A 72,089-nucleotide genomic window follows, 5' to 3' on the forward strand; every position below is an offset into this window, starting at 1 on the left:
AACATTGGACTTATCTGCATTATGCTTTATGAAAGACATATGTGAGAGGGAGGCTTCCTTCCACATTCAGAAGTTTTAGATATTTACGGTTTTCCAGATATTTTGGAATATATTGATTCGATGTCGGTATTTTTTTCTTGTTTTGCTTTTTTTTTTTTCAAAATTGTGCCCTTCACAAAAAAAATCCTTGCGTACCAATATGCTTGATTTACTTTGATTTATATCCCATTCGGCTTCTGTGGCTGTATTGAGACTTCTTCTCTTCTCACCAGTTGTTATGGCGACGGTATTCGGTTCTATCTGGTGCAAGAAGCAGGAGTTGGGGGAAGTTCTGGCCATTGAAGTTGTCATAACATCTCTTGCGAGGTCGGCCAAGAGGTCGTGTGCCATGTAACCGTCCTTCAAGTGTGATTTTTAGGTGCTGATTTGATGCCATTTCTGGGATAAGACCAAGCCAGTGGAGCTGCTGACTTCTAATTCGGTCCATGATAGGGAGTTTACGGATGTTTTTATTGGATACTCGGTCAATGTAAGAAATCCCTGCTATGCGACGGAGGCATTTTGTTTCAAATGCGAAGATTCAACATTCATCATCAGCTTGAATTGACCAAGTTTCACTTGCATATACAGCAATGGGGATTATGAGAGAGTTAAAGAGTCAGACCGGAAGAATTAAGAGTTATTTTGATAATGATTCACTTTTCCATATTGATGATAGGCTCTTAAAGCTACTGGTTGTAGGCCAAGTCTACACCTAATCAATTTTGAACAATCGTTATTAGAGGTTAAAAGATTCTGCATTTTCAATTTGCTCTCCTTTTATGGTTAGCTGTATGGCTCTGGATGCAGAGTCTCTAGATACCCGCATGACTTTCGCTTTGGATGTGTTGACAACCATTCTGAAGGCTTTGGTAACTGACACTAGCTCGTTTGTGATTGTTTGGAGGAGATGTTCATGACTATTTATTTTCACGATGTAGTCTGCGTACGATAATTTGTCGACAAGTTTCCCTCCAATGGATCCACCGTCTGTGGTTTTAGCGAGTGATAAAGCTGCATTTAGAAACAGATTGAATCGATGAGGGGATAGGAGGCAGCCCTGGAGAACAACTCTTGACGTCTGGAACTCTTTTGTCAATCCCTCAGAGTCTGAACCTTTTTACCGAAATTCAAACACATGTCTTTGATCAAGGCTACCATGTTTTTGGGGACTCGATAATGCAGAAGCATGTGACAAAGCCCGTTGCGCCATATTGAATCGAAGGCCTGTTTAAAATCAATAAGAAGTAAGAGCAGCTTTTTCGCAATCTCTATATATTTCTCCGTCAGTTGTCGGATGGAAAATATTTTATCTATAGTAGATCGATCTCTTCAGGAGCTGGCCTGATATTCCTCTAATGTGAAGTCAGTAAGTGATTTTAGTCGGTCGAGTAAGATTTTCATGAGGATTTTCACCGGTTGGCGTGTTATGCTAATTAGTCTGTAGTTGTTAGTCACCTTTTTCAATCATGGCTTTCGCCCAAAATCAGTCGAAGTTTCGCGTTTTCCAGATGCCTATTGTGACTTTATAATAAATATCTACTAGTTCTTCAGGGCCCAACTTAAATAACTCTGACTGGATACAATCCGGGCCGGGGGCTTTGTTTATCTTCAGGGATTGTATAGCTGCAACTACCTCTTCTCGTAATGGTGGTGGACTTGGATCTAATGGGTACTCCAGTAGTTGAAAAGAAAGTAGGATAGATGCATAAGAGGTTATTGCGGGGTTCAGTTTATGGCAGAAGTGTTCCTTCCAGCGTTCACGGCTCTCCTCAGAATCTCTGATGAATTGTCCATGTATATCTAACAGGGTTATTGCTACCACGGGTTTCTTTTTCGACCGCTACCGTTATTTTTTGTGCATGTAGTAGCTGTCACCTTTTTAAAAGGCGTCTTCGCATTCATGGTGCTTGTTCTTGAAGTATTGGCGCAGAGCCTGCCGTATTTTTTCTTCACTAGACGTTTTAGCCTCTTGTACTCGTCCTGGCTTTGTCGGTCTTGGTTGTTGGCGTAATTACGTTTTTCAGCACAGGTATCAATTATTCCAGGTGTGATCCACGGTTTACCGAAGGGGGACTGTACTCCTATGATTTCATTGGCCGTTTCTCTGGTGATTGAGGCGCTTTCATCCACCAGACGGTCGATTTCCTCTGTGGTTGGGACTCCCGTGAGTTGGATGCTTAACAGCTTATTCGAGAGAGCGGTTTTATAGTTGTTCCCTGTTTCGATGTGTTTCAGAAGATCGGCAGGATATCTTGGGTAGCTTTTCTTGGGCAGTTGGGGCTTTCGGAGGCGCATAAAGAGTTCAGACATGACTAGAACATGCTCTGAGTCAAAATCATCACCGGCTAAAGATATTGTATTCAGCACTGACAACTAAAGATACTATATTCAGTACTGAGGAACCTATAAGTTCTGGCATACCTATATGCATCGTGCATTAAAGAATGAAGCTTTTCAGAAGAAGGAAATCTTAGCACTCTCCCCGCAATATTATGAAAAAAAACATTTCACCGAAGTTTCCATTTTATACAATGTGACGTATTCCATGTACATGTAGCAAATAACTTTCTCTTTCTTTTTGCGTGCTTGTATGCTCAATACATATTTTTTCGATAAATTAAAAATGTATTTGTTATCTCAGAGTTCCCACTTGATAGCTTTTTCTTGTCCTTGTGGCATTTTTGTGAATAAGGACTTGAAGCCTCTGGGATAGATTTCTCTTGTGCCAAATTCGATAGCGTAATTTTCGTCGAAATCATTCGCCTTCTTGAACTGATGTCCCGCTTAGGGGCGTAATTTGCAATGGATTGGGGGTAACTGCTCCCCACAAGACCCCAGTTTACCCCCCCCCACCCCATCTGAAACTTAGTGTCTTCGAAAATCACCGCAAAACTAAGATAGCCCAAAACTTTTCAAGCATCCACTGAAACTGACCGGTTTTTTTAGTATTAATTAAAAAAAACTTTTCGAAAAATAAGTTTTTCAAAGAAAAGTAAAGGCCATCTTAAACTTAAGCTTAGCAGATACAAATACCTGTTAAAATGCAAATTCAAAACGGCCAGGAATTACTGTTAAAGAATAAATGAAACTTGAAACGAACAGAAATTAGATAAACAATCATAGGAAAAAACATACAAGTAATAATATAAATGAATAAATAGATCTTAAAGCGAGTGATGCTTAGATTGAATATGAAAATCAAGCTTAAAACGAAAAAAAATATTTTGCTACTGAAGTATAAATGAAACTTAAAACGAACAGAAATTAAATAAACAATCAATGTAAGCAAACATACAATAGATATTAATTTAAAGGAATAAATAAATATTAAAACGAGTGAAACTTAAATTGAGTATGCAAATCAAGCTTGAAACGAACAAAAATCACTACAAACAAGAGTTTGTGTATCGCCTACTTCTCTCACTGTAAAAGTCTACTATCTACTGCGTCACTGGTGCTTTATTGAAAACCAATTTATTAAAAATATTTTCTTTTGTACTTAATATTGAAAATAAACATTAAAATTATAATAAAATTTTGAACTGATGAGCTTTCAGCAATTAATATCATTATACATCAAATATTCAATTTAATTTATTAGTTCTGTCTAAAGTTGTTCAAAACGAATATAGTTTCACTACAAACAAGACTTTGGATACTGCCCCCTTCCCTAACTGTAAATAAAAACCAAAATCCTACTGCGTCATTGGCGCTTCACTGAAAACGAAATATATTACAAATACTTTCTTTTCTAGTTCTTACAGCATTGATAATAAAAATAAAATTACAGTGAAATAAATTCTTGAACTGATGGATCTTTCAACAACTAATATAATCATATATCAAATATTCAATTTGATGTTGTTTATACTTTCCAAGACTGTTCAAGACGCATATAGTTTTCAGTAAAGTTCCAACGACGCAGTAGGTTTTCGACTTTTACAGTGAAAGAAGGAGGCGATACCCAAACCCTTGTTTGTAGTGATTTTTTTTCGTTTTAAGCTTGATTTGCATATTCAATTTAAATTTCACTCGTTTTAATATTTATTTATTCATTTACATTAATTTCTATTGCATGTTTGTTTACATAGATTGTTTATTTAATTTCTCTTCGTTTAAGTTTCATTTATAGCTCAATAGCAAAATATTTTTTTCCTTTTAAGCTTGATTTTCATATTCAATCTAAACATTACTCGCTTTAAGATCTATTTATCCATTTATACTATTACTTGTTGCATGTTTTTTTGCTATGATTGTTTATTTAATTTCTGTTCGTTTTGGGTTTCATTTATTCTTTAATAGTAATTTCTGGTCGTTTTGAGTTTGAATTTTAATAGGTATTTGTATATGCTGAGCTTAAGTTTGAAATGGCTTTTGCTTTTCTTTGAAAAACTTATTTTTTGGAAAGTTTTTTTTTTTTTAATTAATTTTTGTTCTTTTTTTATTGCAAAAAGTTTTAAGTTTTAAAAAATTCCTTATTTCAAAATCAAAAAACAAACAATCAAATGTTCATCAAAGTATCAAAACTGGTATAAAAGTAACAATATCAAAGTGAAAAAACTTTGCCCCCTTTGAAGTTTATACGACGACCCCTTCTATATGAAGTGCCTTTGAGACAAAAATGAATGGAGTTTGGGGTGAGGCTAGCTGCCCACCGATCACCTTTAACTCTTAAAAAATTACTTACAACTTTCAGTTTCCAATCAAATGAGCCCTCTATGAAGTTTCTACGAGCATCCCTTCCATAACAACCATATATGCCCCCAGGGCATAACTTACGACGCCTACCCCCGGGCCCTGGGGGGCTGTGTCGACAACGGAGTTTTTGTTACCTGAACTTTGAACTATTTTTAAAAAAATGTCTATCTAAAATTTTTTATCTGATGCATTTAGGGCGTGGAAGGGGGGGGGGGGAGGCTAGTTGCACTCCGATCGCTTTTGACTCTTAAAAAGTGAACTAGAACTTAAAATTTCCAATCAAATGAACCCTCTCCCAAGTTTATACAAGCATGCAATCCATAAAAACAATATATGCCCCCAGAACATTACTTACAACGCCTGCCTCCGGGCCCTAGGGGGTTGTGTCGACACAGGAGTTTTTCGTATCTGACCTTTGAATTATTTTTAATGAAATGGCTATTTCAAAAATTTTATAGGATAGGCTTGGGAAAAAAGAGTGTGGGTGGATGGGGAGCTAGTTGCCCTCTGATATTTTTTGCCTGTTAAAAACTCAACAAGAACTTTTAGTTTCAAATCAAATGAGCCCTCTGAACTTTATACGAACATCCCTTTGACAAGAACCATTCACACTGCCAGAACAACCTTTATAACGCCTACTCTCGGGCCCTGGGGGGTTGTGTTGACACCGGAGTTTTTGTTATCTAATTTTTGAACAATTAAAAAAAAAACTGGCTATCTCAAAATTTGCAGCGGATAGGTTTGGGGAAAGAACAGCGTGGGGGGGGGGGGCTAGTTGCCCTTAAATCTCTTGACTGTTAAAAAATGAACTAAAACTTTTAATTTCCAATCAAATGAGCCCTCTATGAAGTTTATACGAGCATCTCTTTCATAAGAGCCATACATGCCCTTAGTGCATAACTTAGAACGCCTTCTCCCGGCCCTGGGGGGTTGCATTGACATCGGAGTTTTTCTTATCTGACTTTTGAACTATTTTTTTTTAACCAAATGTCTACCTCAAAATTTTCATCAGATGGGTTTGGAAAAAGAAGGCGTGGGGGGGGGGGGGGTAGGTGCCCTCGGATCTCTTTTGACTATTGAAAAGTTAACTCAAACTTTCCATTTCCAATCAAATGAGTTCTCTCTGAAGTTTATACGAGCATCCCTTTCATAAGAACCATATATGCCCCAGGTTATAACTTACTACGCCTGCCCCCGGGCCCTCGGGAGTTATTTCGACACCTGAGTTTTTGTTATCTGACTTTTGAACAATTTTTAACTTAAAGCCTATCTAAAAATTTTTATCGGATGCATTCGGGTAAAAGGGACGTGGGGGGGGCTAGTTGCCCTCCAATCTCTTTTGACTCTCAAAAAATGAACTATAACTTTCAATTTCCAATCATATTAGCCCTCGCTGAAGTTTTTACGAACATCCCTTCCATAAGAACCATATATTCCCCCAGGGCATAACTTACAACCCCTTCATTCGGGCTCTGGGGGGCTGTGTCGACCCCGGAGTTTTCATTATATGGTCTTTGAACTATTTATATCTCAAAGTTCTTATCAGATGGGTTTCAGAACAAAAGGGCGGGGAGGGGGGGGGCTAGGTGCCCTCCAATCTTTTTTGACTCTTAAAAAGTGAACTAGAACTTTCAATTTCCAATTAAATGAGCCCTTTCTGAAGTTTTTACGAACATTCCTTCCATAAGAACCATATATGCCCCCAGGGCATAACTTACAGAGCCTGCCCCCGAACCCTAGGGGGTTGTGGTGACTCCGGAGTTTTTGTTATATGACCTTTGAACTATTTTTAACAAAATAGCTATCTCAAAATTTTTATCGGATGTATTTGGGAAAAAAGGACGTGGGGGGGGGGGGGCTGGTTATCCTCCGATAACTTTTGACACTTAAAAAGTAAACTAGAACTTTCAATTTCCAATCAAATGAGCCCACTCTGAAGTTTATACGAGCATTCTTTCCATAAGAACCATATATGCCCCCAGGGCATAACATATAACCCTTGCCCTGAAGACCTTGGGGGGGGGAGTGTCATGCTCGAAGATATAATTTCCAGGACTTTCAACTACGTTGAACAAATGACCACCTCAAAACTATGATTGGATGTGTTTGGGGAAATGGTGGGCGTGGAAGGGGTGTTAGTTGCCTTCCAATCACTTTCAACTATTAAAAAGGGCACTAGCCATTTAAATTTCAGATCAAATGAGCCCCTTTTGAAGTTTCTACGACAAAACTTTCTATAAAAACTCTATATGCCCCCAGGGCATAACTTACAACCATTGCCCTGACGGCTGTGGGGGGGGGGGGTGTCATCCTCAAAGACCTAATTTCCAGAATTCATGTGATTTCCAATCACTTTCGACTATTAAAAAGGGCACCAGCACTTTGAATTTCCAATCAAATTAGCCCCTTTTGAAGTTTCTACGGCAGAACTTTCTATAAAAAGCTTATATGCCCCCAGGGCAGAACTTACAACCCTTGCCCTGAGGGCTGTGGGGGGAGTGTCCTCCTCAAAAACATAATTTCTATTTGAAAATCAACTACGTTGAACAAGATAGCTATATCAAAATTTTGATTGGATGTGTTTGGGGAAATGGTGAGTGTGGAAGGGGTATTTGTTGCCTTCCAATCACTTTTGACCCTTAAAAAGGACACAAGAACTCTCGATTTCCAATCGAATGTGCCCGCCTTGAAGTTCTTACGACGACCCCTTCCATATGAAGTGCCTTTGGGGGAAAAAAATAATAATAAAACATTAGAGCCGTATGGCCTTTACTATAGGCAACGCTATAGCGTTGCCTCTGATACCTTTGCCTTTGTGGTACCATATGGCTCAGTTTTCATTTCCCTTGACTTAGGAAAATCAGCTCCAACTTTGCCCCCCCCCCCTCTCACCAAGGATTTTGACATAACTACACCCCTGATCCCCCTTTTTCGAAAATTGGGCACAAAAGTAGATGGGGAAGGGGTAAAATATATTTTTTCCAAATCTATGGGTATAGTTTTCTTTTCTTTTTGTTCAATGAAAATTTTAATATCAAAACCTTTGTTGTCTAAGTATTTGTAATAGAGTTTTTGTCATCTTTCGGTTTTTACTATAACTTCGCCTTTTAAAAGGAGGTGAGTAACACCTGACCCTTCACACTCGTATATTACACTAAACAGTAACATTTGATGCCTTGCATTGATTCGGTACCAACATGGTTTTAGATTCGGTACCAAAATTTCCGTATATTTTTTAGCCTTCCAAAATTGGGTTTTGATTCCCCATACTGTAGCAAATAATGAAGTTTGTAATGATGGTATTATTATTTAAACATAAGACTTAACATTTTAAGAACATTTGTTTTTCACACATCACCATTTTGTTAAATTAAAAGAGGGCTAGTTGTAAATGGGCCATTAACAAATTTACGATTTACGTATCATTCCTTTGAGTTCTGTGTTATCAATATGCAATATACTTATCGTAGTCTTTTATTTTCAAATTACTGTGTCAAATAGGAGATTAAGTTTCAAACTTTCTCACTGAAGAAAAGATTCAGACGAAAACACTTTGATCTTCATGCCGAACACTCTCTCTTGGGGTTTCAAGGCTAGAAATCTAGAGATTTCTTTCCTACGGGAAAGAACATTTTACGTAAGTAAAATGTACTTACGACTTCAGTATGTGCAGCCAAACAGCTCTATTTTTTGGGTTGAATTGATGAGTGTAAGGGGAACTTGAGAAAGGTTTGGAACGTCGTTAATGAAGCTACTTCTTGTGAGAAACTCAAACAGTCCCCCCCCATGTCATTACAGGAATGCTGATGGATCTATTGTGGATAAAAATTCTTTAGCAAACGCCTTCAATTCGTATTTCACCACTCTTCCTTCAGTTCCCATTCAACCCAAGAGTAGAGTAAGTAGTTTTCCCATAGCAGAAAAGTCATTTTTCCTTTCCCCATGCAGTGATATTGAAATTTATAGTATTATTTCCCAGCTTCCAAGTAACCGTTCAGTTGATGGTTTTGGTTTGAGCAATAATGTTCTTAAAAACATTGGTCAGTTTGTTTCTAACCCCATCTCACACATAACTAACCTCTCTCTTTCTTCTGGTGTTTTCCCTCATTTATTTAAAGTTGCTAATGTTTTACCTTTACATAAAAAAGGTGATTCATCTCTAATTTCAAATTATAGACCCATTTCTCTTCTTCCTGTCATTTCTAAGGTTGTTGAAAGAGTAGTGTATTGTAGACTCTCTTCATTTGTTCTTAGTACTAACACGACTGCAGGAAATTCTCTCATAACTAACCATCAGTATGGTTTTCGTCCCACTTTCTCTACCTCGTATGCACACTCAGATGCAACAGAGTTTGTGCGTGTTAATCTGGACAAGGGCTTGTGTGTTTTGGGTCTATTTCTTGACTTTTCAAAGGCCTTTGATATGGTTGACCACTCTGTTCTTTTGTCTAAACTATCTTCATTTGGAGTGCATGGAGTCCCACTAGAATGGTTAAGGTCTTATCTGTCGGGAAGATCTCAGTATGTTTCAGTTAATGGTAATTCTTCCACTACTTTGCCTATATTGAAGGGTGTTCAACAGGGCTCTGTGCTTGGACCACTTTTGTTTTTAATTTATATTAATGATCTCGTTGATGGTCTTCATCCCCTTGTCCACCCTAGTCTTTTTGCTGATGACAGTAACTTTTTCATTGCTGCAGTAGACTTGCCATCTGCCACTTCCCTAGCTCGACGTCTTCTTGATAAAGTAAAAGATTGGTGCTGGTCAAATGGTATGACTCTCAACAGCCAAAAAAGTGCCATTATACACTTCAGTACCCCTTATCGTATGAGAGACGTAAGGGAGCCAATCATCCTTACTTATGGGAATGATGTTGTACCGCAAACTGCTATGGTGAAATTTCTTCGTGTGTATCTTGACTGTTTTCTTTCTTTTAAACCTCATATAACTCACACCTGCTCCCTCATCCTCCGTCAGTCTTCATTGTTGCATCGGGTTAACTCATTTCTTGCCCCAGATGTTATGCTTTTTCTTTATTATGCTTTTATGTTTCCTTAACTTTCTTATTGCTGCTCTGTCTGGGGTAGCACTAATAAATCTCTACTCTGCTCACTTCAAAGAGTCCTAAATAGGGCAGTGAAGGCTACTTTTCTTATCCCTCGGCTTTACCCTTCCTCTGATCTTTATAATGATACTGGAATAGCTCCGCTGGATCGTATTGTGAGTAAAAGTAATCTTTATTTAGCGCATTCTGCTTTTCTAGGTACACTTCCACCGCCTCTACAGCAATTTTTTTCACGGACAGGCTCAGGTAGGTACTCTACTTTTCTACGTAGTTCTTCTCGTAGATTTATTTTGCCCAAACGTTCATCTACAGCAGCCCAGAGGTCTCCTGTTTATAAATCAATTCAATTATGGAATTCAATCTCACCGGATGTCCCGTTATTTCTGTCTGCAAAGGCAGTTATTCGTTGTGTATTTCCAGTTTAGTAATTTCTCACTCCTTTGTTTATTTTCCCTTTTTCCTCTTTTCCTTGTTTTTCTCCTTTTTTATTTTTCCCTCGTATATCGTTTTTATTTTTTTTTTTTTTTTTTTTTTTTTTTTTTTTTTTTTTTATTGTATGGTATTGTTTATTCTCTTTAATCTTTATTTCATATATATTGTTTGATTTAGAGTAATATTTATGGTTGTCTTAGTACTTTATTATTGTATTGTAAGGCCCACAACAAGCCAAGCTTCATGGGCTAAATAATTTTTCTTTACGTTTGTAATATAGTTTAGTATTAATAAAATGATTGATTGATTGATTGATTGACGGGTACCATTTCTACAGTATCTACTACTAAATTCTAAACGCTTCTGCTGCATGTACATGTCAGCAAGGCACGTACGTGCGAGGTAATTTTTCGTGAGGACTTTCAATAATACAATACAAATCTAATTTGATAATTCAGATAAATTGAGGATTTCCTTCCCGCTTACGTGCATGTGTCTGCCATACCTCATTTTCAAACTTCTTTATGAAAATGTTTACATGGGTCTTGTCTTTCCTTCGTTAATTCATATCTTTCTTAGGGTATCCGGCGTATTCAACCCGGAAAGCCCCCCCCCCCCTCGTGCAAAATCTCTTCCCACGGAAAATTACTCCCCGTCGATATCTTTCTCGGAGAATTTCCCCCCACGAGAAAAATCCCCCTATCCGACAAATTCCCCTGGAAAATTCTCCCAAATGTAAAATTGGATAGCCAAAAGGAAATTAAGGCAAACGAAAATTATGAAGAAAGTAGGGACTATTCTATATATTCCAAGATACGTATAGAATATAGTGTGCAGAATCAAGCAGTTCGTGGCAACAAACCGAAGGAGCAACTCAAGCCAATAGCAGCCCACTCTAAAAAAAAACAACATAAAAGGATAACAATCAATGCATCAAATATATTAGGCTCGTTAAGTTTAATATTGTATATCAAACATGTTGATCAGAGGCAACACTATAGAGTTGCCTATAGTAAACGCCATGCAGCTCCAATGTTTTATTATTTATTTATTTATTATTTTTTTTTCCCAGAGGCACTTCATATGGAAAAGGTCGTCGGATTAACTTCAAAGGGGGCTCATTCAATTGGAAATCGGGAGTTCTAGTGCCCTTTTTAAGAGTCAATAATGATCTGAGGGCAACTAACCCCCCCCCCCCAAGCCCTTTTTTCCCAAATACATCCAATAAAATTTTTGAGATAGCCATTTTGTAAAAAATAATTCAAAGATCATACAAGAAAAACTCCGGCGTCGACACAACCCCTCAGGACCCAGGGGCAGGCTGTTTACGTTATGCCCTGGGGGCAAATATGGCTCTTATAGAAGGGATGCTGATATAAATTTCAGAGAGGGTTCATTTGATTGGAAATTAAAAGTTCTAGTTCACTTTGCAAGAGTCGAAAGAGATCGGAGGGCAACTCCCCCCCCCCCACACGCCCTCTTTTCCCCAAAGGCATCAGATAAAAATCTTGAGAGCATTTTATTAAAAATAGTTCAAACGTCAGATAACGAAACTCCGATGACGACGCAACTGTCCAGGGCCCCGGAGCAGGCTTTGTACGTTATGCCCTAGGGGCACATAAGGTTCTCATAGAAGTGACGCTCGTATAAACTTCATAGGGCTCATTTGATTGAAAACTGAAAGTTCTAGCTCACTTTTAAAGAGTCAAAAGAGATCGAAGGACAATTAGCCCCCCCATGCCCTTTTTTCCCCAAACCCATCCGATAAAAATTTTGAGTTAGCCATTTTGTTGAAAATAGTTGAAACATTAGATAATAGAAATTACGAGGTTGACACAAACTCCCAGAGCCGAGGGGTAAGTGTTTTGAGTTATGTCCCGGGGCATATATGGTTCTTACCTAAGGAGAGGTCGTTTAACTTCAAATATGATTCATTTGATTTGAAATTGAAAGTCCTAGTTACCTTTTTATGAGTCAAAAGGTATCGGAGGGCATCTACTCCCCCAACCCCCACACACACACATACGGGCACCCTTTTTTCCCAAATGCATCCGATCACAATTTTGAGATTGCTAGTTTGTTTGAAGTACTCCAACGATCATATAGCAAGAGCTTGGTGGTCAACATACCCCCCACACCCAGAGCCCAGGTGAAGGGCTATAACTTACGCTGCGGAGGCATACAAGGTTGTTATGGAAGAGGTGGTCGTATAAACTTTGGAGGGGACTCAAATGACACACTTCTAGAATTAAATCCGACCCCCTAATATCCTCATATTTGCAGCGCAAATGGGAGGATAGCTCTATATATTTTACTGCTTGTGGGTGGTTATCTCTTATGAAAAGTTATTTTAGTTGTTTACAATAAATTTTTTTATGTTACTAAGTTTTAGACAAAAGAAAACTAAAAGTCATAAAGGCAATAAAGTTTTGATGTTTTATTGGTTTTTTTTTAGTTGTGCATTAAGATTAGTGAAAATAGGACCACCAAGGGAAGGTTGTGAACAGCCAGCCCAGCCCACCCATTAGCATTGAACCCGACCCCCTAATATCCTCCAGTTTGCAGCGCAAATGGAAGAATAGCTCTATATACTGCTTGTGAATGGTTATCTCTTGTGTAAAGTTATTTTAGTTTTTTTAATTATTTTTTTTTCTGTTACTAAGTTTTTGACAATAAAAAACTAAAGGTCTTAAAGGTAATAAGGTTTCGATGTTTTATTTTTTTTTTTTGTTTTTTTTTAGTTGTGCAATAAGATTAGTGAAAACAGGGCCACTACGGGAAGGTTGTGCACAGCCAAACCCACCCACGCCTTAGCATTAACCCCCCTCCCCCGTGTGCCCTATCCCCCAAATTTATCCCATCAAAATTTTGAAATAGCCATTTTGTTCAAAATAGTCTAAAATTCAAATTACTATATCTTTGGTGTTGAGAAATCCTCCATAGCTCCCGGGGTAAGGATTGTAACTTATGTAAGTTCCCTATTATGAGAACATAAGATTTTTGTGAAAGGGGTGGTCATATAAACTTTGGAGGGGGCTCATTTGATCGGAAATTGAAACTTCTAGTTCTTTTTTAAGAGTCAAAAGTGATAAATAGGCAACTAGCCAACGCCCCACTTTTTCAAAGGGCATCCGGTCAAAATTTTGAGAATGCTATTTTGTTCAAAAAAAGTTCAAAAACAGCATTTTTTTCAAAACAGCCAAACAACTATGCTTCCGGGGTTGAACCCCCCGCCCCCAACCCCGGGTAAATGGCTCTGAGTTACGGAACTTGTTTGTTGTTACTTTGACACTGTTTACTTTAATACTTGGATTTAGTGTAACGTGGCAACTTCGATTTACAGTGCAAGGGCCTTTTTACTTTGATGCTATCTTTAGTTTGATATTGTTTCTTTGATAGTAGTTTTGATACTTTGATGAACATTTGACGTTGAAAAAAAAGTTGACTTTTAAATCAGAGGTTAATTAGAAGTTGAATCCTTTTTCTTTAAAAAACGAAAAAAAATTAATTAAAAAAAAAACTTTTCAAAAAAGAACTTTTTCAAAGAAAAGTAAAAGCCATTTTCAAATTAAGCTAAGCAGATACAAATACTTGTCCCTGTCAAAATTCAAACTCAAAATGACCAGAATTACAATTAAAAAATAAATGAAACCCAAAACAAACAAAAATTAAATAAACAATCATAGCGAAAAAACACACAAGTAATAATATAAACTAATAAATAGATCTTAAAACGAGTAATGCTTAAATTGAATATGCAAATCAAGCCTAAAATGAAGAAAAATATTTTGTTATTGAAGTATAAATGAAACCCAAAACGAAAAAAAATTAAATAAACAATCAATGCACACAAACGTACAATAGATACTAATATAAATGCATAAATAAATCTTATAACGAGTAAAACTTAAATTAAATATGCAAATCAAGCTTGAAACGAACGAAAATCACTGCAAACAAGAGTTTGGATATTGCCTCCTTCTCTCACAGTAAATGTCTAAAACCTACTGCGTCATTGGCGCTTTACTGAAAATGAATTATATTACAAATATTTTCTTTTGTATTTACATAAAAATTACAGTAAATTTTTGCATTGATGAGCTATCAGCAATTAATATTATTATACATCAAATATACAGTTTAATTTATTAGTTCTTTCTAAGATTGTTCAAGAAGAATACAGTTTTACTACAAACAAGAGTTTGGATACTGCCCCTTTCCTTAATTGTAAAAACCTAAAGCCTACTGCGTCATTGGCGCTTCAATCAAAATGAATTATATTACAAATATTTTCTTCTCCTGCTCTTACAGAATTTGAAAATGAAAATAAAATTACAGTGAAATAAAATCTTGAAGTGATGGATCTTTCAACAATTAATATCATTATATATCAAATATTCAATTTGATTTTGTTTATACTTTCCAAGACTGTTCAAGACACATATAGTTTTGGTAAAAGACCAATACTCTGGAAGGTAATTACTCATATAGACCCCGGCGCCGCGCCGGCGGATTGACTGAACGCCGCCGACGAGAGGCCCGGTCGAACGCCGCCGGCGCGCCAAAGGCGCACCGCCACCGACAGAAGCGGCGGCGTTCGGTCGACATTAAATTAATTTTGCGGCAATTCTTTATTGCATCAACCGCAAAGTCGGAGCTTTTCCTTCTCGTGTGGTTTAGTATTTCGATTTTCCTGATTAGAAATCAAGCAGGGCTTGCACTATCCCCGAATTTTTGGGTATTTCCCCAAAAATTTATGTGTAACTCCGAAAAAAAATTTGGTTCCCCGAATTCCCGAAAGTCATGCAATCACGGCACCCCCCTACCGATTTATCACAAGTGACTTTCCCTGTCAAATAAGGATTTTCATGCCACAACTCTTCACTACTCTCTTCTTCTTTAATTTTCGTCTCTTTTGTTACTTTGCATAAAAACTAGACAGATGCAATATGCAATTGCAAATATTGCAATATACACAGTTCTTCATATGTTGACAAAAAACAGTATCGTCTTTATGAAATGAGTTTAAATAATTTTGAATGTAGTTTCCCAATCGCTATTTCTAACACCGTTCGTAGTCAAGAATCTTATTTTCAAGTTGAACAGAACTATAGAACGAATTCACTTCTCTCCAGCTATAGTCTTTAGTTCGACTTTGAAATTGACAACCGACAGTGTGTTTCTCCAGCTAAAATTAAATTTTGCGGATTTTTTTTTTTTTTTGCTGTTTTTAGATAATATTTCCTTAATTTTTAATAATCAATTGTATAACGCCTGAATGTATAATGCTCAATTGTTCGGGAGCAACCCCAAAAATATGACTCATAAATAAATTGTAAATTATTGCCTATAGGGGGGGATTGGGGGTTATCCTGTTTAAGTGACAATACCTTATTTTTTTTACTAAAAGCAGGGTTGCCAAAAGGATAATCATTTTTTCATTTAAAGTGGAGACAGAAGAAAATGATATCAAATTCCCTGGGAAACCATTGAAATATTTTGATCAACCCCGGGCCCCCCCCCCATTAGGACTTGTTCATTGTCTTGGGTATTTTGCAATTTCTCATAGGCTACTGGCCTAATTTGGCTTTTCTTTATACTCTATTTTAATTATATTCTTTGGATCTTATTGAATGCCACGGCGAATCTGTGACTCAGTTTTCCAATAATTTGAAGTATATCTGAATAATTTTGACATTTTTGTTGTTGTCTTTGCTCCCCTTTACTCAAACCCTCATTTTTTTTCAATGAACACTAAGGTGTTAAGCGTTATTTTGCGTATTTGTTTGAGCCATATAGTGACCTAGTTAATTATTAAGTAACTTATTTTTCTAATGAAAGCTAAGACGGTATCCTATCAAGGTGGTATCCAGAGGGGGTGGGTAGGGGGTATTACATTTAAATGATAATATCTCGAAAATTGTTTTATTGAAAGCAGGGATCCCAAAAAGTTAATTTTTTTTAATTTAAAGCAGAGACGGCATTTTATCAAGGTGGTATCCAGAGGGGGGGGGGGTGGGGGAGCTATCATATTTAAATGATAATAACTCGATTTTTTTTGAAAGCAGAGATGCCAATAAGTTAATTATTTTTTTTTTTATTTAAAGCAAAGACGGTATCCTATCAAGATGGTATCCATAGGGGGGGGGGGGGTATAGGGAGTTATTATACTTAACTGATAGTACTTTAATTTTTTTATTGAAAGAAGGGATGCCAAAAAGTTTAAAAATTGACAAAAATTAACAAGATTTTCGTGAGTTATACTTGATACAGCACTTGCATGGTTTTATCGTCCAAAGGGAAAGGGACATATGCGTCCAACCCGTTTTTTTTCTTATTGATGAAGCGGGTTTAATTTGAAAACATTCATTCATAAGTACCAGGCAGATTCACACTAAAACAAATTGGTGTGACGAAAGCGATATCGACATCCCCACCTAACGGTTGCGCTCGAGTGACAATGGCGCCCTAGGTCCAGTGCCCAAGTCACATTAAAAGGCCAGGTCATAATAAAAGCTTTCAATTTGGGAGGTCCAAGGAGGAGTCTTTGACAGTCTTATGACCTCAGGGTACTAGATGTTACAACGTTCTTACGTATCTACAGTGGTTTAAAAAATTCGATCACACCACAAGTGATTGCCAAAAATAAACACAAATATAACAAATATAGCATTTGGAATATTATAACACTTTTTTCAAAGCTTTGAAGAAAAGCAAAAAAGGCTAAATACCCCTAACTACGCTTGCAAGCCATTTTAAAAAGAATTTGTTAGGCGATTTCCATGGAAATAACCATAACAGAAGCTTTGAGCCTGTGTGGGAATCAAAGATGAGTCTGAGTATTTTGACCACATGTGACTAATTGTTGCGACTTCCTTAAATTTGGTAATTTTTGTGAGTATTTGGAAAGCAAAGCTTACACTCAATAACTGATACTAAGTGTCCTAACATTTTGCTTGGATTAAAAGCGACGAACTAGGATGAAAATCTAAACATCTTCCTGGAGCTACTTCAGTCTGCATATTATTTCATTTAATTACATTTAGAACAGATGAGCTTTTAATTTTTTACCAGAAAATAGCTAAAATTTAATTTTTCTTCATACCGAATAAACAATTAAGCGTTTTTTGTTTCATTGTAATTGAAGTTTTCTCATGTGAAGTGTTAATCATGTGTTTTTCAATCTGATGAATTTACTCCTTTTAGTTGTAGTTTATAATTTGACTGATATTAGGTATTTATTAATTTATAATTTGGAATGAATCTCCAAAGGAAAAAAAAACGAATGATATCCAAAAGAGCAGCCGAAAGTAATAGAAAAGCAGCAGTTCCGCCTTAGCCTACATGACATATATTCTATTAAGGAACCAAAAAACATTAAAATTTATTTTTTTTAAATTGTAATTAAAAACCAGATTTTAATGCAAGAAATCTTTTCCTGAATCCAAAAGAGCAAAAAAACAATCAATGTCAAACCCGCCCATTTCAATTGTTTTAAAGGGAACAAAACAAATTTAGGCAAAGCGCAATGTGAAAAAATACAGCTTCTAAGTTCAAAATTATATTCAAACTTTTTACCCAGACAAATGAAGATCTTTTTGATACAGTATTTGAAGTTTTGTAAGCAGTAATGCTTAATTAAAAAAAACAACTAATTTTGATAATTATTTATGTTAAGAATACATAACTAATAGATAATTCAACTCCTCGTATTATGCAAGGGTTCTGAAACGTCACAATAATTTCGTTTCTACCATATTTCTACTTCTCTTGATGAATAACGAAGAAGACCAGTTTCCAGCCAGCGACTTGTGAATTTTTGAACTCATGAATAGGCTCGAATCTGTTGTAAATTTAAGCTGTGATTTGAGAACCGCCACCGGTCTTCCCTCATCGGCGCGGCACCGGGATCTATACTCATATATCACGGGTGTGTTTTTTTCTTTTTTTTAATGGGGTTATTGCAATAGCAATATCATCCGAATAAGTCAGTAAATATGACATGACACACAGCCAGTATGGAAAATGACATGACAAGCCAGAAAATGAAAAATCCATTGCCCCTCCCCCTAAACAATTTGGCTAGTAATAACTCAGGCCAGTTCCAGACCAAGTCTACAGAAAGTATATACTCGTACTTCTTAGTCCCAGCCTGTTATCTTTGCGCACTTTCATCATAGGGCAACTGTTCTACAATTACCAATCGTTTATATTTTCAAATTATTTTCTTTAACCTTGATCTTACTCTGCTATGATAACTCAACCTCGAGATACACGAAAAAAAAAATTAAAATGTAAAAGTAAATGCTATCGGGCATTTTATACCATAGGCTACATTCTGCCAAAATTCTGGAATATAGGTAGAACATTCACACATTCCTTCTTTTCATTATTTTTACTTGGCATACTCTTTTTGGCTACCTAATTTGGCACATAGGGGAAGCCTTCCCGGGAAGAGTTCTCTGATGGGAATACGCCTAGCATCTGCTCTTAGATTGGCATTTCTGGAAAAAAGGATAACAATTGCCTTTAGGGGTGTTAGAACCATGCATTAACTGTGGACTTTGTTCAATATGAAAAATCTTATTCAAGATTCTAATATGCATCAAGGAATACAGAAAAAATCAAATTTTTAGCTGATGATACCAGCTAATATGTGTAAATTATTCTTTAGGTTCCGCTCAAATATGCCGTAGATAATTTTGGAGACCACACTGCCTTTCCATGACGATAAATAAAAGTTCAAACAGGGATAAAATCCTTTTAATAGGCAGTAATAAATTTCACAAACAGTGATAAATTTCAGAAAAAATACTAGATATTTCGGTCACATATGCAGTGACCGTCATCAGTAGTAAAACTGCTACAGTTTACTATTAAACTGTCTATTAAAAGGATTTTATCCCTATTTGAACTTTTATTTATAGTTCCACTCTAGCGTAAGTAACCCCTTACAAGAACATGCATGAAGCTTATCAAATATAAATGTCAGAAAATTGAAGTCTTTTGACTTTGACCCTGTTTTCCAAGACATACAAGTTCGAATATGGTCAAATTTTGACTCGGACAACCGTATTTTCCAGGTTTAAAGAATAATAGATGGTGCGCATTATGATTATATTCCTGTGGTAGCGCAGTGGATTGATCTCTGCTTGACAAAACGGGGCCCGGGTTTCGATACCCACAAAATCATTTTATTGATTTTCGTTTTACGTAGAAATATAGTAATATGGCACAATACTACAGAAAAAAAAAACAAAAAAAAAAACTTTTGCTCATTTTAGTTTCTTGTTATTGTTTGAAAGCAAACTTTAAAGCATTTATTGTTATCTAGACTTCCTGAATGGTATTTGAACTCTTCCCCAGAAACGAAATTACCTTGAAATCGTATTGACAGTAAATCCATTATTCAATTTATTAACAAAATTTATAATTGGAAAATTTATTTAGGATCAGAAACAAAAGTGAAACTAAAAAGTTCGACCTTCTACACCTTCAATTTCTGGTCGCTCGTCAAGCTTGCCAGTAATTTCTATCGAGTTGATTCGCAACATTGTAGTGGGAAACTTCCGAACTAAAAAGAAAAAAAGAGAAATCTCTGTTAGTCTCCAATACTTCGTATAATATAAACAAAACACGCAGTAACGAACACTCATTTGATGAACTTTCGAATAATTATGACATTGTCAATCTTCATGAACTTCCTCTATCATTATCTAGTACAATTAGCTGAACCCAAGTTTGTGATTGCGATTTATATTGCGTTTGTGACTGCTGCGTGCACCAAACTGGATAGACCCTCTGGAGGCCCCTTCTCTACATTTTAAAATGAAGTTCTTTTTTACAAACAAAATCAGTCTTGTCCAACAGGCATGAAAACATCTAGTCATTCGAATTGCAGATATAGCTTTTAGGCTAAATTAAAATTATCCATTTTCTTACATCCATCACTATGGGAGCCATACTAATATGGATCACGTTCTTTGTTTCCCCAATTTATCTGTTTCGAATATTTTTGTTCATGAAACTAAAAGTGATATACACCACCTCGCTATTTCATTTGCGATTGATATTCTTCTGTTGCAGATAGATTTCAGGTGTGAATTGTAGATGGTTTGCCTTTACCAGGAGACATTGATATAAGGATAATTGGGTGCTCTATAATTATATTCTTACAGCTCTTCTGTCTATGATAAAGGTCCCTTGGGTTACAAGACATAGTTAGGTGTTTTTAGCTTAAACAGAGAACTAAATTGGAATATAAAAATATTTATTGTCTGCAAACTGTAACATTTGTAAGTTCCCGCAATTAATTTAGATTGGAAAAAGCGGTGAATTCCGATAAATTGACGATATTTTTCATCGAGCAGCCCGATTAGCTCTGCTGCTCTGAGGAAATACTATGAACAGATTTTTCATACCGTCAGCCAGTGGTTCCCAGCCTGTAGTACGCGTGCCTCCACGGGTACGTAACGTAGAAAAATATCAGTATGGCGGAATCAATATCTTGGCAAGGCTGCCACGAAGGTAACGTTCGTAACATTCTTGTTACGTTTTAAATAAAGTTACTTTTTATGTTACGGTCCTAAAAATGTTACATTTATGTTTCTGGTTTAGTTAAACTGTCGTGATTATGGCAATTCTTTCGCACTGCGATCGGATAATGTTAATACACAATCATTCAATAATTAGGATGAGAAAACACCCGTTTTACTCACTCGTATAGTAAGTAAGGGTAACATTCTCATTCGTGGAATTAGCTTTTGCAATGCTGAGAAAGAGAACAGATTTCGCAATCAATATCTTACTATCTCGTTCGTTTCGAAGCGGGTATTCTGTTTAATTACACTGGCCTGCAGTGGTTCACTAACAACAATCAAATTATCGTTTTTATAATTAAATCATATTATTATTCAAATAGCAGCAAACAAAAAAGTCTCGCCACGTCTCAGTTTTGTTTTTGTCCTGGTTGTAGTGGCAGCTGCGACCTAGTAAAGAACGAACCAGGCTCACAGTGACCAAAAATGGCTAGTAACCTAAACGCGTTTAAATGAAAAAAAAAAGAAAAAAATGGCTAGTGCAAAAGAACTGCCATTTGTAGCGGATTCAAGATTGGTAGCTATTATCTCGATCATTCTTAATAGTAAAATGCTATTTCGAACTAACAAGGAAAAGATATAAGAGCATTGGTGATAAAGCCTGAAGTGTCTGTTGCCCTTCCAAAGCTGAGTATTTGTTGAGAGATGTTTTTCATCCTACGCAACTATCAAGAAACAACACAGAAATAAACTCGACCAAGCTCCATATTTAAGGCTCTACCTGTCATCATTTGGTCCAGGTTTGAAGATGCTCAGCTCGAATGTCCAAGCTCAAGGGTGTCATTGAGAAGGATTAAGTTTTCTACTCATAAATGTTCATGCTAAATTGTTTAAACCGCAACAATGAAAAATATTCTGTTACACTTAAATTATGTTAAAAATGTATCATTGGCTGCTTCCTCAAAAAAGATCTTGTGATTACCTCTGCTCGCCTAATTTCCAACCCTAATTTTTTTTTTTTTTTTTTTTTTTTTTTTTTTTTTTTTTAAGGGAGCTCTAATATAACAGTTAGGATAATTGTCCACATTTTTCAAGGTTTTTTAGGGTAATTTTTCAGGATTTTTCATTTTTTAGGGTAATTATCCACAATTATCCACAATAAAACAAGAAGTTTTTTTTTTTTTTAAGGGAGCTCTGATGTAAAAGATAATTATCCACATCATAGTTGGAGGCAAATCAAAGTCGGAACAGCAAGAGAACAATTCATAGGCATGGTTAAAAATAAACAGACACAGATAAACTCTTTTAAGACTTGTATCCTACGAGGCAAGAGAGAATAGTTTACTTTTCTTCTGATTTTCGTATGAAAGACAGAAACTAAGAAATTTTGCAACTTTAGCTTGCTCAAAATTTTACTTATTTATTGAAGTTATTGTTTTTTTTTGTTTTTTTTTTACTTTTTTCATTAATTAAATATTTCTTACTTGTTTTGACAATTATTTTTCATAATTAATGTTTTCTTGTTTTTACTAGTTTTACTTGTTTTATATCTTACTTCAATTTTACTTTCATTAGAGTTGATGAATACTGAGTGGGATACAAAACTTGTGTCCCTGACTGCAGCTTAAATAGGGACAAGAAACTTAAGGGAAATCCCCGTATTATCTCAATGTAAGTTACCAAAGGAAGAGCATCTTGGAAGGTTCTAAGGGGAATATAATTAAAAGCGTATAAATAAGATTAAACTTACACTGTGACCTCATGAAATTAGATCTTTTCTTCTTTAGAAAACGTATTTTAGTATAGCTTAGATTCCTTTCGACAACAGTAGCTTCGACACGTACAAGATCCGGTCTTAGTATTGGACGTCCTAAAATGGTGAAGTCTGAGCTCCCAACTAACATTACCTGTAAAATGAATAAAATATAAGCTATATTTAAATAATCAAATTTTCGTTATGTAATTACTTTTCGTTAATTCGTTACTGTTATTATTTCATAAAAGTATCCGTAATATTTCATAACCTTCCTTTTCTTATCTTATTTGAGTTAACAACAATTTAAAAAACACATAGCCAAACATGTACAAACATTTTATAATTACACAAATAAAAACAAGCTTTGCATTGAATTTAATTAAAACAATAAATGCATATACGAGTAGAACAATAAACCCAGTTGCAAAAATTTGAAGCCCCTCAAAAACTTCAGCAAATCCCACTCCAGATCAAAATACCTGTATCCGTAATGCAGCTTCCTACTACAGTTAAATTTGCCGAACTATGAGTAAAATTATGTTTCTGATCATGGCAAATCCTTCTTTTACGTATAAATAGATTGAAACCGACGGGATTCGAACTTTTTTTTTTAGTTAAAAGGGTCTAAAAACCAGGGGTGGATCTAGAGCAAAATCTTTGGGGGGCCCAATGCGACAAAGGCACCAATGAGCAAAATCTTGGGGGTGGGGCCAATGTGACAAAGGTGCATATAATTGACCAAACTGACAAACTTATTGTAAAAAAAAGGTAAAAAAACAAGGAATGAGGGTTCCAGAATAAATCTAAGGGTGAGGTCCCCCCAGCCCCCCTGGATTCGTCACTGCTAAAAAAAAACTTTTCTTCTATGGAATTCTTTTAAATCTCCCTTTCACCACTATTAGATTTTCGTTTTTTTATCTTTTGTTTTAAAAAACATATAGAAGGAAAAAACAGCATATACACGAAAACTTTTAAGAAAATTCTCTGCCAATCCAACTAAAAGATTTTTCAGTTTCTAAAAAAAAAGAAAACAATTGAGAAAAAATATTGCTATGAATTTTAGTATAGTCCTTAGCATTAAATGTTTCAGCACAAGTCTTAGACAGATTCTTAATAATGCTTTAATATATTCCAAGAGAAACAACAACATAAATGGTAAAAATTTAAGTCTTACAGTTAGTTTTGTTATATTAGTCCAGTTGATTCCTCAGGGGAAAATAAACGCGCTTTTTATTTGACTCGAGATAGATCGGTCGTTTATAACCAAAACGCACCCCGTAAATACAAAACATGCTGCAGAAAACGTCTTTCAATTTTAGATGGCCGACAGTTTTGACTTTGCAGAAATGAAAACTAGGGCATCCTAGAAAACTAGGACACAAAATTTTTTTAAAATATGAAAACTGCAGACATGAAAACTGAGAAACGGGGAAATAAATGGTATAATGAATGGTCAAACACGTAGTTTCGTTATTATTCAGACAGATTTCTCAAGCTAAAAAAAAACACACATTCAAATTGACTCAAGAAAGTTCGGTCGTTTAAAATTGAAGCGTACTCCGTTAATACAAAGATATTGAACGAAAAAATTATGAAAACTTTTTTCCTTACAAAAACTTCAGGCATGAAAACTGAGAAACAGGAACATTACTGCTATAAAGAACAGTCTAACATGTAGTTTTGTTATATTGCCCAAACTGACTACCCTCAAATAAAAAAACGCATCTTTTAATTGACTCAAGGATGATCAGTCATTTAAAGTCAAAACGCAATCCATAAATGAAAAACACACTACATCGGATGTCTTCTAATTTTAGATGACAGAGAGTTCTGACTTTGCAAACATGAAAACTTTTTAAGTATAAAATTGCAGACATATATAGGGACATATAGGAACATAAATGCTACAAAGAAGGGTCTAACAGGTAATTTTGTTATATTACCCAAGTTCATTCTTCAAGTAATAAAAAACGCACCTATTAATTGATTCAAAGAATATTGGTCACTTAAAATTAAAACGCATTCCACAAATACAAAACAGACTGCAGCACATGCTTTTATTTCTAGATGGCAGAGAGGTCAGACTTTTCAGACATAAGAACTGGTCCTCAAAATTATAGATTATTTTTTAAATAGTCATCAACGAGGTTTTCTAACAAAAGATTTTTATAGTTTTCTGCTATCAGAGATTCATGTCAATATTCTTCAAGTCTTCAGTGCACATGGATTTAAACCTACAGAGCAATGAAAATAGAAGCATGCCAACAATCAGCTGATTATTCAACAAATAGAAAACAAATTGGAAGTGATTTAGAAAGCAGTATAAGTAAACCGAAATAAATGGAAAATAATGTTTTAAAAACCTTCAGTTGATATTTGGCTTTGCAATTTGAAAAGAATTTACAAGATCATTATCTCGAAAATACAATTTCATACTTTTTTAAGACAGATTTTTCAAATCAATGAAAAATTGCACAGTATCTCGTTTTTATACGCTATAAGTGTGTTGTGATTTCTCCGTATCACGAAAGAAAAGATGTCTAGTAAATTATACAACTGACTTTACTCGGTACTCAGTTATTTTGCACATTAGGCACATATTTTAGGGAGGGGGGCTTAAGGACAACTGATATCCCAAAATATTCTTTGAGGAGCTAGTGACCCAGCGAAGAGGTTTGAGAGGGTTCTATTAAATATCAAAGCATTGACTTTAGCATGATTGAATCGTATCAAAAATATTCACTATTACCATTCTGAAACGGGGTTTAAGTTATTATGAGGATTCCCAGCCTAGTGTGATATAATGCAACCTTCAAATAAATGGCATTACATTAAATGACACAGAAATTGACGTTAATTTTGATGGGCATAAATTATAGAATTTTAAAGCCTGTAGAAATGATATTTCAGATATTTATCTGGCAATTATGTGTTACTCAACAAAAAATAATGTCCTTTCTACCAATTTTCGGCTTTTCTGAGTTAAGTGAGAAAAAATAAATAAGATGAATTCCTAAAAATAATAAATCATAAATTCCTTGGAAAAAATATTCAAAGCAATATGAACAAGCTCGTTGTTCAAAAGTTTTCTTCAAAGCTTTTGTCAAAATGAACAAAAAGGAACAAAGATTTCTGAATTCAAAATGTCTGAATATGTCTTTGTCTGATATGTCTCAATATATAATTATATATGACTGAATATATTACAAGAAACTCGTTTTCAATCGCCAAAAACTTTGGGGATTGTTCAAACCACTAGTTCAAACCAGCCGTCTGAAGGGCTCTTTAAGACGAGCCGTCTGAAGGGCTCTTCCATCACGTTCCAAAATCCTACGGAGCACGTTCTTTGGTCTTCTTCGGTGACAGGTGTCTTCCGGTTGATCTGGCATGCGGAGCATTGTGCCTCAGGTATCGCCATTTTCTTTGTCTTGCAATAACTGCGATGTCTGTTTGGACTATGCGGGTAGGAATTTCGTCGTTGATGACATGGTCTCTCCAGCTTATATCATTAAGATCCAGCAAAGACGATTATTCTGAAAGGCTATAAGACGTTTTTCCGTTTCTACAGTTAACTTTAAGCATTCAATAGAGCAACTCAAAACAAATAAAACATTGATCTGGAAAAGCGGAAGTTTCAGCTTCTGCAAGTATATTATGGATTTCCAGACTGTTAGAAGTCCCTGAAAAGCTGCATTGGCCAGGGGCCAACGCACGCTAGAACTCGGTTTTTTCCCTTCAATAATTCGCCCTATTTGGATTCTCCATAGTAAAGCTCTTAAATCTACTTGAAGAAAGGGGAATCACGAGTTTATGAGGACCAGGGAATTAGACGATTTTGATCAATTCAAATCCGAGCTACTGGATAAAGATGCTAGATAAATACGCCTTTGAAAACGATTGAAAGGAATTAGTTTAGCATGATTTAATTTCTTCTCAGATTTTATTTAACAGAATCAGTTTTAACTGTTCCTTTAAAAAAATGTAAATTGTTCTGGATCATCAAATGTAATTTATTTTACATTATCTATGGTGTTCTATTGTTTTTTCTTCGTTAGCCCTCTGTAGCAGCACATCATTGCAAGCTTAGCATTTGGCGCGCTGCTGCCTTGCTTTTGTATTTGACTTGAAATAAATCAAATAAAGCCTTATTTCGTGATTGTGCGTGATTAAAACGCAATAACATCTATGTATCTAGGGTGGAATTCCAAGATGGCTAGAGTCAAAAATTAGAACGAGTTAATTTTTTCAGGCCAAGTTTTTCCTGGGGCTGGGTGAAAGGTGAGAGTCCTTTCAACCAATCTTAGACTGGTGGGGGAGGGGGAGTCATGCATATGTTGTCAAGTTAGTGTTTCCTGTTGATTTTAGAAGAGAAACAAAAATCCTGCATGATCTTACCTTTTCCAGTCTAATCTTATCCCCTGCAATGGGCGGGAAATTACCTTCCATTTGAATTAGGTCGCCATCTGTTATTTTTCTTTGCTTTCCCATCAAATGGATTATTGCGTAGAGCCGTCCATGATTGCTTTTTTCAATTTGACTATTAACTTTTTCAATAATTGCTGCAAGAAAAACAAGACCATTTAGAACTTGTAAAATTCGGTAAACTACAATTCTAAGTAAATGAGATGCATATAAATCATAGAGAACTATTTAACTTATGGTTTTCTATGGAAAACTAAGACGCATCTCTGGGAAAACCCGTTTCTATAGTTAGTGACTATCAGAAGTCGCTGTTGTGTCATTTGTCAACTTTTTACTCGCTCCTTTCCTTATAAAATTGTTCTTCTAAGTTCAAAGTCAAAGCTAAAATAACAGAAAATCTAAACAGTGATCGAATATTGTATCAATAGCCCTTCGAAACACTACACTTAAATTAAAATGGTAAAGTAAACCAAAGCCAAAAAAATATTAAATCAAATGCTAACTACTTGGAAAGCTTGAATCTGAACAAAAAAAAAAAAAAAACTCAAACAAAATTTGTTTAAGGTTTTAAATAATTCCTTAGACCACACTGCTTTTCCATTTACAAAAAAATTTTTAAACAAGAAAAACGGGTTTTAATTTCTATAAAGCAGTGATTTAAAAATTTATTTCTTTTACAACTTGGGATCCCTGGAAAAGTGTATCTTTCGGAATATGCTTTAAGTTTAGTAAATTTACCTTTCTCGTGTGCTTTTCTTCATTATATGTATTTAAATGATACTTAAGAAAGAATGATTTTATAATTATTTTATTTACTTTGCACTTTTTTAAAATCTTTTGTTGTGTAATTATATTGGCATGTTTTTTTGCTAAATTCAAAAATAATAAAATTCAATTGGTCTTTTGCCACCCGTAGGCTAGACGTAAATAATTTCTTAGACCACACTGCTTTTCCATTTGCAAAAAATTAAACAAGAAAAACGGGTTTTAATTTCTATAAAGCAGTGAATCACTGCTTTATAGAAATTAAAACCCGTTTTTCTTGTTTAATTTTTTGTTTCAGGTTTTGTTGCCTATCAAGGCAATCTCAATTATCCCTCCCATAAGAAGTGGACCTGAATGCACACACACACAAATTAAAATAAAAGTTCACATTTGACACCCTGTCAGCAGATAGCTCAAACGTGGTAGGCGCTGCAAGGCTCTGGACCCATTTAAGGGTTACTACCCTTAAAGGTTATTTGCTATTCCTTATCTTATGAACCAGAGCTGCATCTAGATAATTCCAGTTTGGAATATGGGCTAACCAGCCATACAGCAAGTATTTACCTACTTTCAAAAGTCCCTTACAACTGTCTGTAAGCGCCCTTGGCTGATAATATGCTAAATTAGTCATGTAAAGCACTTTTGTTATGAAAGATTTTACCTAGCAATTTCTTATCTCCTAGAGCCACATGAACTATATAGCAAGCAGTCAAAGGCCATATTATTAAAAAAAATACGTAAATAACAAAGATTTTCCTCAGTAAATGGTATAATTGCAAAATAACCGCATAACTATCAAGATGATAATTATATGGTCTTAGATTCATCAAGTCATCTTGCCAAGTGCCAAGAATCTTGTAACAAAAGTATATCATCATACAATTCGTGGTAATGAACTGTAAGTAAGGAGCGACCCGGCTCAATAGTAACCAAAACTCTAAAAAACGAAATTTTGATACCAATAGATACATCAAAAGAATCAGATTTCTATGGTGAATTGAAATATATAATTTTCATCAAGTTTAGTCTTACCCATCAAAAGTTAAGCACCTGAGAAAATTTGCCTTATTTTCAAAAAAAAGGGGAAAACACCCCCTAGAAGTCATAGAAATTTAATGAGAATCACACAATCAGATTCAGCGTATCAGAGCACCCTACTATAGATTTTTCAAGCTCCTATCTGCAAAAATGTGGAATTTTGTATTTTTTGCTAGAAGAAAGATCATGGATGCGTGTTTATTTGTTGTTGTTTTTTTTTTGTTTTTTTTTCCCATGGATGACTGTATCGACCCAGTGGTCCTAGAATATCGCGGGAGGGCTCATTCGAACGGAAATTAAAAGTCCTAGTGCTCTTTTTAAGTTACCAAAAAATTGGAGGGCAACTAGGCCCCTCCCACGCTCATTTTTGCCAGTCATCTGATCAAAATTTTGAGAAAGCCATTTTGTTCAGCATGGTTGAAAAATACAATAACTATGTCTTTGAGGATGAGTTAATCCCCCACAGTCCTCGGGGGAAAGTCTGCAAGTTATGAACTTTGCCCAATGTTTACATATAGTATTGGTTATTGGGAAGTATACAGAAGTTCTCAGGGGGACTTTTTCTGGTAGTTGGGGGAGGGTGGGTCGGGGGTTACGTAGGAACATCTTTCCATGGAGGCAGTTTTCATGAGGGAAGGGACATTGCTATGAAGGGGTGCCGAATTTCCCAGCATTGTTTAAAAGAACGATCAGAAATAAGATAAAAAAAAATAATTTTTTCAAAAGTAAGGAGCAACATCAAAACTTAAAACGAACAAAAAATTAGTACGTATATGATTGGGTTCGCCCCCTAGTCATTACCTCGCTCTTTACGCTAAAGTTTTTTTTTGTACTTTCATCGCAGCTATTTATTCTAATTAACAGCCTTTGTGATTGAGGGGTCATTCTTAAAGAAATTAAATAAAAAAAACAAGTTTTTTAAACTGAAAGTAAGGAGCGACATTAAAACTTAAAACGAACAGAAATTATTCCGTATATGAAAGGGGCTGTCCCCTCCTCAACGCCTCGCTCTTTACGCTAAAGTTTTTTATTGTTTTAAAAAATAAAGTTGTGAGACAGAGTCAAACTTTAGCGTAAAGAGCGAGGCGTTGAGGAGGGGACAGCCCCTTTCATATACGGAATAATTTCTGTTCGTTTTAAGTTTTAATGTCGCTCCTTACTTTCAGTTTAAAAAACTTGTTTTTTTTATTTAATTTCTGATCGTTTTTTAGTTAATGCAGCTTTTATTTTGGCTCACCGTCATTGAATAAGTAAACAAAATTTGCATTAAAATTTTACTTTTCTTTTGCTTAATGACTCTCTCTAAATTCGGTTCTGACGTAGTTTACAAATTAACTTACGTAACGAACTTCTATATTCGTATATTTTTCTTCTGGCAAAAAATACAAAGTTGCAGATTTTTGCAGATATGAGCTTGAAACCTATGTTATTGGGTTTTCTGATACGCTGAATCTGACGGTGTGATTTTTATTAAAAACTTTTCACTTGTAGAGGATGTTTCCCCCCTCTTTAAAAAATCAGGTGAGTATTTTGAGACTCTTAGCCTTTGATGAGTAATACTAAACTTAACATAATTCATATATTTAGAATCAGCATTATGAGCCCATTCTTTTTACGAATTTATTGACATAAAGGATTCGTTTCTAAAAGTTTCGATTACTATTGAGCCGCATCGCTTGTTTTTTTTTTTATTGTTTTTTTTTTATTAAGTATATTTTATTAAGTATATTATTGGGTTATCCCCTTAGTCAATACCACGCTCTTTACGTTAAAAGTTAAAAAAAATTTTAATTCACAAATCCCTGAATCACAAAGGCCGTTTAATTAGAATAGATAGCTCTTTTGAAAGCACTAAAAAAAAAAACTGTAGCGTAAAGAGCGAGGTATTGACTTGGGGGAGAACCCCCTCATATACGCAATAATTTCTTGTTCATATTTAGTTATAATTTTGCTGCTTACTTTCAGTTGAAAGTGCCTGTTTTTTTTAATTTAATTTCTGATCGTTTTTTAAATAATGCTTGTAAATCCGGCGCCCCTTCATATAAATGTCCCTTACCCCAAACAAACATCCGCCCCGTAAAGTTTCTCCCCAGTAACCCCCTCCTCCAGCCCCCTCCCCCCCCCACCAGAAAAAAATCCTTCCTGAAAATGTCTGTATACTTCCCAATAACCAATACAATATGTAAGCAATGGGCAAAGTTCATAACTTGCAGCCCTTCTCCTGGGAACTGTGGGGGATTAAGTCATCGTAAAAGATATATTTATTAGATTTTCGACTATGCTAAACACAATGGCTATCTCAAAATTTTAATTGAGTGACTTTGAGAAAAAAATGAGCGTGGGAGGGGGCCTAGTTGCCCTCCATTTTTTTTGGTCACTTAAAAAGGGCACTAGAACTTTTAATTTCCGTTCCAATGAGCCCTTGTACGATATTCTAGGATCACTGAGTCAATACGATTACCCCTGGGGGAAAAAAAAAAAACAAATAAACACGCACCTGTGATCTTTCTTCTGGCAAAAAATGCAAAATTCCACATTTTTGTAGATAGGAGCTTGAAACCTCTGCAGTAGGGTTATCTGATACGCTGAATATGATGGTGTTATTTTCATTAAGTTTCTATAAATTTTAGGGGGTCTTTTCCTATTTTTTCGAAAATCAGCCAAATTTTCTCAGGCGCGTAACTTTTGATGGCTAAGACTAATTTGATAAGACTTGTATTTTTGAAATCAGAATTAAAATCTGATTCTTTTGATGTATCTATTGGTATCAAAATTCCGTTTTTTAGAGTTTCGGTTACCATTGAGCCGGGTCGCTCCTTACTTACAGTTCGTTACCACAAACTGTTTGATGGAACGAAATTTGAACTTTAGCGTAAAGAGCGAGGTATTGACTAGGGGGCGAACCCCCTAGCATACGTAGTAAAAATATACGAATATAGAAGTTCGTTGCGTAAGTTACGTCAGATCAAAATTTCAAGAAAGCCATTTAGCCAAAAAAAAGCAAAATTAATATGCAAATTTCGTTTTACTTATTCATGTAAAATGAGCCAAAATCAAAGCTGCATTAATTCAAAAACGTTGAGAAATTAAATAAAAATATAAGTTTTTTTAAACTGAAAGTAAGGAGGGACATTAAAACTTAAAAAGAACCGAAATTATTCCGTATATGAAAGGGGCTGTTCCCTCCTCAACGCCCCGCTGTTTACGCTAAAGTTTGACTCTGTCTCACAACTTTATTCTTTTTAAACAATAAAAAACTTTAGCGTAAAGAGTGAGGCGTTGAGGAGGGGACAGCCCCTTTCATATACGGAATAATTTCTGTTTGTTTTAAGTTTTAATGTCACTCCTTACTTTCATTTAAAAAAAAACTTTTTTTTAATTTAATAACTAAAAACGACCATTAATAAATAACTTGACATTAAAACTAAATTTCAAAGCAAACCCTTTTATATACCTTTTCTTTGTGCTTCTTCTTCTAGAGATGTATCTTGTACGATTTCTTGTGCGGGTCTTACACGTTCATTCAAATTCATGGCTTGTAGACTTTTTGAAATGGTTCGAACCGACCTTGCACAGACATATTCTGGCTGACCTGGAAAAAATATATGTTATGGAACATAAAGAGATATGTACAGCACTATCAGAACTGTGGTTGACCGAAAAATATGGGTGTTTTTTCTTTGCTGGGTTATTTATTTGAGCAAAACTACATCCTCAGAAAAGATAGATATGAATTTTTTGTCTAAAAAACTTTCAATTATGGCATCTGAGATTAGCAGTTAATCTAAATACCTTTTAAGCCAACTCACGGAAAAACAATTTAGGTATCTATGCTACAAAACTATACAAAATTCAGACATGCAAGATGTAAGAACTGCTTTATCATGTGCTAAGTGTCAAAGACAGGTAATTTTTTCCCCGTATTTACTTTTTCTAACTTAGAATGTCAGGCAGCTTAATCCAGCTTATTATTAAATAAAAGAACAATCACTACAACATCCAAAATTATTTTAAATTGGAGCAAAACATACAAAAAAACAATTTGCCAAATTTTTATCAAGGGCAGTGAAATCAACTGCATATCCTAAGTCAAAGAGGAGTTTTTACCTTTACGTTTGGTTTGGTCTTATCCCATAGTCTTAGCCATGTTCTTTAGGACCATCAAATACTTCATCAAAATAATAACCTGCACACACAGAGGTAGGACACAACCTTGTTTTAGTCCTGATTATGCATTGAACCAACTACTAACCTCTCCTACAATATGCCAAACTGAGGACAAGGATTAAAGGGGACAGATGATTCATATACTTCCCAATTATTAATATAAGACTGAAAATTAGATCAAGGTATTCTTTCCCCTCCTAAAACCACTCTTCTCCAAAACTTTGTCTACATCATCTCTGAAAACTATCGTCATGCTAAATAATTTGCTTCCTACAGAAACCAAGGAAATGTGCCTGTAAATATTATGCTCACTTTTATCATCTTTCATATTAGAGGGTCTATCTTGGCAGCACTATTGTTCTTGTACACAGCAATAACCACTTTAGGGTACTTATCAATTATACCATATAAAGATAGGACCTTCACTTAAACTTTTCTATCAACTAAATTAAATGCCAGAATACAGCCTATCAAGCTAAGGACATGGATTAAAGGGGACTGATGATTCAGACACTTCCCAATTATTAATACAAGAATGAAAAGTAGATCAATGCATTCTCTCCCCACCCTTAAATCACATTGTCCTCCTCTTTGGACTTTGTCTACAGTATCTCTTAATCTAATAGGTATTGCATTGCTAAATGATTTCCTTCCTACAGAGACCAAGGTAATGGCTCTGTAAATACTATAATCACTTTCATCACCTTTATTACAAACAGGTTTTAAGTAAAGTTTTCCTAAGATCACCAAAGGATTTCCCTTTCTGAAAATCATATTCACAATCTTCAGGGATGCCCTGACAAGGATAGGCTGTGCATAAAGGTTGGAGCTGTGTAATGGTTTGGGGTCTCTGTTCCATCATGAGCTCCTTTCTCTGTCACTATTCCTGACAGGGAAATCCTGTTTGTACGGCCTCAGAGTAGAATCAAGCTGGACTTTCGCCAGTTTTCCTAACCAAAACCCTGGTATCTAACAGCACTGCAGGGTGACCTTGAGGAAGGGCACCCCTTGAGGAAATTAAAGCCCAATAAACAACACAACATGTGTACTGAATTTTGATAAATGGGTAATATTTCTGAGTCTGGTCTTTTTTGGTGTGCTTTTTTTGGGGAAGGGGGGTCTGAGGGGGGTCAACCTCTTCCTAGCCAAGTTATCTATTATGGGTTGTCTCCCTGTATTAGCGCAATATGTTTAGGCATGAATACATAATGAGTTGGAGGTAATAGACTTGAGATTGATCATGCAGGATTTCAAATCTTGTTGATAGAAGAGCATCGCCAAGTGTGGAAAACCATGTTGTGACCAAGATGGGCCCAAGACTGCACATAGCCTCTATTCAAACTGGAGGTCCAAGGGGCTTCTTGCTGTCTAGTTCTAAGGGGGATTAAGCACTTGGCATAGACTTGAAAAGATGTATTAGTCCCTGTCCTGCACTGGTCCTGGGATCATTGCTTTTCCTGGGGCCATAATAATTTCAATGATTTAAAAAATATGAAAATTGCAACTTGGAATGTCACAACATTAAAAACTACTATTGTATCAACAATTTGACTGACAGCTTCAGATGCTTCAAACTAGACTTATTAGGAGTTTCAGAAACTCATATCCCAGGGATGGGAAACATGAAATTTGGTGATATAGAATTTATTTATTCAGGTAGGAAGGGCAGGGTGCATAGATAGGGAGTAGGGCTTGTGATGAATAAGGAAGCTATTAGAACTTTTTTAGGTTGGGAGGGTATTAATAATAGAATGCTAGTTGTTCATCGTATGACCAAAAACTACAGGGTATAAGTCCAGGGGCGCCACTAAGAGGAGGGATGGAGGGACTCCCCCCCCTAAAGGTCATCAGAAGAGACTTTTGTCAGGCAAAGTCTAACAAAAGTCACTATCTTTTGGCGCAAAGTGAAACTTCTGGAAGGGATTTGTTGGGCAAAGCTTGACAAAACTTACTACGTCATGTGTGCGATGTCGACAGAAACCTATTGGCCCTCTATAAAAACGACTAGTCAAGCAAAGCACTACAAAACTTGGGATTTTGTTGGCCCAATGTAATGTCATAAAAGCCTTTCGTTGGGTGAAGAACAACAAACTTTTACTGCTTCATCTGCACAAAGTCGACAGAAACCAATTGCCCCTCTAGAAAACAACTTGTTGAGCCAAGCTTTACAAATCTTGACATATAGTTGGTCCAATCTAATGTAATTAAAGGCTTCCTTCAGGTGAAGGACTACAAAATTTACTGCTTCATCTGCACAAAGTCAACAAAAACTTAATATTTGTTCAGTCCATCACTATGTCATAAAAGACTTCCATCAGGCGAAGACAACAAAATTGACTGCTCCATCTGCATGAAGTTGACAGAAACCAAATTGCAACCTAGAAAACGACTTGTCAGGTGAAGCCTTGCAAAACTTGATATTTTGAACTTGTTGGTTAGCCAGGACAATTCTAGTGGTTTTACTGAGAAAAAACTTGTTGGGAAATATTGTTGTTTCTTTCCAAAATATTGAAAACAGCTGACATATTTTGCTAATATATGAGCACATTGAACTATAAGGTTATGCTAAGCTTATTCAGAATCAGACCTCTTTCTCTTATTTCCAAAAGCATAGGACAAATCATATAACTGAGGGTATGAAGAATTAAAACTGCAAGGGAAAGAAACAATTTTTAATTTTAGATTTGAAAATGTTGCTGCTTTGCAACATTATATTTATTTTAAGACTTTATTTAACAAAAAAAAAGAAAAAAAAAAGAAGGCAGGAAGCCCAACATTAACCTGGGTTGTACTACTACTCAAAAAAAATTATTTAATACATACAAACGTCGAAATAAATTCAAGCCAAACCAGTTTGTCAAGAGTGAGGAAAGTTTACAGGGAATCAAGTTTCTCAGTGATCCAGAAATTTCAGTTAGAATTAGTGCAATTCTGTATTTGAACCTAAAAGAACAATTTGAGTGCTATTTTATTTGTTTAGAATATTAGATCATCAGTACATAAAAATGTTTGCAAAACAGAGGAACAGATTCGGACCTAGAATAAAGCTTGCGTGTGAAGTTTCTTTCAAAGAAAGAAAGATGAAAGGTATTACGAATTTGACTCTAATTATTGAGCTATTCACATTCTAAAGCACCATAGCAAGGAACTGAAAACAGTACCAAAGCAAAGATTAGGCCTAAAATTGTGCAAAAGACATCTCTATTTGAAATTCCATATGATTACTGCCAAGCAGCTCAAAGAAAACTGTAGAAGGCCCTGTCAAGAGCAAACTTCATCTTGAACAACAAGATAGCTTAGTGCAATTTAAGTCAACAGAAAGCTTAGAGTATGTCTTCAGTGATGCCACTTGTTTTAGTGCTTTGCAGTTGCAGCCACCTTGTATCTTGCATTCTGACACTACCAAAGATGTTTACCATGTAAGTTTAGCAGATTTCATAGTTGTAAGAACACAATTTGATAGGACAGATTTCCAAAGTCTGGGCAGAATCTTACTTTTAAGGAGAAATTTGATCAATGACCCTCAGTTTGTTAAAGGGTAGAAATCTTTAAAAAAATAGGTTGAAACACTCAATAGTTTGTAATTTATAAACAAGGAAATGATAATAAGATTAAGAATAATTAAAAAATCTCTCTCTCTCTCTCTATATATATATATATATATATATATATATATATATATATATATATATATATATATATATATATATATATATATATATATATATATATATATATATATATATATATATATATATATATATATATATATATATATATATATATATATATATACATATATATACATATATATATATATATATATATATATATATATATATATATATATATATATATATATATATATATATATATATATATATATATATATATATATATATATATATATATATATATATATATATATATATATATATATATATATATATATATATATATATATATATATATATATATATATATATATAGAAAATAGCAGTATTACTATGCAGCAGATCTCTACATGTTTGAGCTTGCTCTCTACTTAGGGGGGTTTTTACTCTCTTTTCTTTTGAGGTATACCTTAAAATGGAACTGAACTAAAAAGTACCAAATTGCCTGCAAGAAGCAAAGAAGAATATAGTTTTGAAATTACCTTTCAAGTTTAAAAGGTTATGGCCAGGTTTCCTTATCAACGTTTTTGAATTTGTTTTGAGCTTTTAAATTTTTTTTGAATGAGTGAAATAAATACAGACAAACAATCAAAGTGACATTTCAGACATCACTTGAGGAAGTTTGTCCTGGTCCATCCTTGACAAATTTGGACTCAGAATAGAAGAAGATATGGCTGAAAAAATCAAAGTTACTTATCCTCTCAGGTCTGACACTGTGGAATTTGATGAAAGAAAAAAAAAACCTTGGAAGAAGTTTGCTATTCACAAATTGATCACAAAGAAACAGTAGGAATCAGCAATATCTTTGCTATTCTTTCTTGCATTATTGACTGTACCACGTAGCAAAAAACACTGACACTTGAAGTTAAGTTGGATTCCATCACTAACAAACTAGATGCTGCAATACAAGTACTAGACACAGGACAATCAATCAGCAAATATGGAACTGGGCTTATTAGTCAGTCAGAAAAATGCATTTCTCAGAAAGTATCAAAAATGAAGGAGTAGAATCTGAAAGTTTACAGCAAGCTGGAATCATAAGAGTTGAGAACAACCCTGGGTTCAAGAAAAAAATTTCAAACTCAGAAAAGCTGAAGCTTATCAAAATAGGACCATTTTAGCCAAAAATGAATTTTCCAAAAAACGAGGGAAATCCAATCCCAGAGTTCTAACACCCGTTGCAGTTTGTTAGAAACTGGTACAATGAGTACCCACACCTAGAGTATAGTCTTGAGAAATATTTAGCTTACTGCTTTGCCTGTTTGTTAGGACCTGGCCACAAATACAGAAACAAAAATTCTTCATTTATAACAGGAACTAGAAACTAGCACAAAATGCAAAGCAAAGGCACCAAGACTGAAATGTTCATCACTCACTTCCAATCAAATGGTGACAAAGCTTCTGTAGGTGGTCTTATTTGTTTTACAGAGAGAGATAAATCATTGCCAAGGGATGCACTTGTTTCTTGAAATCATGTTTCTTGCCGAGGGATGCACCTAGACTTATTCCTAGCGCTGAAAGCCCATGATAAGAGCTCACTACTACTCAAATACGAATGTGTATGCTGTAGCAAGCAAAGCGTTTCCAAACTTCAACCGGCAGTACTTCAAATGACACAAACTAACCGTAGCATGGCAACTTTACGGCAGCAACAGCAGCAGCCAGAAATGCAACCAACTACCGACATCAACATCGTCCGATCTCAGTCACCAGCAACTAACAGAATTCAAAACTCAAGCGCCGTCACCGTTAGCATCCTACTGCAAGCCGAAAAAGAGAGGAGAAAAGTATGTACATTGTAATATCTGGCATTCTAGAATCTGATAAAGAGTCTGATGCTGAGAAAGTTGTGCGGCTGGTCTCTAGCAATGACCTTGGTGCTCAACTACAACTGACAGACATCCTAGAAACAGCAAGACTGGCCCCCCCCCTCTCAGACTCGGATAACAAGCAAGGCCAAAGGCGCCTACTCGTGAAACTGCGCAAGGACTCTGAAGAAACCATGAGAAACCGATCGAAAATCTTGAAGGGCGCACCAAATCTGCAAAGAGCCACTGACAACCATGTCCGACAATACGTCTATGTGAATCCAGATCTCACGCCAATGCAAAGAACTGAACAAGCTGCTAGACGCCATGCAAAGAGATCAAAGTCCTTGAAAACCGACCGAATGCAGGCTCTTTAGCTGCTGGTCAACGCTATCCCAGCCCACGTCGTCAGTGGCATGGTGTAGGCCGCAGGTTCCAGAAAAAGGCCCTGACTGGAATTAAATGTCTTTATTTTAATTCTGATTCTCTGCTAAACAAGATGGATGAAGTGAGACATATTATAAGCGCTGAAAATCCCTATATAGTTAGAATAGCCGAGGTGAAACCAAAAAATAGCAGATACCTGCCTACGCTCCCAGAGCTACAGGTTCCAAATTACAAGGTCCTAGAGAGAAACATTGAACAGCGAACTGGAAGGGGAATTCTCTGCTATTACAGACAGGACATCCAAGCTACCCCAGTAAGTCCCAGAGGAAATAAACTATCCCAAGAAAGTATCTGGTTAAATATAACAACAGCTGATAGAGTAAATATCAAACTCGGAATCTACTACAGAAGTCCCAATAGCAGTCTTGAAAATGACTCGCACTTGCTTGCAGAAATCACTGAGATTTGCAGTGATAATTTATCAAATGTAGTCATCATTGACGATTTCAACCTACCAAAAATCAACTGGACTAGACAGCACATGCACTTGCACAACCCAAAATCACCCGAGGCGAAATTCTTAGAAGTGGTGAATAACTCTCATCTGAACCAATTGATCTTAGAGCCCACACAAACCAGAGGTACGGATAGACCAAGTATATTGGATATGCTACTGACAAACGATTCAGAACTGATAGAGGACATCCGCCAACTAGCACCGGTGGGAAAGTCTGATCACTGTATAGTAGGCTTCCAGGTTTTGGCTAATGGCAGAAAAGACAAAAAAACACCAAGAAAAAATTACAACAGAGCAGACTTTGCTGCGATGCGCAATGACCTCAGCACAATGGATTGGGGAAAAGAGTTAAGTTTGACCGAAAGCTGTAAGGAAATGTACTACAAATTCCCTTCTGTCATGTCTCAGGCTGAGGAGAAACACGTACCAGTTGCCAAACATTATAAAAGACCAACCCTACCACACGCTGTTTTGGACCTCATAAAAAAAAAGCAAGCCTGTTGGAAAAATTATGTAGCTGACCAGTTGAGCCCTCTCAAAGCAAGAGCCTACCGAATGCTATGAAATAAGGGGAGGCGACAAACCAGGCCAGCAGCTAGCATGGAAGAGCAAAACCTTGCAGAATCTATCAAGACAAACCCCAGAATGTTTTGGAACCACATAAATTCTAAACGCATTGCAAAGTCTGACATTCCAAGCTTAAAAAACCCTACAACTGGACTCCTGATTGAAAGATCTGTAGAAAAAGAAGATTTACTAAACACGTATTACACTACCGTCTTCACCCAGGAACCTATTCAGTCATTACTACCAACCCTGCAAACCATAGTCTCTGACCAAACACCCAGGATCAAGATAGACCCACAGGTGGTCCTGAAGAAACTCAAAGAGCTAGGGATAAGCAAATCGCCAGGTCTGGATGGACTTCATCCCAGAGTGTTAAAAGAAACTACAGATCTAATTGCAGAGCCCCTACTGATGACTTTTCAAAAGTCCTTACAATCAAATGTACTCCCTAGTATCTGGAAAAAGGCAACGGTGATACCATTGCACAAAAAGGGAAACCGCCAAGATCCTCTAAATTACCGCCCAATCAGTGTAGCCTGCAAAATACTGGAATCTATCATATTTGACCATATCCTTGAGCACATGAGCAAAAGAAAGATAATCACTAGCAAGCAATTTGGTTTCTTGAAGAGAAGGTCTGCAGAGTTTACAGCTTCTTATGGTGGTGGAAAACTGGAAAATGCATGCAGATAAGCGTTATCAAAACGATGCAATTTATATAGACCTTAAAACGACCTTTGACAAAGTACCTCATCATCGCCTCTTGTACAAACTCCGCAACCTTGGTCTAGGAACCACAGTTAATTGGATTGAAGTTTCGTATTGAAAGGTCTCAAGCAGTATCAGTAGACAGAGTTTTGAGCACACTTGAAGTAGAGGTAACTAGCGGTGTTCCCTAGGGCTAGGTCCTTTGCCCTCTTTTAATTAACCTGTATCTCTATGATTTAGTAGAAGGCATCAACTAAGAGATTCTATTGTATACAGACGACACCAAGCTGTATAAAGTAATCAAAACAGCTCCCGATGCACAATCTCTGCAAGAGGACCTTGACAAGCTCAATAGTTGGATGTCCAACTGGCTGATGGAAATCAATATCAACAAAAGCCACAAGCCAACAATAGGGAAACCTACTATCCACTATGAATATAGACTAGGAGACTTACTGATCACATCATGACAGGAGGAGCAGGACTTGGGAGTTGTAATTGACAGCAACCTTGACTTCCAGGCCCACTACAACAGCATTATTGGGAAAGCAAATCGTGTTGCAGGAGTTTTAAGGTGCAACTTCACTTTTGGAAATGATAAGACCCTTTGCCTTCTCTACAAAGCTTTGGTACAGCCAATCATTGAATATGGTCATTGCGCTACACGTCCCTTTTGCAACAAAGACATTGAAGCTCTTGAAAAAGTTCAAAGACAAATAACAAAGTTCTGTCCGACTTTGAGAAATTTATCCTACAAAGACAGGCTCTGCAAGCACAAACTTCCTTCACTAGCCTATTAACTGCACCAAAGAGACCTCATTGAGGTATACAAGTTCTGCTACGCCGCCTACAAAAACATCCAGGCTACCAATGTTCTCAGCTTCACCCACACAAACCTTTGTGGTCACAACCTCAAGCTTCAAGAGGAGAGGTTCCAAAAGGACATCGGCCATTGGGCGTTCAAGAACCAAGTAACACAACACTGGAACAAGCTCCCCTTTGAAGTCATCAAGGCCAACTCATTAAATCGTTCTAGCAGGAACAGGACAAATACTATGGTGAAAGTACCTACAATTTTTTCAATTTAAAAGATTTTTGTAGAGGCGCTGTGGCCTATTTGTTTAGCATTCTATTATTATTATTATTATTGCCAAGCTTAGTTAACAATGATAAACTAATGAAAGATATAGTCAGAATAAGAAAGGGAAAGAGTGCATTGTATTATGTACATGTTGCTGGATGTTACCACCACTTAGGTAAACAAGCACTGGCATTTCATGGGAAGAATCACAATGGAGAAAATCCTGTTGCGCTAGCCAATTTTCTTTTAAGACACAACACTGAAATGGACCATCAAATGAAAAACCAGATGAAGCCAAATGTCACCAGCTATCTGGTATGTAGATTCTGAGTCAAAGAAAGGAGCCAATATAGCAGAAGAAATTCTACAAGTTTTCCTCTACAATATATGGCAAATTTCTGCAACTAATAAACGGTTTTTTTAACACCTAAAAAACGAAGTAACAAGTGTTGGTTGTTGTTGGCACCTACCCAAATTTTTCAGCACATTTTGGAAATCCCCCCCTAAAGGTAAAAGGCTAGTGACACTGTGTATAAGTCATAGTAGTATATACCCCTGTAGGACTGACTGATAGAGGTAGTAGTGACTCAGATGAATTTTATTTACAAGAACAATCATACATGATGCCTGACAGAAAAATCATATTTTATTTGGGATTTTCAAGCCCCAGATTGGTAGAAATAGGGATAGATTTATCTTAGCCTAGGTAAATTTGGTGTAAAAAAAGAAAACAGTAATGGTGACATCCTGATGAGATTTTGTAGGTATATCTATCTAGTTATAACCTTAATCTTGATTCTCAGTATGAGCTGTGGGTAGAGCAGGTATAGGTTATATTCATGGAAGCTGAAGCTCATCCTGCTGAAAAAATCAGTTCCTGTAATTGTAAACTTTATTGATTCAGTGATGACCTGTCCTTGACATAATGTAGTAATTGCCAGAGAATTCAAGTTGCCCCAAATTTCATCAGTGGTGTAATTTCATCAAAATGCAGGGGGGAGGGGCAAAGTTGCAGCCAATTTTCTCAAATCATGTGAAAACAAAAGTGAAAACTGAAAAATGACCTATATACTAAAAAAACTGACCCATTTCTGTGGATTCTTGAATTATGCAGGCTTATTTTAGTTTTGACAAGGTTTATGAAGAAACTAAATTTTTGCAGAGGGTGGAAAATGGGGTCTGGGGGGACAAACCAAGCTCCAGAAAGGGCATTTGCCACCCCTGCCCCATTGCATATTATGCCCCTGAATTTCATGGGTTAATCGCTATGCCACTAGCCTATATACAATAGTGGTAAAATAAATTAAAACATTCTAATTAGGCCTAGCCTAGGTCTTAACAAAGAAACTTTTGATAACTACTTTAAAACAATCATAAATGCTTGCATATCTCATTCTTGCAGTTAGATTGCATCACTTTGCTCCCATCCCCCATAATGAATACATTTACAGTCCACTATAGTCTAAATATTGCATTAGGCTGTATTTTCTAATAACAAGGTCTTTACATTAATCCTTTAAAGGGTGGTGGAGGGTTCTTTTTCATTTAGTATTTTGAATGACTTATTAATAGGCTATATATCATCTAAATTAAATAGATAAATAGGTTTAAGCTCAGGAACGTAGGCCTTATCAAACCAAACAGTTCAGCTAGTTTGGTATCCATTTCTTAAAAAAAAAAACTCAAAAGCAGACCCCTCTTCCCCCAATAATAATACTGGAGCTATGCCCCATCTAAAATATAAATTTGAAAGTAGGTTTGATGCAATAACAGATACTTACATACTGAATAAGTAAACGAGCTAATCTTAGACAGCAATGGTCTTACTATGCTCATTGTGAGGATACACGGTAATGAACTTTCAAAAAATACTTCTAGAGTGGTACCTAAGAAAGAAAGAATTTAAATAAATAGATGTCAGGACCAAAGTTATTTCCATTTTTTCTTTATTTTTTTCTGTAGGTTCAAAAAATATCTACCAAATTTTAGTTAGTTCTATGGCAAAAATAAATGAAAATATTACCAAAAACTTTTTTCTTGATACAGGTTAGAGATCACAGTTAGCAGAGGGATAAATTCCAATTGCTAGCTTTTTACTAAAATTACAAGTTTTGAATTTCTCCATTTCTGCCTAAACAAAACGCTTAAGTGAAAGTTAATGTTCATTATTAAGATTAAATATTATCCATTTTCTTCATATGAAGTTAGAAAATGGTGTTTATTAGCCCAATTTGACTTAGAACTTAAATCGGCAAGAGGATGAAGTTCATTCATATAAGTTTTATCCAGTAGACTTAATTTACGTATTCATATATTGTCCACTGGTTATTTGATGTTGTGGGACTTTTCACTTTGTGTGTCTTCTCAAATACTTTCTTTTTGCATAATTTGGTGAAATAACAGCTTTATGTGAAGACTTTTGTCTTATGGGTAAAGCAATTAAGTAATTATCCGCGTTGTTTTTACGTTTATTAGATCACCTCGTAGTAAAAATATGATATTCGCAGATGAATTGCTTCTTTCCATTTTAATATCAATTTCTAGTTATATTGTAGCATTTGGTTATTTCATAAATAGGATATATTCAAATCAGTTGTTGGGCCTCTTCGCTCTACCCCTTGGATGTTCACCAAGCACCTAGGTTGCGAGGACGTAAGGCACTGTAGCTCAGGGACATATCCTTTACCGGTAAAAGTGCAGTGAAGAAGAAAAAAGAACAAAATATCACAGGTAAATGTGTATGAAGAAAGTCTAAGTCTAATTAATTTTAACCCATCTCGCCTGATCAAATTATTAGGCATTATTGTTTAAACATTATGTGATTGTTCGGAAAGTGTTTACGGAAGTTAGTACCGTAATAAAATATCAAAATTAATTGTTTGCAAAATGATTCTATACATATCGATAATTTTTTTGGTGAAGCTTAACTTTTCGAATACTATTGCAAGGGTAAACTAGTCATGAATAAAGTCAAAGTCTAATGAAGTCTACCGTTTTCATGGTTAAATCTATGTTTTTAGGAAGCAGCATTTTAGGAAGCAACCCTTGAGGTGCTAGATTCAGAATTATCTTAGTTTAGAGTTTGTTTTTATCGCATGACAAAACCTTGGATTTTTCTTCTTTCATGACGGTTTTATGGTTGTAGAGACTATTTCAGAGTGACTACGTGAGTAAAATCTACACTAGCAAAATTTGGGACTATTCAGTGGTTTCTTAAATAGCGCTGGCCTCTTCAAAGCATTTTTCAATCTGAGGCTTCAGGATTAGCGTAGCCCTTTAAGTAAACATTCGAAGGCATCTTAAATAATAATTCACCTTATTTCTTGGTCATTTAAAGTGAAAGAATAGCCTCATGTGCAGTGCCAAATCATTTTAAACAAAACCCCAAATAAAATTGTTTATTTCGAGAAATTAATTCTAAAACACGTTTTCCCATAAATATATTTTCGAAGAAAAGGTAAGAGCCGTATTGAAACCCAAAACAAACAGAAATAAAATCAAACAATATATACTTAAAAACAATTTAAACTTAAAAACAGAGACTGCAATGAATGAATAACTGAAACTGGAGGCAAATACAAATCAAAATGAATCGTTGCTCCGATCAAGTTGATACCATGTACTGCTCAGGGGTGTCGGGGGTGGTAAGGGGGGGGGGGGGGCAGTTGCCCCCCAATAATGTCAGGAAAAGAAATTAGACATTCCATGCCCTTTGACTATCCAGATATGGACCCCCCTTGCCCCCCCCCCCCAATAAAAATGCTGAAGATTCGCCCCTGGTACTGCTATAGATGAATAGATGAAGCGTAAAACGAACAGAAATTAAAATGAGTCAACAAGTCAAGCTTAAAGCGAACAGAAATTTTACGATTATTCTGCATAATAACCATACTATTACATTGCTTTGTTTTCTAGCTATTTATTAACTACAATAACAGCTAAAGAGCAATACCATTTTGATTCCCCATTTAACATTATTCGCGAATATAATAATTGCTACCATGACAATCACTTTTGATGCTTGATATTTTAATACTGTCAGGTTTTAATTTTCGAAAATGGTTACTGTATAACTTTCATTGTTACTGTAATTACTCAAAAAGTAAATAGACATTTACAGAATTTAAAAGAGAAAAAACAGGTATAATCTAAATAAAACAGTGAAACAAAAAAATTAAATAACAAAAATCAGAATATTTCGACTCCACTTCCGGGAGCATTTATCAACGGGGGAAAAAAGATAAAGTTAAATTAAAGTAAATGCAACATATAAGGAAAAAGACAAAAAAAAACTAAAAAAAAAACTAAAAATAAAAATCACATCTTAATTACCTCCAGAATTCTGCAATCATTGTAAATAGCCTGAATAAGTACACAGAAATGACAAAAGATTGTCTTGTTTTTGTTTTTTTTTCTTCCACTGTTTTATCTAAATTATACAATTTTTGTTCTCTCTTAAATGCTGTAAATGAAAAAGCAGTGTGGTCAAAGAAACTATTTAGGTAAATAAATATTCTCTTAAAACTAAAAATCTCATCTCTTTAGGAGACTAGAAGAAACCCACGAAGATGATGTACCTCCTTTACATTACGAACATTACAATAAAATTGAAAAAAGTTAGTCTAAAAAATACATGATGGTAATTTATCCGTTGTTGAGTAGCTCAACCTTTACGAATCTCTTTGACTCTGGCTATAGTCAGTGATCCAAGGCTTGCTATCGTTCAAAAAAAAGGGAAGGGATGGCTTACATCAGCTGCAGTTGGTTTGAGGGTGGAATTTAGGGTAATCGGGGGCGCTTAAGACGAATATCGGGGTTCACAAGTTCGCACGCATGTAGAACGTGGTCATTTTAGCCTATAAAATCAAATTTGGCCTATAACGACGTCATACCACTCTTGATTTTTGTACATGGTAAAATAAACTGAAAACCTTATAAAATTGACAAATTCTGAATCCTGAGAAAAATTAATTTCACCTGGTATTTTTAGTTTTTCCCCACAACTTTTATTTCTTTAGTTAATCCCTATTTAGTTTTGAAAACAAGGTTTTTCAATATAATTTTTCTTAGTTTTTTCAATTTTTCTGAAATTTTTGCATGCATAAGTATGTTTTTTATGCTTTATTTGAATTCTGCTCGTCATTGCGGTTCAAACCTTGTGCCTTTTTTCCAAAAAATATTAATTTTTGAGCAGCTATTTACTTTTTCTGAATAGCATCATAGCTTTCAGAAATTAGCCTACAATGACCAATTTTTAATTTTTTTTTTTTAGCTGTTAAAAAAAAATTGAAAACGAATCAAACTGCACATCATTCGAACCGTCCGAATGTCCTTTACATGTTGTTAATAAAAACAGAGTACATACTTAAATCTGCAAGAATATATAAGCCTTTGAACAAGAAGATTCCCCCCTCCCCAGAAAAAAGAAAATTTTCTGAATAGTGGCGTTTTACTCTAAATATTTTTAACACAACCTATAATTTTTATTTCACCAAACGATAGATCGCTCCTTTCTGAATCAAATAGTTTATTTACATTCTATACAACTAATATTTTTAGCCAGGAAACACAAAAAATGCAACATATGCCTCGTTCTGCAATCGCATGCGCGAATTTGGTTTCCACAGCAATAAAAAAAAGCCGAGCATCTTACATATCGGGTTTTAGTTGCATAAAGTACTCAGCCATAAAAGGCTAATTTCTCTTTTATGGCTAAAGTTGCCAAGTTCTACATTAGTGGGAGCATGTGCAACCCGATATTCTTTTTAAGCACCTTAGATTACCCCGGAATCAATACTCAAACCTACTGCGGCTGTTGTGAGCCACCCCCTCTCTTTTTTGAACGATAGCGAGCCTTGGATCACTGACTATTGCATAAAGTACTGAAAACTACAACATATAAGGAAAGAATTTAGGATATTTATCTGATCTAGCTAAAGGTAAGGATTCCGGCGATAACGATTTTAGGGGGTTTCAGTTGTCTTGCGTGAGGTACACCATGTTGGTACAACTAGTTCTAGTTCTAGTGCTTGTAAACAGATAGGAAATTCGTTGGACAGCATTGCTCTGCTTTTCTCGAAGTACAACGAGTCAAGATCTACCATAAGGAATCATAGCCTCTGGATCAACTATTTAGATCTTAATCGTACCGGAAACGACTATCTTTATGCTGACAGAGCTGCGGACAAGGAATCACACTTAAACACCACAAAAGACATGATTCCGATTTTCTTCGCACCTTAAAATCATAAATACGCCGCAGTTGCGCTTAACTACCTAGAAGAAATGCTACGCCAGCCTGAAAAAGTGCCAGAAGTTCACAGAGAGTTTGTAAGTGGCAATTTTGTTGTTAGGAAAACAACTATGCCGTTTTGCAGCATTGCATGCGATCTGGCTTTAGATTTGATCGTGAATCTGGACATCAAAGGTCATCGAGGAGTTTCTGATATCGTTGGTGCAACAACGAATGAAAATTCTAGGGATCGATATCAGGCTACTCTCCACTCTCCCCTTTCTCACAGCAGTCACCAGAATGCTGAAAGCAAACCTGAATATGGATGACGAGGCAATGAAGCATCATGAAGATACCACTGCGTTTACGAATCTGAAAATAAAAGGTAAAAATCGGGTTATGGACTTGGTAGAGTTGCTCAGAAACCCATTCAAGACGACGAGAACAGAGGTGTACAACCTTATGACAGGGGATAGACCTCCAGAAGCCGTAGCAAATAGTCTGCAGACCTTCCTAGACATTGGCTTCGAAGCCATGAGCTCATATCTCGACGGGACATCCACAAAAGTAAAAGTTGACATAGTACAAACTTTTGCCTCTGTTGCCGAAAAAGTAAAAAAGAAACAGCCACAAAAAAATGTTTTGGCGAAGCTGAGCCGCTTAAACGAGCTTTGCATTTTGCAAATTCAACACAAACTTCGTCTCTCTGTGAGCTGCTGAAGCACGAGCTACATCCATATCCGGCCTCACTTGCAGCATTATCATCAAGTCATAGGGAGCCTCAGCTATGTACTGGTACAAAGTTAACAGCCTTGGACTACATTTTGCAACAGTCTGGCTTGCAGTCATGGCCAACAATGACTCCACATATGCTTTTTGAAGACTCTCCTCGATCTGACCATATAGTTGATGTCATGAATGTCATAAGGTTTTATCGACCAGAACAAAATGAGACACTAGAAGATTTTGGAATAAGAGTTTGCAATGGGATTCTTAGGAACATTCCCGAAGATTGAAAGTCTATCCATTTGGTTAGTGAAAGGTATGACGGTCTTAGTGACGATAGAACCCGTGATGAATACTCGTTCAACCTCAAAGAAGCATCTGGCTGTCGAGAAAGAAGAGAAGATCCTAGAGGATATGTTTTCAGCCCTTTCACTTCCTCCAGTAAAGTTGCAACACTCTGGGACGGGATTCTGAGTAGTCGCTCAGCCAAAGGTCGACTCTTGAAAGTTCTTTTCGAGGTCTTGGAGTACAATATTTATACCCGTCTGATGGTTCATCTCGCTGGAGGTTTCGAGAGTCGACATAGAGCTGTTACCGTTACGCCCCATAGAAGCTCAGTTGATGACGATATCTCATCTTGCCATGAGGAGGCAGACACTCGGGTGTTATACCACACAGCAGTTGGCGCAAGACGAAAGAGCACACTTGTGATAATACAAGCCAACGATATTGATACTGTCTTACTAGCTGCATACTTCTTCCAATATCTTGCTAGTCTCGACCTCAAACAACTCTGGGTTAAGCTTCCTTCCTACTGGATACCAATTCATACGGCATCACGAAAATTTGGAAAAACATTTTGCAACACCTTTCCGCTTGTCCACAGCTTGAGTGGATGTGACACCACAAGCTTTCTGTATGGAATTGGAAAGGTCCGCTCTTTTTGAGCTGCGAAGTCTTCATAAACTTTGTTGGGGCCATTAGGTGATGAAGTTCGAGCCCTTGCAGAGAAGGCATCATCTGTGCAAAGTGATGGTTTAGCCAACATCTGTAAGCAGCTTGTGACTACAGTGTATGCCAGAAGTGTGACTAATTTCAACAGTCTGAATGATCTTCGAGCACATTTGTACTCAAGATTGGAGGATATTCGACGTTTACCAACAACTGATATCTCGTTTCTGCTTCATTTGAAAAGGTGCATTTTCCAGTCACTGATTTGGGTCCAAAGCCACAAGCCCTATATTGATTTACCTCAGGCTACCGATATGGGCTGGAGAATTGAAGATCATGAATTGAAGCCAGACCTAGTTTCTGCGATGCCGCATGGGCTAGCATCGCTTTCTTTTTACAACTGTGACAAGACGAGGTGCGACTCGCACTGCAAATGCTCCAAAATAGGTTTCTATGACAGCGCATGCAAGTATTAAGCTGACCCAAAAAAATACCTACTTTACGATGTGAATCAGAACGAGTCTGAAGACGAAGATGAAGAAGAAAAAGAGATTTGAGCCACCCTTTCATGTTCAGTTTTAAATATTTGATTTTTTATTTGTTTTGCTATTAAACTGCTAATGCAGTCTTCTAAACCTTACTTTCAGCTAATCATGACATTTACCGTCTGCTACATCAGTGGTCGTTGACCCAATCTAACCGATTGGATCATTGGCCCCTGCTATGCTGGGAGTTTAAGAAAATAGTATCTTAAATCAGCCTTAGTCACCTTTGCACCACACGTTCACACGGCTTTGCCACCTTGAGGCTTGTATATGAGCCTACGTAAGCCAGATTGTATCTAATACTACAGAAAAAATAAATAGTTGCTCAGGAATCAAGTTTTTTGGAAAAGAGGCACATGGTTTGACTCGTAATGACGAGCAGAATTCAAATAAAGCATAAAAAATATACAAAATTCACGCAAGCGATCGCAGAACGAGGTGTATGTTTTTTTTTGTTTTTTTTTTCTGGTTAAAACTATTAGTTGTATAGAATGTAAATACATTATTTGATTAAAAAAAGAGCGATCTATCGTTTGGTGAGATAAAAATCATGGGTTATCTTTCAAATATTTCGAGTAAAACGGCACTATTCAAAAAATTTCTTTTTTTTGGGGGGGGGGGGATTTTCTTGTTCAAACGCTTATATATTCTTGCAGATTCAAGTATCAACATTTTTTTTTATTAACAACGTGTAAAGGACATTCTGACGGTTCGAATGATGTGCAGTTTGATTCGTTTTCATTTTTTTAACAGCTAAAAAAAAAATTGGTCATTGTAGGCTAATTTCTGAAAGCTATGACATTATTTAGAAAAAAATAAATAGTTGCTCAAGAATTAAGATTTTTTTGGAAAAGAGGCACATAGTTTGACTCGTAATGACGAGCAGAATTGAAATAAAACATAACAAAATATACTTATGTAAGCAAAAAGTTTAGAAAAACCGAAAAAACTAAGAAAAAGTATATTTAAAAACCTTGTTTTCAAAATTAAATAAGGGTTAACAAAAAAATAAAGGTTGTGGGGAAAAACTAAAAATATCAGGTGAAAGTACTTGTTCTTAGGATTCAGAATGTGTCAAGTTTATAAAGTTTTTAGTTTATTTAACCTTGTAAATAAATTACAGAGCGGTATGACGTCGTTATAGGCCAAATTTGAATTTATAGGCTACAATGACCATGTTCGACTCACATGTGAAGTTGTGCACCCCAATATTCGTTATGAGCGCCTCCGATTACCCTAGATTGCACCCTCAAACCAACTGCAGCGAAAGTGAGCCACCCCTTGAAAGACAACGGTCCCTGGATCACTGACTACTAAGATAAGACACCTTTTGTTATCACAGAGAAGCATACCAATAACCGTACAATTGTAGAAAATATTACGTCAGCAGATAACATTGTAAATTTGGAAAACGACTAAAGCAATACAAAAAAGTATAATAACAGGAATAAACTCAACAGTAGTTCAATGTATTTTTCTCTCTTCAGCTCTGAGCAACCATATTTTGAAAACCAAAGTCACCCCAAACTTTTGAGGAAACGATTATAATTAGTAGTCACAAGGGAATTAAAAAAAATGTCCGTGAAGCAATTATATTTAAATGAAACTTAGATAGAGACTTGGGTGACAACACGCTTAGCCCCATGCTGACAGATGTAATGATGAAAGTGATTTCATGCCTTATAAAACAATATATGTAGCTAATCAAGTATCCAAAATACGTATAAGGCTAGCTAGCAAAAGAACACATATCATAATTAGGAATTGTTCAATTTTCAATAGAATCGCGGGACATGGAATCGCATCGTTATTTTATCGGAATTTTTTGAATGATTTAGATTCTGATTGATTTCTCTGTTTTAGCATTTGCATTTATATTTCGCAGAAGACGACTATTCTTCATTTAGCCGAAACATTCACTTAAGCTGTAAGTTATTCACTGTCTTCTGAAACTCCTCATTAATTTCTTTAAAAAAATATAATTGACATTAAAAAAAACAAAACCAACGAGCCTAATGATGAACATGGCAAACGACAGGTCAAAATACCACTTAAGCTATTTTTTTCTAGAATAGAGGTGACGTTATCTAGCGAGTGTCATATGGTGATTGTTAATTAACGACCGTATTTGCACTGACCAATCTGTGCTTTCCTAAAAAGTGACACAACCGTGTGCAAACGCAGTCACTCAGCACTCAAATGACGAGCGGCATGTCGTGCACTCATTGCATGTTGGTGCATCGTTTTTCCAACTGTATGTTTCAATTTTAGTACTAAATACACCTAATTGTTGATGCGTTACCCCGATATTATTCCACGAATTTTGCTTCAACTGGGCTTGTCTATATTGTTTTTGTTTCATAATGTATAATGCTCCAAAATTTTGGACAAAATTCATTAATGTTTCGTTATTTTTGCTCGAAAAAATCACGCTAAAAGAGCGCATTCAGTTGGAAAACTGATAATTGTATAGGGCTTTAATCAACATGGTTCAAAACTCTATGTATTGATGGAAAAAAGTAGAAAGTAATTTTAGGTAAGATTTTCTAACCGGCAGTCTTCTTACAGACTGAAAAATATAGGAACACTTAGCAGAGGTGCTATATTTTTGAGATAAGTAAGAAAATGGATGAGTTGTATACCCGTTTCAAAAATCGAAATAGAACAATACACGACTTTCCATTGGCTAGTCTTGTGCATTAAAATCGTGATTTCGTTTGTTTTTCTCTTTTCCATAGTTATCGCAGTTTAATTTTGTTTTGTAGCGTTGTGTGATTTTTTCGTTATTTTTTCTTTCGTTTTTATAACTCCTTCGAGCATTTACATGTATTTGTATGAAGGGTTGAAATAAAACTATTATTATTATTATTAGCACAACTAACTGGTAAGTTCCGATTACATGACATCTGCTGAAAAACAAAAATTACTGTGAAAATCGCTTAAAATCATTTTCCATATGCTTATTTTTAAGGATCTTATTGAGTTATTTCGTTTGTTATTTATGGTTTTTAATTCTAAAGAAAATCTCTTCCCTACATTTTTTTTCGTAAAGTAAAGAGCCTTATTAAAACCAGAACCAAGCAAAAATAAAGTATGTAATAGTTCAAACTTGAAGCAGACAGGGTAAAAAGGGCGGAGGATGCGGCACTATACCTTATAGTCCCAACCGGTGGTGCAAATCGCTGTTTTATGACCCTTCAGTCAGGAAGTGCAGTGAATGGTCAAGGACAGTCATCCTGTGATTTTGTATGTGGAAGAACATTACAATGACTAAATAAATGAAGCCAAAAACAAACAAAATTTGTTTGTTCAAGAGTCGCATTTTATAAAGCTTTGAGCACCTTTAAAATAACTTCCTATTCTAATTAAATGACCCTTGTGTTTTATGAGTCGTTTCTAAGAAATAGGAACAAAAAGTCAAACTTTAGTGTAGAGAGCAAGTTATTGAAAAGTGGGACAACCCCTTCATATACGGAATAATTTCTTTTCGTTTTGAGTTTTAATATTGTTCCTTACTTTCAGTTGAAAAACTTATTTGTTTATTTAATTTATGATCGTTTTTCATGTAATGCCGGTAAGCTGGCTCACCCTTTATGGAAAATTCCCTTCCCTCAAGAAAACTCCTCTGTGGAAACTTCTTCCCTCGTAATTATACCCCCCTATAAAATTCAAGTCGGGCAATTCCATCCTCACTGAACCCCCCCCCCCGGCCTCCGTAAAAATTTCTTACAGAAAGTTCGCCGTGAAAGATTCTCCCTAGCATTCTTTCATTTGAAAATGACTTCAAGTTTTAATCGTTTTTCTGATCCCTCCGGAAGTCTCCCCTTCCGTGGAAATTATTTCCCGAAAATCCAAAGACGGTGAAAATTCCCCTACCCCGGAAAATTCCTCTGGAACATCTCCACATTTAAAATTGAGCAGGCAAAGAGAAAGTAAGTTAAATAAAGAGAATGCCGTGTAGGAATTCGGTCAAATCCTCCCAGTGTAGTATTTCCCCTGTTTAGTTCACTCCCAGATATTTCCCTCCACGCGGAAAATAATCCCCGTGGAAACCCATCTCAAGTAAAAATCCATCGCCCCCCCCAAAAAAATGTCTATATGTTTCCCGAAAAACAAATGTTAGACGTAAACAATGGGCACATTTTATAACTTAAAGACCTATCCCTAGCGGCTGGAGGGGGTCATCTTATCTTCAAAGGTATGGTTTTGGGGATTTTCAATTATGCTGAACAAAATGGCTATCTCAAATTTTTGTCGGAAATTCACGCCAACATCAGTTGGGGCAAAAGGGGCGTGGGAGGGGGGTTAGGTGCCCTCCAATATTTTGGTTGCTTAAAAAGGGAACTAGAACTTATAATTTTCCTGCAAATGAGACCTCTCTTAAAGTTCTAGAACCATTGGTTCGAAACAATCACCCTTGGGATTAAGAATCAAATAAACAAACACGCATCCGTGATATTTTCTTCTGACAAAAAAAAAAATACAAAAAAATACAAAAAAAAAAAATTACAAAATTGCAAATTTTGGCAGATGGGAGCTTGAGACCTCTTAAGTTGGATTTTCTGACTCGCTGAATCAAATGGTATGATTTTTATTAAGGTTGTTTGACTTTTAGGAGACGTTTCCCCCCTTTTCCGAAAATCAGGTAAATTTTCTTGGGATTGTAGTCTTTTAATGTTCACACTAAGCTTAATGAATCTTATATATTTGGAATCAGCATAATAAGTCGATTCTTATGATACATTTATTGATATCGAAATTCCGTCTTTAGAATTTTGGTTACTATTGAACCGTGTCGCTCCCTACTTACAGTTCGTTGCCATGAACTGTTTCATCAGTTCTTACTATTGCATTTTTTAATAGAAAAAAGCGTAAAGAAAAAGTTATATATTTATATATATATATATATATATATATATATATATATATATATATATATATATATATATATATATATATATATATATATATATATATATATATATATATATTCTTTATATAAGTTAAATGGAGATAACCTTTTTATTCTTTATATAAACGACATGGGAAATAACCTTACGAGCCCTTTGAATCACTTAGCCGATGACACTACATCAAATTAATCATTCCGAAGCATGATGACCCAATTAAAGCCTCCCTGACACTATAGACAAAATCAAAAAGTGGTCTGATCTCTGATTGGTCAGATTCAATGCATCGAGTACAAAAGATCTGGTAATCTCCCGAACTAAAGTACCACGCATAAACCCCAGCTTCATCTTCTTGAACTATAGACAAAAGTTGACGAGCTTCGTCTCCTTGGAATCCACTTCTCCACAGACCTCTCTTGTAACACCCACCTTGATTGAGTAAGAACATCCTACGCAAGAAAGCTGGGGATAACCCTTTATTGCAAAAACCTTCTACTGCTCAACTCGATCATCATCCCACATTACAAGTCTTGGATCATATCAATTCCGAATATGAATGTCCACTGTATGCTGGTGCTCGAAAAACATTGCTGGCACCCCTCAAAAAGAACCAAGATAGGACTAATAGGGCAGGTCTAGTTGTTCCCCATCGGTCTCTCCAGTTTGTTTGTGAGAGGTCTGATGTAGCGTCGATGGATCTTTCTACTAGGACTTAAATTCGCCTCCTTTTCTAGAGCTTTCTCGTATTGTGCCTCCAATTGTTCAGCCAACAAGAAAGACACGAAGGCACTTAGCTCGGTCCAATTATCTTGAGGCTGGCAAGCTTAGATCAGACTAAATGAAGAACAGGTCCATCCGACATTGCACATTGATCTGAAATGATCTTCCTGAGGAAGTTCCTGAGGAATATATATATATATATATATATATATATATATATATATATATATATATATATATATATATATATATATATATATATATATATATATATATATATATATATATATATATATATATATATATATATATATACTGCACCTGCACTGTGTGTGGGGAATATATATATATATATATATATATATATATATATATATATATATATATATATATATATATATATATATATATATATATATATATATATATATATATATATATATATATATATATATATATATATATATATATATATATATATATATATATATATATATATATATATATATATATATATATATATATATATATATATATATATATATATATTTTCCCCACCCAACATTTCAGGAAAGTAGAAAGGGGGGTGCCAGTCCTGACCCTACACCATATATGGGCATAGAGTCCCTAGGGAGAACACGTGGTTAATCAAAGTGGGTCAATGACCTCTTTTTCTAAGGTCGATTTATTTGTTGTTGTTGTTGTTTTGGCCAAGTACACGCTAGAGATGAATGTTAAGGTTCCCAGGAATATGAAACAGTTAGATCACGTGTTTCCTTCTCAGCCAATCAGCGAGTCGGATACATCCCCCTTCTCAGCCAATCAGAGACTCGTTTACATATTAGCGGCGGAGTTTTGCAGAGAATATGAGGAAAGGATTTTTGCTATAGTTTTTTTATTAGTCTGTGAATAGAAGTCAAAGGAGTGAGAACAGTTTGACTTTACTCATTTGGATATATATTTGTGATGGCGAGTGGAATGTTTACCCTCTTAGAAGTTGATAGTGGAGTTGATGGTAATAATACAAGAGCACCAAACATTGTGGTGGAAATCACGAGAGGATCAAGACTTTGTCTGGAATGGGATGAAGTAAATGCAAGATATGTGATATCCTTGAGCAAAATTAAAATGGAGGATCAATTATGTTTCGCTGCTAAAGTTGATATACCAAATGTGAATGGACTTCAAAGTGCTTTAAGTGCATTGGTGAAACATATCGAAGACAATAAATTCTATCGCTAATTGTGCATATTTAGTATTATTATTGTTATAATAATTCGATAAAATGGTTTCAAAATTGAAAATGTTCTTTTTCTCCTCTGGATATGACTGACAAATCTGGGTCAGTCTAGCGTCAGCAGACAGAGTGAAAAGACTGAAAAAATAATAAATTTGAAAAAGAGAGAATTAGATCAAATCTAGTGTTTATGGAAAAACATTTGATTTTGGATGATGATTTTCTCGAGTTATCTCTCCAACGCAGGATATTCTTTCATCAGGGAACACTTAACAATATAATGAGGAGTGATTCTCCCCCATTGGACTATTGTATGAAACTTTTAAAATGTAATTCAAATGCTTATAGTCAATTTATTGATATATTAATTAGAACAAAGCAGAATAATATCGTGGAAATACTTTCGAAAACATTGACAATGAATTCAATGTAGATGGATCCCCCGCCATTCGAACGAAGTGATGACACAGAGCTACTCCTCTCCCCCGTCCTCTACCTTCAATTTATCTATCGGCAGGAACGATCAGTTTCATTTTAGATATGAGAGAGTTGACATCAGAAACCAAAAAAATGTTTTATACATGTCCATTATGCATGTAAAATCTTGGAAGTTGGACTCAGTGTGAGAATTGCACAATTATTTATGACTATAGTGAAAAGTGCAAATTATGTAATCCTTGTAAATTACATAGAGGCTTTGCAGTACAAATTAAAGGATGTAATTCATGTCTTGAAGAGATGTTTGACTTTCAATCTAGAGGGCACCTATGCTTCAATTTTCACTATGATAAATGTGGTCAATGGGAGAATACTTACCCTGCTATGATTGGAACGAATCCCAAATGTGATTTTAGTTTATTTATACGAGATTGGTACCGTCCTCGATTTAAATTATTCTGGGAAGAGGAATCTAGTCTACGATTCAACTGTTGGGGTAACAAGACAATTTGGTTTCTACGTCATCGATGTGATGACACTACCTATTATGACTATAAACCAAGTGATTTTTATTTGGCAGTGACCGAATGTGATTCACCACTTGAAAAAACTGTATGTGATATTGCTTTAAATAGACAGATTGAAACTTGTGAATTTCATAATATGAATGCAAATAGTATCATTGACTATACAAAGAGATATGACAATAGTGAAGTTAGATTGTAGGGTAGAAAATGTGATCCTGACTTTGCAGTCAATCAAGATCAATATATAGTGAATCCAAATGATTTACCGACATTATTGGTTCACAACAATTGCCTATACACTGAAGAAGAAGAAAAAATCTAAAGTGAAGATTTAAAGACATTGTTTTGTATACATGCATTTTATTAATAAACAAATTTACAAACATTTTTAAAATACTTTATTCTTAGGGCACTGAAATCAATAATTTATAGAGGATATTTTCCACTAGAAAGTCGTTCAGACGTGGATTGTCACTATAAATGTGGAGAAACTGCTTGTAAGTATAGCTGCGACATCGGAACACAAAATATAGTAGTGCATGGAAGCCACAGCTTTTAGTCATTTGATTCTCCACCCTCTTCCGATTTTGAATAATAGTTTTCCCACTGCCCTCAATATAGTTGCTGATGTGGAGTGTGTAGAATGTATAGGGTAGACCAAGAGGATCAAAAAATTCAATCGTCTTCATTGTTTGAAAGATGCACAGCCCATGACCCGTCAGCACAGTCGACGGACTGCTATTAACAATAATCAAGGTATTGTTGACACTTTGAATTTTTCCAAGATAGTCCAAGGGTAGACAATAGGATTTGTACTGGGACATGTAGGGGTCCATATTACATACACTGATTATTTGACTGGTGTTCATGGCGCCAAGTCTAGTAGAACACTGCCTTCGGGAGTCATTTCCCAATAGGTTTCATATTGATTTAGTGAGATTAGTGCAATACTCTCAGCCAATGGGTTGGTAAATGTACACTCTAAACGCACACTCCCCGTAAGTACTATACTCATATCCTGTGTGCCAGACAAATCCAGTACAATGATACCATGTGTTTTAGCAAACATATCTTCGGTTATACCATTTTCAAACAGTTGCGAATCATGATCTAGGGTTTAAATGATCAACTCATACAATGTTCTATAGGATTTATCAAAAGATAGATTGTAGAGTGGGATGCCGTTTACTTTGCACACAAGAGATGAAAGTCCATACATCTCGAATTTATGTGGGCATTCAGTCCACGATCCTATTGCACTGGTGCTTTTTACAAATGCCAAAGCGAGTTTTGACGGAATTTCGCCATTGATAAAGAATTAGTCGGTGAAGGTGCGTGAGCCCATGGCAATATGACGTTGATTGGTGATTGTATGAGGAACAAGTAGTTTAATATTATTTCCATTGGCTCTCAGTTTTTCCACTGCCAAAGCAACAGAACTCATGACCTGTTGTTTGCGTACATGAAGTATTGCCGAGGTGAGGGAGAGACTTTAATCAGGATTGGCAGAAAGTTCTTTTCTCAATATGAAATTGGATGGTGCAAGCGTCAATTTTTATATCCACTTTAACATTGGGTGGTAACCATTGGGGTATATTAAATATTTCATGATATGTTTTTCCAACTAGATGTAATTCACTAGTTGTAGCATTTTTAACTGCATCTGTACTATTAGTATTAGTAATATATTCACATCCTTGGAGGTGCCTCTCAATTCCTTGTATGACTTGGGTGTCATCAGCATTAATTGCATATAGCTAGTATAATTGGAGAGATTGTTGCTTGTGCTGACCAGCGTGCCATTGATGTAGACACTGATTTGACGAAATAAATTATGTAATATACAATTTTCATAGGATAGTCCATCGCCCCAAATTGGTATTGTATTATCAGATTTCCGGACTTTCATTTGTAAATCTCTAAATGTTGAAGACGTGTCCATAAAGTGGTCTTCATTGGAATAAATTTGAAAGTGGATATTATCGGAGAGGGGTTGTTGTGGATAAAATTGTTCATGGTATCAATGCTTGACACTCACATCAATATTTTCTGCATTGAATAGATTCAATGAGGCGATGATTGAAGGTTGAGAATCCTTATGCGGTAGGTAGGACATCTTAAGAGAAGAAATCCAGTTTTGATCTAATAATTTTCTTCCTTGGGCTTCTTCTTCTGTTTACAGTACGTGTCGGCTTTTTCCTTCTTTTCTTTGACAAGAGGGATGATATCTTTCGTTTCTGACCTGAGTGGAGACTGATGAGTGATGTATTGTTTCTTGACCTTTTTAAGCCTTTACCATTTTGTTTTAATCTCTCGCCAAGGGTTCGCGCATTGGACCTAAGATTTTCCGTAGCACTTTTTTTTAAATCCTTGCCAGAGCCCCAATCGTATTGTGTAGAGGATGCAAAATCTGTCGCAGCCGGTACAAGATATTTTCTAGCCAGTGGTAGTGAAGAGCGAAACAGCTTAGCAAACCAACTGCCAAGACCGTAGCCAGACATTGACGAGCGACCTTTGTAATAGTCCATTCAATTGCTCTGTTGTCTTGGGCCAACAGTATTAACATAGCAGTCAATATCAGGACAAGTGAATACCACTTTTCTATTAGACATCTTGTTGTTGAACGATGGGACGAAAATGGCATGTAATCACAGCCAAACCTTTAGAAATTGCTATGGGATCACCCAATTCAGTTCTTAGTGTTAACTGACAGAGTTCCAAATAGGAAGTGTTTACGGGAATATACTGAAGATGCTTTATATTGTAGTGGTGAATATGCTCTTGATTGGTCTTTCGTTCAAGAACTCGTAGGAAGGAAAAATTTGAATTACCAACCCGAGATGTTTCCATAAATGAGGTATAGAGAAATATACAAGTGTCCGTGGACAAGGCAGGCGGGTAGTCAGCAAAAATACAATTAGTTTTTCCTGCACTTTTACCATTGTTTATACTCAGCTTAAAGCCAAGAACATCCTTTAGGTTATCATTGAGAATAACCTTTTCGCTGGCAATAGGTGAACTAATGTAGATCTTACCCTCCTCCTTTGAATAGTTGAAATGAAAAGCTCCTTTTTTACGAGCGGAAATTCTTTTATTAATAGAACGACATCAGTATCATCAGTATCACGACATCACTCACCTGTATCATTCATACAGGTGAGTTCCTCGTAGGGTAATTCAATATATGGATAATCCATCCAATTGATTTTTTGAATTTGTTCTTGATCACTTGAGGATGGTGGCGGCCAATCATAGGGTCTAATTTTTATTTCATATTTACGTTCCTTTATCAGGATGTTGTAGGTATTTATGAGAATACAGTCTACAAGAGCAACTTCATACTTTCCATTGTCGTCGAATTTGATGGTAGGGGAGAGTTTCGTCCAAAAAATCACTTGTTCTATTAAAGCTATTGTAGAGAGGATCAGAAACATTGGACATGAAAGTCACATAGAAGTCATTGGGCATTGTTAATATATTCAGCACTGACCCAAGAATCAAAATCTGAGGTTTATCCTAGCCAGCGAACAAGCAACTGTCTCTTGCCCCTATGAGTACGACTCATTATTACCTTTTCAATTTGCTACATTTCACTAGTGTTTATAACTTTTTGTAATTCATATTCATAAAAAACGCCGAGAATCTCATCATCTTTGGCATCTCGCAGTTGATAAGTCGTGGGCTTGCTGTCCATGATTTTAGACACTTTAAAAAGTTCGATGCTTCTTAAATAATTCCCCTTTTCACAAATATTGGTGGTTCTATTAATTCGAACACTATCACCAACATTGAATTCTTCTTCACATTTTTTTTCCATCATTGGAATATTGCTTTAGAAAAGCATCAAATTTATTTTCATTGCAGTGAACATCCCGAGGGCTTGAGTTGGACAGAGATCGATGAGATCGATGGTTGTATATCCGCATAATTTTAGCTAAATCATGAATAAAAGCCGGTGTATTTTTCAGTCTACAATATCTTGAAATTAATAGACAAATCGTTCTTATTAATCGTTCAGTCAATGCAGCCTTTATCGGGCTGTGACTATGATAAAGTGTTGTATTATATTTCAAAACAACCTTTTGCACATGGGAATTAACAAATTCACTGCCACGGTCCGATTGAATTTGCTATACAAATCCTGTTCGAGAATACTTTCAATGGCCCGAGCAACTTCAACACCCCTCTTTGATCGTAATGGGGTGGCATAGGCATAGCGACTAAAGACACTGATTGCTACCAGAATATATTTGTAGGGTGCATTGTGACGCTGTTGAACTGCGTCTAAAGTTAAAAGATCCGTTTGCATTATATGCAGAGGGAAAAAGGCTTTAGTTTGTCTATATTGTTTGCCGGGAAGCCTGTGATTCCGATGCAGTGTATAACTTTGTTCGTTCTCTAGATGATTTTTTGACTTTTTCAATGTGATGCCGTAGACTACTTTAGAAAGCATTTTGGGTGAACTTAAACTTCCCGCTTCATCAATATTTTCATAGACACCTTTGAGAACGTCTTCTATTTTGAATGCAAATACGTAGTGTAATGTCCACTCCCCTTTTTCACACTGGAGGGTGACTAAATTCGTCTTCGCTTTTAACTAGCAGCCACTGGTGTTGTAAAATCAGTGATGCTGCTGCTAATATTTTCAAATATTGTATCTTTTTCTTCTTTTTTAAATGGTGGTGCTGGTGTTGGCGTTGGCGTTGTTGGAGGACTATAATCTCTTAGTCTCTTTAGAATTTGCTTATTGCTAATAAGACTTTTGGGAAAGTTTGAGACACTTAGAAAGGTGTATAGATTAATTTCAAAGGATAAAAGTCCTTTACGATTCGTCACCATATCACAAATTAAATCAACTAGATTATAACTTTTTCCCTGAATTATAATTCGTTTCCCTGTGCTGTCGACTTGAATTTGATGTTCAACGCCAGTTTCCAGCATGAGATAAGATAATACTCTTTTACTCTGTTCACGATAGGTCAGTGGAAATAGGTTTCCAATTTTCGATACAATCGAATTCAATTCCTTCTCCTTTGATGCTGCTGCAGAATCTTGAGGTGATATTTCCTGTTTGGTGGGATCGGTGACAGCTATGGATCTCTCACGATAATGTCTTTGCTTATCCAAACGTTGCAATGCATCTTGAAGTAAAAGCAGTTTTTTGTCATCGGCAATATTCTCATCATTATTGAATTTGTTTAGATTGTCTTCAAAATGTTCAACGGGCGAGAGGACAAGTTCAAATGGTGTCAATTTATAGGGTTTAGCCATTCTCTCTTTCTAGAGAAAACTGTTTACAAGTCCTGCAATTATTGGCAGTAAAAGTGTGAAAAAGCTACCGCCTGCTTGAAGGAGCCGTTTTCTTTTAAAAATTTGTCACTTGTTCTTACAAGCCAAGGCACGGACAGTTGAACGATGTTTCGTTGTATGTTTTCTAACAACATCTGGAATTTGAATATTTCCCTCAGTTAAATTAAAACAAAGTTCAGATATTAAATTAATGAAATCATTGTCAACACCATGTTTGAGTATGGCCTTCCTAAGCAAGGGTTTTGAAGTGCTTAAAACAGAAAATAAATGTCGTTGTTCGTGTAGTTTCTTCAGTGTCATAACGCCAACTAATAGTCTTTTCTACTGTTCACCGGAAGATGTACTGTAATTTCATTGTCGAAAATGTCAGTGACTACACGTAGATCCTCGGGCGTGCTCTGATTAAGATCCAGCAAAATGTAACCGTAGGGTTTATTAGTCGCCTGAGTGTACGCGAAATTTTGGGGCACCGGGGTATATCTGTTTATTGAGAGTTATGAGCGAGCTAGAATCACGAACAACTCGATAGATAATATAGATAGTGCATTTCAAAGCAAGAATTCGCATACATTTGCTCTGATGAAACAGATTGTGTAGAACTAGGGTTATGGAAATGTGTTCATGATGGGAGCGAACGGTGAACAGTTGTAGCATTTCCTGTGAGAACTGTTCAATGGATTAAGCCAAATCATCAATCAAAGCCAAGCCACGAGTTCGGTTCAATACTATTGAAAACATCAAGTCCCCGTATGAATTGTATTGGTATGGTTGTGGCAATAGCTTTTATTTTATCGTAGGACTCCTGCCAAATACTATAGCAATAGTAGATTTTCTTCGGTTATTCCAAAAACATTTTCTGACAATTTTGAATTATTTTAGCTAAAAGTGTTGTTTTCCCCGACATTGAGGGACCACACAGAAACTATCTGAAGGGTATTTTAAATTGATACATGCTGCTGCTGTTGAAATAAGTTGGACTACATATTACTGTAAATCATGCGTGTCTAATGAATAAGTAGTTGTAGTAGTAATTTTCCCTTAGATCTATCTAGTACGTTAACAAGAACAACAACAAAAAACATTATTTCATGGTCATTTATTTCGGCAAAATGAAAACAAATATTTGTTCAACATGAACCTGACAACGATAAAAATAACACTTTATGTTCAACAAGAACAGTTGACAAAATTTCGTGGCAGCATTTATTTCGGCAACATGAAAACGTCTATTTGTTCAACATGAACAATTGACAACGATAAAAATGACACTTTATGTACAACAAAAAATAAAAACACTTTTTGTCCATCAACAGCAATAACACTATCTGTACAACACTTATTGTCTTAAAAACACTTTTCTGTACAACAACAACACTTTATGTAGCAAACACACACTTTTTTTTACAAAAAAAAAAACTTGAAAACAACACTTGAAAAAAAAGCACACTTGGAACATGAACTAGCACAGTTGAACATTATGACTTTAAAAAGTGAGGTTCCCCCCCCCCCTTGGGCCGCGGGGCCGAAGGCCGGGCCGCGGGGACCCCAACCCCCGGTAGCGGCCGTGGACGGGACCCCCCCCCCCCCGGAGTGGCCGCGGGAAAGCCCCCCCCCCCGGGAACGTCCGCGATGGAAAAAACAGTACAATAGTTGTCATCACTGCTACAGGTTAGTGGTTGAGTTAGTTATGATGGTTAGTTAATTTATGAACGGGTTGGGTGGTTAGTTAATTTATGAACGGGTTGAGTGGTTAGTTGGTTAGTCAGATTAGGTTAATTTATCCAGACCAAGTTGAATGCCATAGTTTATGCATTCCACTCGGTCTAAAATAGGGTAGTGGCCGCGAGGCAGAACACACATCATTATAGAGGATATAGACTTTGTCAGATATACATGACATTGCATTTTTTTCCACTCTCACAGTATAATTTCTATACTGTAGAGAGCGAATTGCAAGCACTTGTGCTCTCGGCGCTAGGCTACTTTCTACACAGTCTCTGTACACGCTCACGTTGAAATTGCTCTTTACAAAATGTGTAGGCACCCCTTTACACGCCTTCTTTTTATCCCCACTATGAGTTTTAACGCAATAAACTTTAGGACCCGGGAACACCCTCCTGGATATCAAATCACTCCCCGTCTCTGATTTTAACATTAATAGTTGGTTGGGGGCTTGACGTTTCACCAACTCGGGGTAGAGGGATTGATTCCAGTTGGTGAAATCCATCCGCGAGCTGATGTGTTCCCCCTTTTCTAGATAACCCAATAAATCTTCGGTCCCATTTACCTTTAACAGCAGGGAATCTGTATCCCCATAGTAAACTTGAACCTCCCCCTCCCGTGGCCATTGCACCTTGCACACATTGTAAAAAAACGACAATATGAGCTTTTTGGAAATTTCCAGTAGTGAACTGCCGCCCGCTATATTCTTGTTCAGTACCACATTTCGCTTTCGCCCGTGTAGAAGAACCATGCCAGCCTCTATGCTCGTGAACGATGTAAAATTGGGATCGGCAATGATTCGTGCACACTCTAGAGGTTCAGTCACAACGTCGCAGCGAGATCTGTTACGTACGCTTTCACATATTTTGCCAAACGCTGAATTTAGAATGAGTTTGTACATTTCCTTCTCTACCTTGGAGTTTGCCCTAGAGCGTTTATCGACAAAAGTGTTGATAAACGTCTTTAAATATGGTCGCTGATTGAACTGCAGGACCCTATGTATATTGGTGATCTTGAAGCCATTGTTCACCATCCAGTGCAAAAGCACATGGTGAACAACGATATTCTTCTTAGGGTCCAAATCAGCGATCAGTTTTTGTTTGGAGGGAGTCCAGTGAATCCCCATATCCTCAACCAATGATCGATTGTAGGGGCTCAATGAGTCCCTGCTCACAGGTCGATCGATACAGGGAAAAACAAAATCTTTGACTGAGTCATGAAGCGCCAGAGGAGTATTTCTGTCAAATTCAAAGAGCCATTCTTCTGGCCCATTGTCCTTAATTTTGGTAATGTAGGGGAACTCACAAAGATTATCGAGCCATCTATAGTTTCCACATGGCAAAGACTAGTGAGACATTGCCGAGGGATACAATGAGTTCATGTCCAAGAACACTGCATTTGACTTTGCACCGGTGCTGTTTTGTCCGCACGGATCGGTTGACAAGACGTGGTCCCCATGAAAAACATACCCACCCCTCATTGAACGCTCTACAAAAAGGTGCTGATTTACATCTGTGATTAGGCCTATTTCCTCCCTACTAATTTTTAAAATCAAATCCATCACCAAATGGGGTGTGGAAAAATAGTAGCCAATATCTAACCCGAACTCTGAATAGATTTGGTCTTTGTTCTTACAGACTATATCCAAAAGAGTTAAAACATCACTGACCATGTACAGTTTAAAATAATCCAACCCATTTTTAAAATTCCCCTTAGCTCATACCTTCTTGGCAAACCCTTAGTCTTTAGCCGTGCATTCACTGCTGGTCAGTGAATTGTAAAAAGTTTCAATTGGAGGTAGTTTCACCTCGTTTAAGCGAGCGCCAGAACAGTAATAGTTGTATGCGTATACACCTCTGCAGGTCCATAGGTCATACATTTAACTGTCTGGAAAGTGCTGTTTAAGCAAGGGAAAGCTATCAAAATTGTCGCTTTTCTGCACTTGAATCAATTGAATCAATGCCTTGGGAAAAAACTAAAGGAATCTAAAATCCTGATTTTATTACAACACGTATGCCCATTATTTACTGCCTGCCATTTCAGCTCGAGAAGCAACAACTTCTCGGCCGATTTGGAATAATGTTATAGGTAAATGAACTGTTTACCCATGGACTGTCTACTCCCCCTCCCTCCCTATGCATACGTGCCAGTGCCGGTAAAATAAATTTTAAATCGTAATTTGAGTTGTGGATAAAAACAGGGATAAAAAACTGCTGGCTAACATTTAAGTTACACGATTGATGCGCAACCCCTCTGAAATTACTTCCCCCAGATGCGCTGGTCTGCCACACGTGCGTATAGTCTCTGACTTTCCCCCTCCCACCACCTCTTTTCCCTTTAGTCCCCTTATCACCCTCTACAAACTCTCCCTTACAAACCCAACATATTTTTTTATTTTTAATGGCGATACGATCCTCTGCAGACAAAACCATTGGGTAATAGGTATTTCTCAATCGAAAAATAGCGCCATTAGCTGTGCCAATTAGTTTAGTCAGTGCCCTGACTAAACACTCGTCCTCATCCAATGTTTCTACTATTTCTAACAACCGCATGGTGTTAGAACTGTCTCTTTGCGCATGGGCATAGGACACTGAAATAGCTTGATGTTCTTTGATTCGGTTTGGAAATTGAGGATCGTTCACCTCCACCAGCTTAGCTTCGCAGTCTATAAATATTGTGTTGAACTGGAGGAGGGGGTTTTGAAAATTTTTAAAACGTAAAATGGCCCTATCCACTGAAACCGTTTCCACTGTCTGGTAGCCATGTCGTCTACAGTGCTTCATGTGATCCCGCAGTTTTATGTCACTACGGAATTTTGACAGACATGTCGGACAGTAGAAACGTACCCCTAGATCCCTACCACCCCCTAGAACTCTACTGATGTCTGTGATCGGGTTAAAATGGCCAATTGAATTGGCAAAGTCACTAGATGGTGGTGTAAACAACAACCAAACCCAGTGTTTGACTAATTCAATTGACGGGCGTCTTACTGGGAAAACTACCCCCTTCTTTTTTAAACGAACCCCATCTTCAAATTCAGTTTCATACTGAACCACAGTAACGCCGATATTTAAATGGGCATTAGCCCTTTCAAAAATATCAATAGATCTTAGCGTTACTGGGTATTTTTCTTCTAAACAAGAGAAATCTACAATGGGAAAATTGGACCCTTCCTTCCCATGTACGGCCCAATCGTCTAAATTCGTCTTGGTAGCGTCACGTGCTAGAGGTTCGAATGCTGATATGAGGAAAGCATACTTGAAACATTTTTGACCTGTTTCAAAACAGATCCACTGGAGGCCTTGACATCCGTCTAGATCTGAATTATATTTCAATTCAACTACACTCCTGCCCCCCCGCCCCCCGCTTTCAATAAAAGCTTTCTTAAATTTGAAATTATTAAAGTTTAAATTCTAAACATGTAGAACCATAGATCCGTTCGCAATTTCGTTAAATTTATCAACATTCGCCAAAAATTGTCCTACACAAAACGAACAAAAACCCACAAAAATTTATAAATTTGGATAAATCACGCGCATCTCGGAATGTATATAGTGGTGGTAAACTTCGCTTTTCCCCTTATTTAAATAAAACACCTTTAAAACAATAGAAACCTTAATTGAATCCCTTCCCCACAATTGAATTTGGTTCTCCAGCAGTGCACGAATTTTATCTACATAGTCATGCACAATTTCTACGGGGTCAAACATAAAATTTCCCCCCATAAGTGAATTAAATGGATCCCCAAAAGTCGCAGTATAGACAACTATTGCATTTAATATTGTGTTGGACAGCTGAAAGTCTGGAAATGTTGTCAATTGGTCATTACCCCCCTCCCCCGCGTGTATATTATAGACACTCCCTCCCCCACATTGTTCAACAATATTTGGGGTATGCGAATGCTCCACTTCAGTTGCTTGAAGTGGAAGTAGGGTATCGGAGGCTAGAGGAGGGTTCCCAGTTAATTCATTTGTAAAATCCTCCAAAAGTTGCAATGTGTTTGGACTCAATTCCCCCTGCCCAACTGCGCTATAATCTACATTTAAAAAATCATCTAAAAACTCATCAATATTAAACGGTATTTGACTGTCAGGTAAAATGTTATCGTCCCATGTTGAATTGTTGTTGGAGAGCTCCTCTCCTTCTCCAACTGATGATGATGATGATGATGATGATGACGACGAGTATGGGACCAATGCAACATATAAATGAAAAAATAGCTTATTTTCAAAGTGTTCAAATCACCCCTACTGTTTTTAAAATTTGGATTATTATTTACATATTATTTAAAACGCGCTTAGTAGTAGTAGCAGTATGCACGTAGTAGCATTTGGTTAATTCAACTGAAAGAAAATCCAACTTAACGAAAATCTAAAATATAGATTTTAGACAACGCTTTACATAGAAGAACAAAATTTAATTTTGTTCAAACAACTCCCCTCAATTTCCACTATTTAATGCTCCTTCGATGCGGCCCAGCGGGCCATCTCAGCGATTCCTGCAGCGCTTCCATGGTCTGCGGCGCTTCCCGCAGCGCTTCCCGCGGTGCTTCCCCGGCGCTTCTTGGGCGACATAGCGCTTCCTGGCCGCCAGGGCTCCCAGCCGTTTACATAATGTCCAAAAAAATATATTGTTAGACCATAAGTCGTTTCTCTCTCTCTAATTCCCTACAGGTTGTCTAGGACTCATTAGCTTAATTATTGTAAGCCGCGTCTGTTCTGTTCCAAGACTGTTCAGCAGGAAAATACAATTAAATGGGAAACCGTTAACTCATATTGTCAATGTTTCCCCCTAAATTCTTGGCAAGTTGTAAGGTTGAAAGCTGTCAAAAATATTACGCAAATTAGAATCCATATGTGCAAAGAGATAAATGGGATAATCCCTGTCCTTCCCATAAAACTATAATATTCAATTGTGAAAAATAGCATTTTGAATTTTATAGTGGAGAGATAGCAGTAAACTAGAAATTACCTAAAAATATTATTATGAGATATCGAAGAGATAGCAACAGTGGGGGGACAGAGAAAATAGCAAAGATTAGAAAAAAGAGTGGTTTCTTTGACATGCAAAAACAAAAAAATTATATTTAGATATCTCCGAATGAGGGGGGAGCAGAGAAATTTAAAACAATGGTGGGGTGCGAGGGGTTAATATTTTAATATCCCTGAGATACACTTTTACAGTGTTGAAAAATAGTTAAAAGAAAAGACTTAAAAGACATTGGAAGAAATAGATATATATTTCTATAACTAGAGGTAAAAATGCTCACATTTGCAAATCCTGGCTGCACTTGGGTGTCAGATGGTCCGGGTAGTGCGTGTTGGAGGATGGACGGTACGATAAAATCACGCTCTTGTGTAGACGGGGCAGGTATTAAAGGTCCATGGAAAGCAGCCGCCCACTCTCTCTTTAATTTTCGGATTGGCTGCGTTGCAGCCTGCGTGGATGGGACTTTGACAGTCAACACTTGTTTTGGGGTCGTGTAAGGGCCAGCATACTTAATAACGGATGGTGTCTCGGGGGCTGCCTTGTCCTCTCTCTCTTTCTTAGATGGATGAAGCAGACATTCTTCACAATTTGCCTTAAAGAAGAAGAAAAAAGTGAGTATGGAAAATAATTTCCCCCTTTTTTAAAAAAGGACAATTACTCTCCCCAACCCACACTCACCCTCCTTTTGTCTACCCCCCCCCTAAATTTCGGAAAATTAAGCCACCCTAGTTTTACCCTCTCATTGAGTTAATCTTGTGATTTATTCAATCACAAAGCAGATCAATAAAAAATAAGCCCTACTGCCTGTTATTCAATTGCTATAGTTAAGATCAACAAAATGTCGAAGAGAAATGGTTCAAAACTGATGTCAAAACTAATTATTGTAAAAACACTTATTTTTTCATTTCTATTTTGTCACTATTAAAAGTGCTAACCCCCTCCCCAACAATAATCCAGGATACAAAATTGACCCGCCCTCTAAATTTAGGAAAATTAAGCCACCCTAGGTTTACCCTCTCATTGAGTTAATCTTGCGATTTATTCAAGCGCAAGGCAGATCAATAAAGAATATGTCTTGCCTTTTATTCAAATGTTATAGTTAAAATCACTAAAATGTCGAAGAGAAATGGTTAGACACTGAAGCCCAAAACAATTATCTTTTCATTTCTATTTTGTCACTAATAAAAGTGCTCACCCCTTCCCCAACAATAATCCTGGATACAAAATTGACCCCCTCCCTCTAAATTTTGGAGAATTAAGCCACCCTAGGTTTACCTTCTCATTGAGTTAATCTTGCGATTTATTCAAGCGCAAGACAGATCAATAAAGAATATATCTTACTGCCTTTTATTCAAATTCTATAGTTAAAATCGCCAAAATGTCAAAGAAAAATGGTTCGACACTGAAGTAGAAAACAATTAGGTTAAAAACAATTATCTTTTCATCTATATTTTGTCACCATTAAAAGCGTTAACCCCCTCCCCACCACATATCCTCGATTCAAAATAGACACCCTCCCCCTCTATTTTGGAGTATTAAACCACCCTAGGTTTACCCTCTCATTGAGTTAATCTTGCGATTTGTTCAAGCACAAGACATATCAATAAAGAATATATCTTACTGCCTTTTATTAAAATGCTATAGTTAAAATCGCTAAAATGTCAAAGAGAAATGGTTCGCACAACGAATCCCACTTACTTAAACGTTTTTATTACACAACTTGTGAAAAAAATATCATGACAATCAGTAGTCTATAGCCTTAGGATAGAAATCAATGTTTCTATTTTTACCATTTAGAAGAAAAATTAAATATTCCAGTCTATAGGCTTTAAATAAGATAAAAAGATTGTTAAAGTAAAAATTTCGCGAAATATACTAGGAATCCTTTTGAATCTGAGAAACCTTTGACTAAACTGCTAACGTAAACGAACAGGAAGTGCTTTAAAAAGGGTGACAGCTAATTTTAACCTCGCGCTGGAGAGACTTATGTCAAAACCAGAGCGGCTTAATAACAACAGAGCGACAGATGTCTCAGTTAGAGAAAAGATTACAATACAGAAAAGCCAAAATTTATCGAAAAAGAGAATTATTTCTATTATGAGAATTATCATTGTAA

General features: G+C 36.2%; 1 protein-coding gene across 1 annotated transcript; it reads right to left on the minus strand.

The window, feature by feature from the left end:
* Positions 1-19,639: 19,639 nt before the first annotated feature.
* On the minus strand, positions 19,640-43,547 carry mRpL21 (mitochondrial ribosomal protein L21). The gene is made up of 5 exons (XM_089090284.1): positions 43,448-43,547; positions 32,212-32,349; positions 26,928-27,091; positions 22,527-22,683; positions 19,640-19,812 (listed from the first exon to the last, which is right to left on the minus strand). The coding sequence occupies exons 1-5, from the start codon at positions 43,500-43,502 to the stop codon at positions 19,709-19,711; spliced, it is 618 nt and encodes a 205-aa protein (XP_088946410.1). The 5' UTR covers positions 43,503-43,547; the 3' UTR covers positions 19,640-19,708.
* Positions 43,548-72,089: the final 28,542 nt, after the last annotated feature.

Source organism: Artemia sp. Qi Xiang Cuo, chromosome 6 (genome assembly GCF_049724085.1).
Source record: "Artemia sp. Qi Xiang Cuo chromosome 6, ASM4972408v1, whole genome shotgun sequence".
Lineage (NCBI taxonomy): Eukaryota > Metazoa > Arthropoda > Branchiopoda > Anostraca > Artemiidae > Artemia > Artemia sp. Qi Xiang Cuo.

Coding starts and splice junctions, on each gene's coding strand:
- mRpL21 (XM_089090284.1), bottom strand. CDS start 43,502: ATGAGCATAGTAAGACCATTGCTGTCTAAGATTAGCTCGTTTACTTAT. Junction 27,092..32,211: donor AGAAGAAGCACAAAGAAAAG/GTATATAAAAGG, acceptor TTTTTCTTGCAG/CAATTATTGAAAAAGTTAAT. Junction 19,813..22,526: donor TAATTTCATGAGGTCACAGT/GTAAGTTTAATC, acceptor TTTTCTTTTTAG/TTCGGAAGTTTCCCACTACA.